The sequence below is a fragment of the Semicossyphus pulcher genome, unplaced genomic scaffold (genome assembly GCF_022749685.1).
Source record: "Semicossyphus pulcher isolate SPU_LCO1_2020_fin unplaced genomic scaffold, fSemPul1.0.p SCAF_10, whole genome shotgun sequence".
Lineage (NCBI taxonomy): Eukaryota > Metazoa > Chordata > Actinopteri > Labriformes > Labridae > Semicossyphus > Semicossyphus pulcher.
In genome coordinates this window covers 17,481,090-17,542,037 of record NW_027211604.1, presented here as the reverse complement: position 1 = coordinate 17,542,037, position 60,948 = coordinate 17,481,090, and the positions used below count along the sequence as shown (strand labels likewise).

The 60,948-nt window shown below is 40.8% G+C and overlaps 2 protein-coding genes across 2 annotated transcripts; one reads left to right on the top strand and one right to left on the bottom strand.

Annotated features, from left to right (window-relative positions):
- Window positions 1-3,084: 3,084 nt before the first annotated feature.
- On the bottom strand, window positions 3,085-29,459 carry rad50 (RAD50 homolog, double strand break repair protein). The gene is made up of 28 exons (XM_069669378.1): window positions 29,418-29,459; window positions 28,594-28,727; window positions 28,298-28,381; window positions 27,990-28,141; window positions 27,676-27,861; window positions 27,351-27,555; window positions 26,880-27,008; window positions 25,981-26,146; window positions 25,588-25,646; window positions 24,832-24,966; window positions 24,427-24,633; window positions 23,151-23,333; window positions 22,876-23,033; window positions 22,601-22,776; window positions 22,194-22,431; window positions 18,680-18,869; window positions 18,230-18,356; window positions 16,454-16,647; window positions 16,236-16,346; window positions 15,872-15,964; window positions 15,652-15,765; window positions 14,794-14,921; window positions 14,478-14,579; window positions 14,070-14,192; window positions 5,591-5,676; window positions 5,352-5,494; window positions 5,130-5,263; window positions 3,085-3,830 (listed from the first exon to the last, which is right to left on the bottom strand). The coding sequence occupies exons 2-28, from the start codon at window positions 28,720-28,722 to the stop codon at window positions 3,644-3,646; spliced, it is 3,939 nt and encodes a 1,312-aa protein (XP_069525479.1). The 5' UTR covers window positions 28,723-28,727; window positions 29,418-29,459; the 3' UTR covers window positions 3,085-3,643.
- A 20,407-nt stretch (window positions 29,460-49,866) lies between these two features.
- drd1b (dopamine receptor D1b) lies at window positions 49,867-51,371 on the top strand. The gene has a single exon (XM_069673832.1). The coding sequence runs from the start codon at window positions 49,867-49,869 to the stop codon at window positions 51,256-51,258; it is 1,392 nt and encodes a 463-aa protein (XP_069529933.1). The 3' UTR covers window positions 51,259-51,371.
- The last annotated feature ends 9,577 nt before the right edge of the window (window positions 51,372-60,948 follow it).

Genomic DNA, 60,948 nt, shown 5'->3' with positions numbered 1-60,948 from the left:
CAACCCATAGATATAGATTTAAGTTAAAGGATACTTTATACAACAACTAGGTATATCATAAGCACACACAGATTTTAATACCCATGATACCAACATAATCGTACATGCTCACACACGAGTGTGTGTGTACCCAAACATAGTCACACACACATTCATGTGAACGGTATAGAAAGAGAAAACACTTCTATGCTAATGGTCACATTATTATATTATAATAGTCATTTTATGTTGTAGCAAAAGGTGCGCTACAAAGGAAAAGGAGCCATGAAGAATCATTAGTCATAGGTGGAAAAGAATCTAAGCATCTTGGATGAGTGGGGAAACTTCTTTAAGTCACCATTACTGATCTGTAAACTAATACACATAAATTAAATACTTTGCTATGTGGTTCCTGACTAGTCCTCTAGGGAAGTGACTGACCTAACAATCACATGGATACGCTTCCAGAGCTTGACAAACATGAGGAGTCATTGCATGTTTTTGTATGCTTTTTTATTCCATCATAGAACAAAAGACATTTTAATGCCACTTTTTAAAAATGATACATAACATAATGCATTTTAAGAAAATGAAAAGTCCTGAAAAGAATTGAATTTTCGCCTGATGACGGTGAAGTTGCATGCAGTTAAAAATAATGATTTCCAGACCATTAAGAGGTAGAGAAGTGATTAAAAGTCTGAAATAAAAAAAGAGGATCTGGCCATGGGCAGTCGGATTTATTGCTCTGTCACCACTTATTTCAAGGCTGTAGGATATGATTACAATAAATATGTCATTCAAATATATAAAACAGCCATAACTTATCATTAACTTATGTTAAATACAAGAAGAGAAAAATAAATAAGCAGGTGTGTTTGATCATCTACCCTGAAAGCTGTTTGCACCCAGAAGCTCTATCAAGTCATCACAGTGGCTGCTTCGCTGTTTAAAAGCAGCTGAGCGGACAGATACATGTACATATATGTTGACAGACTATTCACTACATCACATTGTTGTTAAGAGTATTGAACTGTGCTGGCTGTGTGTTATGCCGAGGGACTGCAGATATTAATTTGCCCAAAGATAACTTGAATAGGAATGCACGATATTGGGTTTTTGCCGATATTTTCCAACCCTTTTTGTCGATTGCGATACCGATATATTGGGCACATACTTTTACATCAAGTCTCCCCTGTGGTGGAATTGATATCATGCCTGCTCTTATTGTAGTGGCCAAAAACTGCCATACCGCAGACATGTTGTACAGAAGGTCTCATCGGATCACTCACATTTCTGAGTGCACCTGAATGCAGCATCCCCCCCAAAACACGGCAGTGAGGGAGACATGCCTGGACTTGCATATTGCACCTGCTATGGAGACACCAGTGATCGCCTACAGACTCTATGTAAGTTAGTTTTGCACTTATGTTTATGTTACACTCTGTTAGTGTCGGCTTTGGCCGCCAGTGTATTTTTGGCGTGTTGCAAAATGTCGAGAAAGTGAGCTAACTGTTAGCTAATGAAGAGTTGTGAAAGTTGTGTAACTGTTAAGCATTTAGACATAATTAAAGCGTAGGCAGAAAAATGACATATCTGCTGATATGTCATTTTCAAGCCGTCTGCAGAAACCGATAACGTGCCGATAATATTGTGCATCCCTAATCTTTTTTTAAATTTTTGTAACTGTACTGTCTATAGTCGCTCCAAAATGAAAAAAGAAACAGATCATTTAAAAATATTTCTGTAACAACTTATCTAACTTCTAAACAACAAACAAGCCAAAAAATAAAATAATCTTAGACATAAATCCTTAAACATCTATCACATTGTCATTGTCAGTGTCAACTTCTAAAAATGTTGGAATCAAATTTTTTAATTTCGACTACTTCCCTTTTGAAAAGAAAAAACAAAACCTTAAGGACTCAAGTGATCGCCTGACAGATGGGATGCAGGTCTCGGAGGTTGTCAGGCGTTGCTCTTTTATTTCCCGTTGAAGTTCTTCTGCTTGCAACACTTGAGAAGGAAAGCCACAAGCACATGTATGGGTTTGGTCTCGCTTGATGGGGTCACCTCCTTCAGGACCTCAGTACAATTTACCTGAAAGACAGAAAACAAGTTGCGTCATCACCTCGAAGATTTTTAACTTCTCATTTGGCAAATGTGATGTAAAAGGAGAATTCTTACATGTGAGGCGTGGATATACAAGTCCAAGTTCTTCAAAATATCCTTCTCTCCGCTCCTTCTATGGTCGTGTTGACGGTCCAACAGGATTTTATGCACTTTGCAGAAGAACTTATCCTGTAAGGGAGACAAATAACAATAGCCTTTAAAAGCCTTTAAAAAACAACAACAGATTATATTTTTTATTATAGATTTTAGACAACTTCTTACCCCACAGCTGTCGCTGCCTTCAGCCAGAAGTGACACATCCTCAACAAAAATTTCCTGCAGGACAAAAAGGGAATTAGATATGTCATTACTTCAGGCATGTTTTTTATCTGGTATTAACAAGAAAACGCAAAAAATACTTTGTAGAATCAAGCAAAAAAAAACATCTGTGCCTATCAGATTGGTTCTTACCTTAGTGAGAGTGTCATTGTATACTTTAGCCTGGTCAATCATGTGATAGAGGTTATTCACAGGGTTGTGATGGGTGGGATTGGCAACAGTCAAACTGGCCAGCAGTGCCACAGCAGGTACCAGAAGAAGCATCATCATCTTCATGATTTTAACTCGTTGGCCGTGGACCTCGGTAAGAAGCTGTTGAATTGATCACTCAGTAGTGAGCTTGCTGCTTGTTCTGAGGTCTGAGCTGAAAAACGGGAGATTTATACTTGCTTTGCCCACGCCTTAGCCACGTTTTTCCCCTCATTACAAAAAAAGAAAGCGTTGCAGTGAGTCTGCAGAGTTAAAAGAGATAAGATTTGTTTGTGGCTGATGAGCAACTTCAGAAAACTGGGCTGCTTTTCTCTGAATCTATAGGGATGGTTGCCATATTTGGTAATAACTCCCTTTTAAATAAGAAATTGCTTAATCAAGTGAAAAGAGAAACCGTCTTCTTATGTCCTTCACAAGTAATTTAATGACAGAACATTATGAGCTCACAAAGTGCAAAGTATGGAAACATAACTGCAAACAGCAATAGTGCATTGATTCTTTAAAGCACAACAGATCCTTTTGTTGTCATTGCTGGGTCATCACATGGCCTCTGAAAAGACTACACAGACAAGTGCAAGTCTCAAACTGTCTTTAATGTGTTTTGGATTTGTTGGGTACATTTGAGAAGTACAAGATAAACCACAAATTACTTCCTTCCTGTGGATTAGGAGAATGTAATATTGTGTATACCATATATTTATTTTAAGCTACTGAACAGTGACAATAAAATAGAACTACATAAATGCAATTAATACAGAGATTAAATTAAATATATCTGTGTTGCAGACTACATATTGCATTATGGTATGATGCAAATATGGTAACTTTAGAACCAGTAAATAGAAGTGTCTTGAATTCAGATTTTTTTTCTGTTTCAAAACCCCCTAAAATATTGTATTATACTGTATTTAACTTAAACCATGGAACCTATTTGCTCAGGAAAATGAATGCAGAAAGATCAAAAGTCACTGTGCATTTCCAAAGGAGTTCAAAGAGTCATTTATCATCAGTGGAGGTAGGATGAGAGGGAGGTGATGCTGCACTTTGTGATCTCAGAGTTCTGGTCCTGGTTTTTACGGATGCGGTAGAAGTGCTCGATGTAGCTGGAGCGACCCAGCAGCTCCACAAAGTCCTCGTCGTGGGTGATGATCAGCAGCTGGAAGTTACGCTGGCGAGAGCGGCTCTTAATAATTCTGAGGAGACAGACGTGAGATTTGTATAGTTCACACTTTGTTTAGATTGTAATGATTCAAAGGAATATAGTGCATATGTTGTGAAGAAGGAAACTCAAATACAGAATACTGTTTGCAGATGTTTTTTACGGCTAATTGTTACATTATGGAAGCCTCAAAAATCTGTGTTTAAAAGCTTTTAACTTTAAGAAGACTTTTTTCTTCAAGTTTCAAAATAAGACATTCAAACCAGGCAACACAGTCAACTGTCATCCTGCAACTCCTTCGGTGTGCACTATAGGTGTTTTTTCGACCAAAAGTACCAGGAACTTTTAGTTCCAGGAATTTTTAGTTCCAGGAACTTCTCTTTAAGGAACTAAACGGTTCCTGTGGCCCATTGTCCTTTGCGTTTCTACAGCGGCCTAAAGTCCCGGGAAGATTCTGCAAATCAGGCCAATGACGAACAGAGAAGCAGTAAAAATAACTGCACTACACCGCCAGTCCAGTAGGTGGCAGTAAGAAGAAGATGAAGGCCATACAACAAAGCTACGCCATAAAATGCGATGAACGGGCTGGTATCATCATTTGTGCAACACTACAGTTAGCGTGTTAGCATGGAGGAGATTCAACTTGTGCTGTTCTTGAGCGTGCTTTATTGCATTGCAAATGGATTCATTGAATTGATGATAACAGTGAGCTTGCAGCTTCAGTCTTTTAAACATGGCGGGTGAAATAAAATGCTGCGAGTACTCGACCAGTCAGAAGCGATCAGCACTGCAGGCCCTGCCCTGAAAGTTCCAGGACCTTTGGAAAGTACTACCACCGGAGGAGAGACTTTTCAGGGGGTGAATCAGTTCCTGGGGAAAAGTTCCTGCTGTCGAAAAGCACCTTATGTCTGACAATCAAATATGTCCAGAACTAAACTTTGCATGTGGTTTGTTGCAATATGCTCACTGTTCAAATTTTGAGAGGGAGGAGCAAATTGTGGCTGCTGATATAACTTCTTATGTATAGAGTATAACCAGTCACAGGCTGTCTTGGACTTCCCGGTTTATATCTTCTCTTCTGACCAGTTTCTAAAGCAGCACATCTTCATCAAAGCAGCCTTTTGCATTTTCTTAGTGCAGAGCTTTAATCAGATCTATTTTTGACGGTGAAAGATTTAGGTCGATCCTCACTTCTTCAGTTCTTCTTCAACGGTCTGATTGAAGAGTACAACATGGTTTAACTGTTACAAGCCGCTTTAAGTTAAGGGTTTGTTAAAGCAGCTTGTTGTCACAAGTGAAAGGGTAAAAACACTGTTTGTGTGTTTGTACTGACTCTACGAGGGCGTGTGCCAGTGACTCAATGTTGTCTCGGTCCAGGTTGGTGGTGGGCTCATCCAGGGCCAAAATCCCACAGTTCAGACAGAAGGTCTCCGCCAGGGCTAGACGGATGATCAGGGATGCCAACACCTAGACACACATTTGACAGTTACAAAATTTAAATAAAGAAAAAGACAACAACATCTACATAAACTCTAGCTAACTAGTTTTCTGGTACCTTCTGACCGGCACTGCAGCGCCCTCTCATATCCAAAGCTGTGTCTCCTTTCACCATCACCACTCGGTAGTTGTAAACCCTCCGCTTCACTCCAGCAAAGGCGTTCTCATCCACATCCGACCTTATCTCCACATACTCAATATCTGGAGCAGGGGAAAAAGGGGAAAATGCTATGAGCGTGAGAAAAAAAACAATGCACAAACAAATACTATAGATAAATTACGCTTTCTATTTTGCACCTTGACCCCTGTAGGTGCTGCGCCATAGGTCCCTGATAATCTTGTTGATCTCATCCATCTTCATGCTGTGGAATTTCATGATTGTTCTGCAGAAAACAAAAAGACAAACAGAAAGGTTAAGACCCAAACACTGGACTCGATGTTGTGTTTACCTTCCCAAAAGTCCAACACCTGCTGGACATTGTTTTGTTGCATGTCATCAGGTGCCAAGCTCAAGACAGACACAGACTCATGATTAGGAGGATGCTAAAATGTACATCAAACTGTATGAAATGATATACTATACAGTAAGATTAAATCATACACACCTAATGCTAAAGGGCCCAAAACCTGCATTCTTTCTTACTGCTACCAGGGGGCAACTGCTGGTTGCAAAAATAAGTCAAATTGTATAGAACCAGATAAAAAAATGACACTACTTATTAGTTGTTGTATTACCCTGGCAACAGTAATAACAGGTAGTGAGTTTATGGTCAAAATTATTTCCTAATACAACATGATATTCTTTTTGTAAATAATGGTCGTATTTAGAGTACCACTGAGGATAAAGCAAGGTTTGTTTAAGGGCATGGTTACCTGGGATTGTCAAGTCACTATCACAGCAACCAGTCAGCCAGCACAGAGACTAATACCTCTTTCCCACCAAAAATAGCGCATTGACGTGGGATCAAACTCGGCGCCAACAAATTTGGAACCATGTTCGACACGGCGGAATTTCTAGCTCAGATGACAATGCGCGTCATAGCATTGCACCGGAAAGGGGTAGGAGATTAGCGTGTCGACCCGGGTTTTGTGTTCCCATCATTGCCGGCGATAATTACCCGCGCCTACTGCGGAGTCATTTGACCCGGGTCGGAATGCCGATTGTAGCCTTTCACACTAAGGGTTTTTTGAGCAGTGGGAAAGGGGCTTAAAGAAATGCGTGTCCACCTTCTCGCCCAAATATGGCTCCAAAAATCAAATGGCAACAGCCAAAATGCCAACTTCGAGGCTTCAAAGCGGTAGTCACCAAACTAATTCACAGGTGACATAATAGAGGCTACATCCACAGTCACCATACAATTCCTAAAGAGGATATGAAGCATTTCCTGCGTTGGTACTTGCCTATGTGAAGCACATCTATATTAATACATGTAAAGTACAAAATAAAACTGGTGTCACAAATTTCCTGGTGAAAAATTAAATATCCAAATATAACTTTAAATGTAACCAGTATTTATAAAAAAAAGGGAAGAACAGAGGTTTGTACTGTTGCTGGATTTGAGAGCCAGTTGAAACTCTTTGGTGGTTCAGTGATCCTAAGCAGACTGCACCACAGTGTTAACACAAACATGCACACATACACACTTTAAGGTTATTTGAACTAAAACTGACACAAGTGGATAACCATCGCAACGTGCAGTTGCAAACATGTGCGCAGGCTGACAGACATCCAAAAATAAGATCAGTCTGATAATCTGATCTGCTTTTGAAAAAATAGTGACACCATTTTGCTTTTTTTTCTATTCTACCAAATCCTAATATAAACCTAATATTGGTACGGATATATGTTGATATGAAAGACAAAAAGGCAGCCAAGTGGATGTTGCTTTCCGGCATACCAAGAAATATTTGGTCTGTAATCTTGCAAAGTGACGAGAAACTCGCATGTGGTTTGAAAATAAAGGAGTGATAACAGTATGACCAACAGTGCTTCTTCAGAAGCCCATATATGGTGAATAAAGAGATAAACCATAATGAAAGAACGACAAGACAGGAAACATACAGCTGCCCTATCCATCCATCTGACTACCTATATCTTATATACATAACTGGAAGTGGCTGATGGCTTCCTATTGCAATAGTAGAAGACTCAAAATATGACATGACTTTATCATGATCAGAAGAATTGTTTATATCTGCTCTGTGGATAAATTGTATTTGTATCTTAATCAGTAATTAAAATTAGCTTTAGTGGTGTGACAAATCAAGTTAGTTATGTAGTACTGAATCATTGAATCACATGTTTTCTTGCTGAGCTGTACTGCAGAGATAACCTTCCAACGTGGTGATTTCATACTTCAATCTGCATACAGACAGGAGGTGGAACAGCTGGTCCTCTGGTGCAGTCAGAACCACCCGGAGCTCAACCCGCTCAAGACTTTGGAGGGAGGCAGCAGAGGATGTACTTCCTGCGTCAGGTCAGAAAGTTCAACCTGCCTCGGGAGCAGCTGATCATGTATTACTCCGCTATCATCCAGTCTGTTCTCTGCACATCCATCACTGTTTGTTTTGGATCTGCCACCAAACAGGACAGGAGCAGACTGCAATGGACAATCAGGTCTGCGGAGAGGATTATCGGCATCCAGGACTTATACCGGTCCAGGGTCAGGAAGCGGGCAGGTAACATCACTGCAGACCTCTCACACCCCAGTCACAACTGTTCTCCCCTTCGGCGGGCGATATAGGACACTGTACGCCAAGACATCAAGACGCAAATTTCTTTCCCCAGGCTGTCACTCTGAGGAACAGCTAACTTAATCAAAGTGTCAATTGACATTCTCTTGAATAAATGTCTGTTAAGTCACTATCCATCGCCGAATGAGGTAACACAACGGTGATTGAGCCTATGGCCCACTGATGAAAGACTTTGCATTTGCAGTATTACAGACTGATTGTCTGTGGTGACACTCACAGAAAAATTCACAAGCGGCGCGCTTTCCATCACCCAGCAGTGGTTGGTCTGCCAGAGAGGGTAGGCGGAGCTAAGTGGCTGCTTTTCCGGTCTCTGCAAGTGTTGCGAGTAAACAGTAATCTACTATGGCTGAACAAACAAAGAAAAGATCGACGACTACAGATACAACTTCAAAAATAAGTGAAAATCCAAAGAAAAAGAAACAAATTTGACGCTCAGATGAAGGCAAACAGTCTAACAAGGAAAGTGATCGCCAGCAAGGAAAATCACGAGTTACAACCGGAGCAAACCATGGACGTCTGGTTAAATTGGGAAGTGTCCCCCTGCAGTTATCGTTTATCACCATTAGGTTGCGCTCAAGAGAACAAAACTGAAATCTTCTAGATTGTCAGTTTAAGTGTTGTTTGAATGTCCATTGAGAGTTAAGAAAAAATGGAGTCAAGTTCCTTGTAAGTGCCCACATACTTGGCCAATAAAACTGATTCTGATAAATCACTACAGTGGCTGTGGCTCAGAGATAGAGCGGGTTGCCCTCCAATCAGGTGGAATCATGAAAGTCAGTGGTTCAATCCCTGGCTCTGACAGTCAACATATCAAAGTATCCTTGGGCGAGATACTGCACCCAAAATTGCTCACAGTTTCATGGCCTGCAGTGAGTGATTGTTTATCAGTTGCCTTGTAATGATCGGGTGAAGGTTGGCGTGTACTGTAAAGCTTAAGTGGTGGAAGACTCGGAAGTCGGTATATAAGTGCCGTCCATTTACCATTTACCTTTGGATGACACTTACTACACCTTGCTTATTATCTTGATGACATTTGAATGATCCATTGTCCAATGTCCAATGGGATACCTGAGTTTTATTGCCAGTTTACTGCAACTAAACCTGACACTACTATTTTCTGTGACAATACTAAAGTAGAACAGAAATGTAGAAACACCAGAGACCGTATTTGGTTCACACAAAAAGAATAACTAATATCTCTCTGACCCAGTACCCTGGTAGCCTCCTTCGAGATCTCATTTTAAGACAAAGATATGTTAGTTGACCCTCGCGTCATTATCTTCAGGGCCTGAATGTATTGTGCACACATAACAATTTGTTGCCAAGCAAGTGACTGAGGCAGTTTCACATTCGCTCACAAATCAAAACATCTCACCATGAAACCATTTTCTGTGCATTCAAACTGAAACTGTGACCTGGGTGTATGGTCTGCAGGAAGGCTGTGGAGGCCTGCTCCACAATCTTGATAACTATGCAGACATGGACGCATTAACTAACCCACACATATGGGTTAGCGATGCCTCTGCTCTCATAAGATTGTATCTGAAGATACTTGTATCTAGCTGAGATCACGTTTTCTTACTGAGGCTTACATGTGCTATTTTGTCTGTTGTTTGTATTTAATTCTAAAAATAAAAATTGCTAGCTATGATGATGATGCGTATTGATTTGGATTTTCTCTCTGAGTGAATGCACAGAACGGATTTGAAAAAGAAAGCCAAGCTAAGAGATAATGAGCAGTCATAATAATGGCCTTATAAAATAGTGAACCATCTGTTCTGTATTTGCAATCAAACTCTAACCTCCAGAACAGTTGTTCAGCATTTTACGATGTACTGACAGTCATTGTGTCCATCCTGCTGATAATTTTCCAACTACTGGCACTTTTTTAATCACATAAACCATCATCTCAAATGTAAAACCGATGCCACATTACAATGATGCTCATGATAATAATGTGGGCATATTTCTAGGAAACTAACCTGATGTTTTTGATAAAATTTCTGCCCGGAAGACTTGCTTTGAAAAAAGCTTAAAACTTGAACAAAAGTTCATTCAATGTATATCATGTATCCTTTTGCTGATTCTCTATTAAAAACAACTTATTCTATATATATTGTTATTTTGGTTAATTTCATTGGGGCTGCAATAAAAGAGCATTTTCTCAATTGACCAATCTGGTGATTATTTCTACATGAATCAACTCATTTAGTGTTGAAAAATAAATAAATGGTTTCTACCAACTGCCTAAAACACAGTTTACATAATTTTTTTGCTTGAAAAATGACACAATGAAAAATGACTCATATTAGTTTCACACTGATTTTCTCTCAATCAACCAATTGATCTCATCATTTATGGATAATTTTGGATCTTAAATATATTACAATAAATACTGGATACTGGAGTTTACACTACAGCTACACTCTACGTGTCCGTCATTTAATTACCTCAACACGTTGTAGTGCTTTGTGACAGAAGATAAGGAAAAAGTTCAAATACATGACTGACGTGTTTTACTGTGTAAACTCTTTACACCTACACAGAGGAAACTCAACCACACCAACATGTCATCCTCTCACCACCACGATCGTCATCCCTTCTTTGCTTTGTTGTAAATGAATATGCAAGACGTGAGTGAGAAGACTTCCTTAGAAGGGGTCTCGGAGAGATGCAGTCTGATGTAACAAAACAGGGCACTTCAGTTGCTCTCCCTCATTACTGTTAGAATCAGATCTTCTTGTTTCTTACATTTGTAAGATAGGTTGTATATTTTGTATGTATTCTAACAAATAAAGTTCATATATCATTTGATGTATTTTTACCTCCCTAATCATCTTCACACTCTTATTCTGGAGACAGACAGAGAGTCGCGTCACTGGAGGTCCAATATGCTCCATAAGCCGCCATTGCGATGTCGCAACTCTCTCTCTACGGTTCTAAAAGTACTGTCACTCAGTCAGTCAGTCACATACAGGCCCATGTTTAGGGCTGACCCCGGCAGTCAGCTAAAAATTTAATACTATTAAATTTCTATTTTAATTGCAATTGCTCACTCAGTTATCAAAACACTGATAAAAAACAGTTTGTCCACAATTCAGACATTTTAACTTGTTTAACATGAGCCAGATCTACTATTACCGTAAAATCCAGAATATAAGAGGCAGTCTGTTTTTTGAGGGTATCCCAGAGGGCTAACAAAAACGTGTATGTAAGTTATTTCAACAATATTTCACTTTTATTTTGAACACTTTTGAAACACACACACAAATTATAGCCTACCATCTGGTTTCGCCATGTGGAGTTTGTAATCCTGGTAGCTACCGGTGCTATAGTTAAGCTCAGCCTACTGAAGCGTTGATCGTCGTGAGGATGGCGGCTGCACTGGCAATTATGGCGGTGCATGTCCGGGATGAAGTTTTAGCTAGGTTATTAGCCATCGTCTGGATAAAAGACCGTTACACAATAAAATACCTCTCTGCATTTTATTCTGGTATATTGGTTGGACCGGTATGAAGGACGTGGCCCACTATTTAGATGGAAAAAGTGTGTCTCATATACATAACTATTTTACAGTAATTGCTTGTTTGTGACTTCGAATCTGATCCAGTTCAGAATTTATTTATACCTTCTTTTGCTTATGCATCTCCCTCTCCCCCAGTTTCATTTAGAACAGGCCATACTGCTGACAGCTGAGGAGGTACATTTTTTTTAAGACTGCATTTGTAGCATTTAATAGCAGTAATAAAATGTAATGTAAAATATTTTAGCTCTGATCTTTAAATGATTAATTTAGTGGTATACATCGTTACGGCCGCCGCCATTCACCTCCCCGTGTGTGTGTGTGTGTGTGTAACTAATTATGTTGGAGTGTGTTTGATTGTGTACATTTGTGTAGCTGGGAGAGTCGTGTATCCGCTAGGCTGGAAATGTCATTCACCTACACGGCTGGCTGGAGGACAACTGATTGGCGTCAGCCCAGAACGACGCCCAATCAGAGGAGAGTACTGCCGACTTCCCCTTTAAGGATAATTAAGGATATGGCCAGCTCGTCATTCGGGGTGCAGCTTTGATCTTGCTATTGTCAGAAATTGTGTACGTTTTAAGCAGAACTAGTTATTTGTTATTCTGAGGCACTCGATTCTGATACCTGGACTGGGCCAGGGATAAGATTAGTTTACTTCTCATATTACACACACACTCACGTTTCACACTTTGTGACACTTGGTGCAGGGGTGCCGTTTCATTTGTTGTTTGGTTTTATTAGTCTAGTTTAGTAAGTTAGGTTTCAAGGTAAGTTAAAATAAATATAATCATGACAATCGAAGCTGGTGTTCTATTTTTTTCACACACAGCTACATCCTCGGCTCAGTTATGGCAGTTCTAACAAACTGCAGGTCAAGTCTCACTGTCAATTTAAATCTAACGACATCACATTGACATATGTTAGCATTAAGCTAATGCTATTGTTACCAACTCTGCGCTCCAGAAGCTTGAGATAACATTAGCTTCACAAGCTCCAAATACTGCAGCCAGCTGGTTTGTAATCATGAAACTTCTTGCTATGAGTTGACAATGCTAATCACTGCACCACCATTCCATCCTCAATAGTGATTAGTAATAACATTAGTAATAGGAACCTTCCATCTGATAATCTTTAAAAAAGCCCACTAGCTACGGGGAGGTAGAGGTGCAAGACTTGACATCACTGTTGATTGATGACTTTCTAGCTAACAGCATAAAAAGACCTTGATTGATTCAATGACCTAATTTCAAATGGCCTGATAAGAAAGACAACGGATGGATGTCTCATAACAAGAGAACTGCCACAGATGGTTTGACAAAGGCAGAAAGTGCTTAAGTTAAAAGTAGGTCAAACAAACTGCAACTTGCCTCGAACAAAATCAAACTCCGAGGGAATTTCAGGAATTGATCTTATAAGTGATTTTGATAAAAGGGAAAACAATATTTCAAAACGTTTTTATGCTGTATGTTCCCAGTTTGTGTTTACAGGAGGAAGAAAAGCAACAAAAAGTAGAAAAAATGGGCTCAGATATACCATGTGTCATTTCATGCTGAAATCATTCATTTACATCAGTTTCACTTTGTGTCCCTGTATGCACGCATGTAAACTTTCTTGGGTGTATCTACTGTTAAAGTAAACGTCTTTAACAGTAGCTGAAACTAGAATGAGCCTCTGATATTTGTGAGGAAATCGCACTATAAAGAGGGCGTATAATTGTGATATTGTTAAACATACACGCACCGGCCACTTCATTAGGTACACCTGAAAAATCTAATGTAATCCAATGCTCCAGCTCAGCCATAAGATTTGCTTTGATGTTGCCTGTAATCAACAGGCTTTTTTCTAAGCTGTCATAGAGGTGTTAATTCAATAATACTTCAGCATCAAGGTCATAATTGGTGGTGGAGCTGTACTGAGCTGCTTTATATTCGAGGTGTTTCTATTCCTCTGGCCTCCTCATGTATGTAAATAGGGAGGATGAACAATTAGAGATACATCTCAATATAATTTAGTTCAGTACAACACCACCTTTAAAGAGTTTTTCGCTGGTTATGAAACAGACTGAAATTAATTCTGTTTACTCTTTATGACCTACAAAAGCAAACCAGGCCATCAGTGACAAGATTGATTATTTCTATATAGTTATTTTTTCAGCACTTCAAGGACAAAATCAGCAAAGAGATGAGAGTTATGACTTTGTCCACAGGGGGCGCCAAAATCAACACAAACCAAAAGTTCCTCACAGGAGATTTAAGTACGGCCTCAGTAATAAACATCATTGAATTAACACACTTTCGACTCTCAACAAAACAAAAGTCAACAAAAACTAAACTTCATAAAAGCCGTATTAATGGCAGTGCTGTTGTATTGAACTGCATTAGATTTTTCAGGTGTACCTAATGAAGTGGACGGTGAGTGTATATGAACTGGAAATGTGATGTCATGCTGACATTCTCAAGTATCAAGTTTGTGTGTACATGTTGGGGCAACACTTACTGATCGAGGGCCTTGTAGTAAAGATCCAGGTCTTTAATGACCAGCTCGGTGGTCCTCATGGTGATCATCTTGTTTTTGTAGCGCTCATCAGCTTTGTCATACTGATCTTCTCGCAGCTCTTTTCTGAAAGAAATCCATTAAAATGAGTATTATATTGTATTTTTATAATAAAGTAGGGCTCATTAGTAGCAATAAATACTGGATACAAACCAGTGAGAACATGAGGTGATAAAATGATTTGGATTTTTGTAGTATGTTTGAATTAATGAATATTGTTTTAATATATTGTTGTGAATATTGTGTTACATAAAGTATCATACTGTTTTGTCATGTCTGCAGGCAAACATATTCTATATGGGCTCTCACATAAAGTATGTGAAATCATATATCCTTAACAAGATATATTACCTGTAGTGCAGTATCTCCTCCTCGAAGCCTTTTTGACGACCCACTGCAACACTGCGGTTCTTCTTTAAGTCTTCCAGCTTGCGTTCCGCTTCACGTCGTTCTCTAGAGAACCACAGAAAGCGGTGAGGTGAAAACATTGTGGCTAAATTCTAACATAATTACCTGACCACAAGTAACCTTTACACATTCAAGTGTGACACCACCAAGTTAAAAAGGATATTCTGGCTGTCTCGACCTGTTAGCTTCTGAGCAACCTGGTTCCCTTTCTCAAATGTATTGATCATACATATGATGGGTATTATTGTAGCACTCTTACTGGCGTAGCTGCAAGACCTGCATGTTGCCCATGTCTTTCATAAGAGCTTCACGTTTAGCCACAACCTCCTTCAACTCCTCAACACGCTTCCTCAATGTCAAGTTGTCCTGCAGCCAGCGCTCCTGGACCTAAGAAAGGGAGAAAAGGGAAAAATGCTACCATAACATTCGGTGTAAAGGACGCACTTTTAATACTTTTTTCATCTAAAAAATGGGCAGCATCCTATATACCGGTGCGACCAATATACCAGTATAAAATGCAGAGAGAGGTATGTTATTGTGTTACAGTATTTTACCCAGACGATGGCGCTATCTGGTTGTTAAGTGGTGACGTCACATCTCCGCATTAAACTGTTTCCAGGTCCAAACTGCTACAACGTCTCCTATTTACAATATGCCTCAGTGCTGTTTTCAACTTGACTGTTGCTTAAGTCGTGTGTGAGGTGTTGCTTCACGGACATGCACCGTCATGATCACCATTGCAGCCACCACCCTCACAACAATCAACGTTACCGCAGACCCCCAGCTACCGCCAGCTTCAGCACCGGGAGCTCGCAGGATTGCAAACTCGACATGGCGAAAACAGATGGTAGGCTATAATTTGTGTGTGTTTTGAATTAGTTTTAAATGAAAATAAATTGAAATTGCGATTTATATTCCGGATTTTACAGTAATTGGTGCTCTACAGTTAAATATCATAAAGCACAGTGTTTCATTGCTTAAAGGTTCCAAAACTGGACTCAATTTCAACAGTAAAATTAAGTGACTAAAGCCTCGTACAGACCAACTAGTAAGATGGTGGATTTAATTTACAACTTTCTTTAAAAAGTTGTAGAAAAAAGACAAAATTAGGTCGTACCTTCTGCGTGTCTATGTCCTGACGGATGTTTCCCATCTCCTTGTTGATCTTCTCTTTGTGCTTCTCAGCTTCATGGAGCTGAGTGTTGGTTTCTTGAAGTTCTGACTCTTTTTCCTGCAACATGTCAATAAAGTTTTAAGAAAGAATACGATTACCTTTTCAGATAATCATGGAGGAATAAGACAAATAGATGTATCAAGCATAGCTGACATCACGTTACCTCTTTGTATTTGTCTTTGCCATCATCGACATATTTGTTGATGTCTCTTTCCAAGGTGGTGATCACCTTCACTCGCTCTTTAATGGCATTGATCTGTCAGTGATAAAGTGTAAAGTATGATTAAGATCAATCATATGTAGAAGGCAAAGTTAAAACTCAGGAAAGAGAGAGAAAAAAAAACAAGAAAGCACAAAAAAGTGAACTTTCACATGTACGTGTTCAAACAAAAATAGTGTGAGAGAAAACAAGGAGAAGAGGATTAAATCAACCATGTCCAGTCTGCAAGAACAAAACAACACTTCCCCCCTATTAAGTACATAGAAACAGTAATGTGAAAGAAAGACAAAAGTGAGAGTGTGTCTACCTTCTCCTGCCCCTCTTCCTGCCTTTGCCTCTTGCGCTCCACCAGCTCCTGCTTCTCCTGTTGCAGCTTCTCCAAGGCAGCAGACAGAGGGGACAGCTGTTCCTTCGCTTCCTGTTTGGAAACACAAGTAGGAAAAACATGGCAAATTTATTGAGCACGGACTCCTCATCGGCATATTTCAAGAAAAAGTGTAAATAAACAAAAACTATGAAACGTACCCTGATGTCCCTGGTTAAAGACTGTATTTCAGTGGTGAACTCGACGCACTGCTCCTCCAGCTGCTGCTGTTTCTGCATATCACTGCTCAGCTGCAGTTTCTCTGCTCTCGTCTCATTCACAGCACTTTTAAGAATCTGAATCTGATCCTGCTGGTCCTGGATCAGCTTACGTTTTAGCTCCATCTTGCTGGAGGCTGCAAGGACACGGTAAGTCACACACAGGCAAACAAAACTTAAACCATCCATCTGACTCCTGATGCGAAGTCAAACAGCTGAGGACCAACAAGTGATCCTGAGTGTGGATGTTTTCCAAAGCAAAACCGAGGAGTATCAGAATACAGTCATAGTTGAAAGATGATGAATAATGTATTTTGAAGTTTTTCATTGTAACATTGGTAGGGACGATAACTTTGTTTATCTATTTCTTTTATTTCTATTGTGTGTGTTAGTGTGTTTGTGTGTGGGGGGGATTTAATCACTGCTTGAGACTGAAACGTTACTTTAGCGTATGAACTGTAATCTCTACACCTTTTTATCTACACCTCAGTGACTAGTATTTGTAGCAGTAAAAAGGTTTTATCTTTGTTTTTATCCACATATCCGACGCGTCTCGGGACAGATAGCAACTTTTGAAACGACACCATTTCATGATGGCCCATTGTACCTAAGACGTTAGGACAGCAGTATTCATTTCTATATTATCTAAAAGAAATGCACTCAACCTGGGAGGGAGGGAGAGAGACAGAGTGCATGCATATGGACGGCTGGGACGCGGCACAAAAACTAGTCATCTGAGAACGAGACATGTAGTCACGCTGTATGAGTTTCAGTTTAGTGTTATTGAACAAAACTGTAGACTGGAGTCCTTGTTTACAGTGACAGACTGAGTGACGGCTTTATCATATGAATGATTCTTCCGCGGTTTGAAAGTGCAACAGTTTGGTGTGTATCATATATTAATTATAGGACAAAATTATTGGTGGAAAATTCAGTAACTTCTGCATATTGGTAGGGTCATGTCCCTTCTGTCCTTACCCAATTCTACACCCTAAAGTCATGGTATCGAGATTAGCTTGTAGAAAAGTAAAAAAACCTCTGAATTTGGTTTGTGGACTGCCTGCTGTAAAACAGAAATGAGAATGTGGATCATGTTGATAGTTTCTTGAGTGTTCTTAATACTTATTCTTAATACTTTAAAGGCTTACTATGCGACTTTATGTGCAGCATTGTACTGCTGCAGGCTAACGTTAGCATACTTTAGTTTACTATGCATGTTGCTACAGCCTCCCCGCTAGCATGGTTTATCACACAGAATGACCGTGATATGATAACGCGACAGAAAGCTAAGCAAGCGTAACAAACAGTGAGTTAGCTTTGGTCCCTAATGTTACTCTAGTATGCGTACATGAACTCGCATGAAACGGGAACACAGAGCCGTCCCGTCAATTTAAACAAAGAGCTGAGCACAATAGACAGAGGGGGTTCACTCTCTTTTTAGGAAGTTATTTTTTGAGGATATATTTACATGGGACATACTTGATTTCGGATATATTAATGTGTAAAATGTTGCATATTAAGCCTTTAATACAGCAATTCGAAAGGGTTTAAATCGGCCTGTTTACTGCACTGTTAGGCTGTGTGATACCTTTGGCCTCGTGTGTCAGCGATTAAGTGCAAAGATGAGTAAAATAAAACTGATTCATAACTGCAACAAAAAACGCAGAATGTATATGTAAATGGAATTTCCCTCTCAGTGGGTGTATGATGTTATCTTACTGGTGTCGAGCTTGTGCTGAGTTTCTTGTTTCTCCTGACTGACTTGCTGGATGGTTCTGCTCAGGTCTACTCCCTGAAGTTTGGCTGCATACTGAGCTATTTTCCTCTCCACCTCTCTGAGGTCCATCTGAAAAGAACAAAATACAGAACATATAAGGGGAGAAGGAAGGTGTAAATACATTCCTTGGAATTTGTCGTGTTACAGTGCTGTTTCTTAATCACCAAGATTGCTCAAAAGATGCCAACTTTATCACATTTCTTGTACATTGCTGCTTTTATATTATAAAAATAGAGAAAAGACAAAAAAGAAAGAATGTTATCCATTCTATCTGGAGGAAGTGGGATCGCAAAAGAGAAAGGAAAGACTCAACCAGGAGCAGGTTGTTGTTTCGAGTGTGTGATGAGACAACGGTGGACAAAAAAACAGTGAAATAGACAGAGGGTTAGTACCAGGTATCTGTCCATGAGAGATATGTCCTGCAGGCAGGCCTTGGCTGTTTCCTCCTCTGACATCAGGGTGCCAAGCAGAGTCTCCTGCTCCTCCACATCTCCCTTCAGCCTCTCAATTTCTCTGTTCACTGTCTGCAGGCGGTTTCTCAACTCAGGCAGCTCCTTTTCCTCAAACTGTATGATGGACTGCCTGGACAACAGTAAAACAATAGAAATACACTTAACATGTACAAAGGATAAAGGTGTATGTTGTCATTTATTTAGAAAACGTCACACAACATTATGTCTTCTTTGACTCTCTGTAGTTAAGATATTGTCTGTGACTGCACGTGCATGGGTAAAAGGGGAGTTAAGACTGACATTTCAATACACCCAGACTTATCTCTATTTACAGATTCTACATAGAAGTGTAGATCCCATCGGCATCATCTGACAACGATTTAGCTTCTCATTAATCTCTATAAACAGACATCTGCAGCACGTTCAGCTAACAATCTGTTCTAGATCTAAAATTCAACATGAGATAAATTCCCTTCACGCTGTGTCACAAAAGCTGTTCAGCGTTCAGATTTCCAGACGTCCTCAAATGCATCAGAAATCCACTCAAAACATTAGCATTTTAAAAGTAGTTTTCTTCTCCTCTTGACAACAGACCTGACAAAGCTTCATTTTTCCTTTGTACTAATCTGCATCATGATGTTGAAATTTCGGCAAAGGTAAGACCCGTTGATTAAAGTAAATCGCAAGATAAGCGTTTTAACAGTTTAAAAGGCAAAACATTTAATTAAAGAGTTTAGAAAGTCATGAAATTAATAAATAGTGATCAAGCTATAACTATTTTAAGGTTTTCAAACTCTCTCCAACTAACGGAGTTGACTGACTTCCCTTTATTTTCTTAAGGTATTTTATGTTGTATGTCAAAACAATCAAAAGAAGAACAACTGATACAAAGATACAACTTTGTGCTAATGACACAAAAGAGAAAGCTCAAAGTGGTCATCTAAAGGAGATTATATTATTTACTTGAGCTTACTGTGCCCCTGAACCAGAAGGTGGGTGTTTACTTAAGTACACAATACTCCAAAGATATGTTTTGGTTGCAGGCATTTTTGGTACAAAAACAGTAATACATTTTGTATTCAATCTTTGTACTTGAAATGTTCAACTGCTCTTAATATCTTCCTCTTGCTGACAGGTAAAATATAACAATACATTTAATGTCAATACAGGAAGCTGCTGCTGCTGGTTCAGTGCACTGTCAACTGTGGGGCTCTGCTCATGAAAAGACAGTGGAAACAAGCAGACAAAAATCTCTAACATATGACAATCTAGCTCCATCTAGTGGGAAACATGTTGTAAAACCAACACTCTGCTCTACCTCAAAAAAGGATGTTAATCTTTATGCTCTAAATCTAACACACAATATTCAAAAACCTATAAACAAGCAGCTTTGTACATAGCTTTTGTTTTTGATTGTAAAAATGTATAAAATCTAATCGGGGGAATATGAGTTACTGAATGATTTGTACTTAACACAGAATCGTACACACTCACATGAGTAAATGGTGTAAAGCCTGAACACTGAGCAGAGCACACAGAGTGGAGCTGATGAAACTAGTTATGGAGAACTATGAAAATAGATTCTGAATTGTCCGACCGGTAATACCAGATTTAATTAGACTCCAAACACAGCATTAGTTTTTTTTTAATTTGTTTGTACTTCATGTTTCTTTCATAGCATGTGTTTATTTTCATGAATAATATTCAGTATAACAATAATGGTACACGGCTGCAGTGGTTTGGAAAGAACTCATCCTCCTGTCTCAACATGCCTCGCTGCTCGAATGAACGCAGCAGATTAAAGCTGAATATCTATTTTTAGTGTGACAAGTACGTCCACAGTCAGCTGTGTGCTATGATTGTGAGAGGGGATGGAAACATTTGGGATCCTTTTTGACAGTTTTGGGTTTGCTGTTTTTTGCTGTTTTCCTCTGGATCATGGATAATTCATGTGCTCTAGTGCAAACCTCTCAAAGTGGGAGCCATATAAACTAATACAGATGATGCTCACACTTTTTAAAATGTGTTTATAGACACAACATATGGTAGGACATCCTGAACACACCTCATGTCTTAGTCTTCTTAAGAGTGTGCTTAGATCCTTCTGCTGTATATTATGCCTCTGCTACCCTGTAACAGAGCCAGCCTCATGACTGACTATCATGTTTTAGCCTGATGAGTCTGTTTTGAATAATTTTATTTGTTTATCAAGCAAAAATATCACACATTCAAAGGTTCCAGCTTCTCACTTGTGAGGATTTGCTGCTGTTTTAGTTTTATAATGATGTAAATTGAATAAACTTCAGTTCTTAAAGTATGAAATAGTTTAATAATTTACAGACAAACCTATAAATACATTAAAAGGGCCATTTTGCTGATTTTCAACCTCAGTCCTATCATGCTATTATGGGGAGCTGACGCCATTATGGTAGAAAAAAATGCATTTTCACTCTGTGCCTTTGGAGGACGCTATCCACTTCTCCAATGGGCCCTGGGAAACCTCCAGGGAGGCCAGGGAGCTTGCTAACCTACACTTCCTCAATCTAGGACGCCCGCCTCCGATGTCATATCTCATTCTAAATTGTCAGGTTTGAAATGTAGACTGCAGACCTGAAGATTTTTTAGACGATATATATAGCCGGTATAGTCTCTTCGTATTTAGGATTCTGTACCGCTCTGAGCCATTGCCTGCAGCAAAAATGGCAGTATTTCACTCCAGCGTCTCTTGCTGGGCTGTTCCTTTCAGAGGGAGGGGCGCATTGCATGCTGGGTGTTGCAGGAATGTAGAATGGGTGAAACCACAAGCTGTTTATGAAACTTTCTCTACAGCTATGGCGCCAATTTCAAATATTATTGCTTCTATCTATTACAGAGAACAACAGCTTTGACTGACAGTGGCTTTTTCCAGGGGCGAGTTGCTCCTTTAAAGTTGTAATCTCGAAGATCTCAGTTTCGTTCTCTTTGGCAGCACCTATAGCGATAAATGGTAATTGCATTGAAATCCAGCCGCTTAGCTCCTACCCTCTCTGGCAGACCAACCACTGCTGGCTGATGGAAAACGCGTCACTAACTGGGCGTCACTTTTGATTTTTTCGCGAAAGTCGCCACCGACACCCAGTCGGTAATAATACTATATACTGCAAATGCAAAGGCTCTTATCAGTGGGACATAGGCTCCATCACCATTGTGTTAAGGCATTCGGCAATAGATAGTGACTTAACAGACATTTATTTTAATGAAAATCTTCAAGATTATTACTTCAATGTGAAATACACATACTAAATGATCCTTGAGAGCAAAATGGCCAAAGTCAAAGTGTGGTTTCAATTTCAGTGTTTTTTTGCGCATGTTTCGGCCTGTTTCAGTATTGATGGTGCTGCACTCACGTCTGCGCTTACATGTGACATAAGTAGTTGTGTGAATAATATAAAAAACTAAAACAGTTTCACAGTACCTGACAGGCCTGAGAGCCACCATATCATCCCTCTTCCTCTCCTTCCTCTTCAGGTCCTGCTCTGTGTTTTTCAGCTTGTCTGGCACCAGCCGCAGTTTGGACTGCATGTCACTGATGACTTCCTGCAGATCCGGCTCTGAGGGGAAAGTCCGCTGGCACACAGGGCAGCAGGGCTCTCGCTCCTCTGTTAACTGGCTGATGAACTGAGTGTACACTGCTGTGGCTCCAGCTAGCATGGCTGTCAGAACACAGATGGAGGAGGAGGAGGAGAAAATACATTTATCACATTTTCATTTGTACTACACCAAGTTAAAACCCTACTACCAATACTAAAACTAGGTCACACAGAAGTACGTCTACACTACTAATTCATTTCTATGTTAAACTTCCTATTTTGAAGCTTTCACCTCTTTGTTTGGAAACCTTCTCCAGGTCTTCTTGCAGTTTGCTTAGGTCCTGCTCCAGATCCTGACTGCCACACACATTGAAGAACTTCTCTTGGTCGTTTGCTAACTGCTGCTCCTTCTTCCGTACCTCAGCAGCAATGTGGCTTTTATTCTGCTCACTTGATGCCAGGTCCTTACTGAGATAAAGAAAATCATAAAATAGTACAAGTCCATGAAACAGAAACAGATTCCTCTTTTATTTTGTTGGAGCTTTTTTGTTGTTAAATCTTACTAACTTTAGTTTTGCAAGTCTGTCCCGGGTGCTGTTGATTTCCTTAGACTTGGAATAGATCCAGTCCTCCAGCTCTCTCTTGTTGGGAAAGTGGCCCAGTAGTGACACCAGATCCTCACTGTGACGAGACTTGATCTTTCGTACCTGCTCCTCCTTCTCTGTCTGGAGGAATGAGGGGAAGAGAGGAGAGGAGAGCCAAAAGTGGGGGGGGGGAAAGGGCGTAAGATGAAGGTAAGGAAAAGCAAGACAAGAGATGATTACAGAAGGGTTACACATTACCTTATCCTTGTTCAGCATGTCCACCTGCGTGCGTGCAGTGGTGTGTGTGTTGAGCATCTCCATCTCTTTGTCGAGCTGTCTCTGGGCGCGGTCAAGTTCAGCCTTTTCTCTCTGGAGCTCCACGACCTCGGCCTTCAGCTCATCCACGTTGGAGCTTTGCACTGCACTCTGCAGCTCACGCTCCTGAAGGGGAAACACACACAAACATACTAAGTAGTACGATCAAAGCAGAGGGAAAATAAGGATAAAAGGGAACTGCTGTGTTTTAACTTGTAAACTTATTCCTACATTTCCCTCGGGATCAATAAAGTAAGTGAGTAAGTAAGTACTTTAGTAAGTAAGTACGTCAGTAAGTATGTAAGTCAGTAATTTAGTACGTAAGTAAGTACATAAGTAAGTACGTTAGTGGGTTTGTACGTAAGTAAGCAAAAACATAAGTACGTAAGTAAGTAAGTACATACGTACGTAAGTAGGTAAGTAAATACATAACTAAGTACAAAAGTAAGTACGTGATGAGTAAGTACGTAAGAAGGTACGTACGTAAGTAAGTATGTAAGTAGGTACGTACGTAAGCAACGTACATAGTTGCAAGGTTGCTAGTTACAAATAAGTACATGAGTGAGTACGTAAGTAAGTAGGTACGTACGTAAGTAAGTAAGAACGTAAGTAAGTACGTAAGTGAGTATGTGAGTAAGTAAGTACATGAGTAAGTAAGTACGTATGTATGTAAGTAAGTAAGTAAATATGTAATTAAGTACATAAGTAAGCATGTGAGTAAGTAAGCACGTAAGTAAGTAATTAAGTATGAAAGTACATACTGGAATAATTAACCAACTAAGTAAGTGATTAAGTAAGTATGCAAGTTAGAACGCAAGTTAGTACGCAAGTTAGTACGCAAGTACGTACGTCAGTAATAAAGTACATAAGCAAGTAAGTAATTAAGTAAGTATTTATCTTTCTGACCATCTATCTATATCTGAGTTCCATTTAATAATAAATTCAGTTGTTTATATGTTTTCATATAAAGGAAAAATAAAAAAGACGAAAAAATAACAAAAAAATGATACCAAAACTTTCATGTAGCTGATCCTTAATGCAGCATTTTACAAACGTATGTATTTCAAAAGCAGTAGAGTGTAGAAAGAAGCGAGTAACTTAAAGATAACAATAACAAAACAACAGGCACACATGCTGCTATACACACTAACCACTTGTTGAAATTCACACAACCTACAAAATCCTTATTACAGCAACAGTGTGTGGTGTGTATGCTCACCGCCTTGGCCAGTTCATTCTCCAGTTCCTGTAGTCGACTTGATGAACCCTCCAGCCGCTGCAGCTCTGCCCTGATGTTCCTCAGCTCTTGCTGCTTCTTTCCCTGCAGGTCTCTCTTCAACTCCACAGTTCTCTCCAGGCCGGTCTTCTTGTCCCTCATTTCATCGATGGACTGCTGCTTCTGCTGCTCCTTTTCCTGCAGGTCCGCCTGAGTGGAAAGAATAATGAGAGGAGGAATCAGGCCCCATGGCACACTTACTTGCTTACTTATCTGATTTTCAAAAACGAATTGAATCAGTCCTGACATTAATAAAGGGAACATTGTGTCTGTGGAATAAAATAGGAACAGGATGATGGTGAGAGGTGCTCAGCCTTTTTAATTGTTATCAAACAGAGGATTTCTTACCAGAACCTGACTGACTGTGTCTTTCTCCTGCTCCAGTCTCTGTGTGACGTGGCGGTTAAAGCTCTCGAGCTGAAGAGAGGTGAAAGGAGGTCGGTCGTAACCCTCCATCTCCAGATAGGATGACAAAGACCGAACCTAAAAAAAAAAAAGAGATATTATTTATAGATCTACTTTAACCAACATGTTTCAAAAGACATTTGTGAGTCATTTTCAATTTACTTCACACAGGTTTCGTGGCCTTTATAAATGTTAAAATATTTAGTCTTTAGTTACTGGCCTACGTTTTGAGAATTTAAAAGGAAATATTCATAAAACAGCGTTAGCTTTGTGCAGTGGAATTTGGCCACCCCTTAACGGACCATTCGCTAAGTCCCGCCCCCTATGTCGAACATCTTTCCTCTTAAGTTTTTGGCTTCAGAAAAGCGAAAAATATGACACCCCCCTCTAAACTATGAGGATACCTGCTGTCTTCCTAGCAGATTGCATATGCACACCGTTTCGGCATTTGTCTTTGTTCTGAAAGCTTTACAGGCCTCTCACGCCTAGTGACGGTTGCCAACGTAGGATTGGACAGTGGCTATTCAAGGGAGGGGCTTAGCGGAGGGTCAATTACATTTGTTCAACTTAGAATAAGTGAATTTGACTTTCAAAGGAGCAACAAGTAGATATTGTCAAAAATAAAATGTGCATCCCTGGCAAGAAAGGTGTGTTTAGTTTTGTATTACAAGTAAATAGAGGTATATTTTTCTGCCAGACCTGGGAGTCCCGGTTCTTGATGTTTTGAGTTTGACGATCAGCCTCGAGCTGTAGGCGACCTGGGGGAAAAAAAAGAGCAGCTAATTTAGTCTTTCAGAAATGCCTCTCATTTATCCAAATGTATGTCCATCATTACTTTTATTCATCATTGACTTTGTCCTAAATTTCTTCCTTCCTTTATTTTGAAAGAACAGCCTGGTATCCAGGATTGATTCTAATGTATGTCAAAAAAAAATGTTGCAACAATGTGGAACAAGGATAGAATACATTAAATTACAGAAATAGGTGTTAGATATGCAGTCAAATCTGGGGGAAATGCTATATTAGACAAAGTTTTGATAATGATAAACTACCTTCATACGTAGTCTGGTGTGTGTGTGCGTGTGTGTGTACCTTGTTCTACCAGGAGATCAGCTTTCACTCTATTGAGTCTCTGACACTCGCGGCCAGCTCTCTCCAGCTCCTTCTGGCAGTCCGTCAGCCTCCGCTCCTTCTCCCTCACCGTCCTCTGGTGGTTCTGGTAGACGTCCTGAAGCTGCTCATCTGAACCCTGGAACACCTGGAGCATACACAGTTCACAGGTTTAGAGTGGCTCTGAAGCTCAGAGGGTACATTGCAGCAAACTGTCAGGGTCAGAATTTGACACTACTGGGGTCTCTCTTCCATGATAAAAATAAATGCACCAACGGATCTTTGAAATTAATCTGGATAAAAGGAAGGACTATAACTACTATGCAACAGAAAACAAGGAGTAACTGTGGTTATAATTCATACTTCTTCACTCAAAGCACCTTAAGTTTCAACCATGATTTGTTATCAAACTCCTAGAAGAATATGTGAAGAATCAGCTGCTGACACTTCCTCTGTCTCAAACAAAAACAAATGCTCTTCAAACACAAAAAAGAAACACCAAACTGATAGAAGGAAGAGTTTTCTGGCTCCTGCCGGGGAGGGGATCAGAAACATCTAAAAAGCATTCATATCAATACAGGCCTGTGATGAACAATCTCATTCACCATCTGCAGCCATTCTCTTAGTTCCCATTTAGTGTAATGACACTTCACACAGAGTGGAGGCTGGAGTATTATTAAGCAGGTGTTTAGCTCAACAAATTCCCAAACAGAGAGGCAGAAAGGTGTTTCCCCTTTTCAACCTCATCATCTTTCTATCTCATTCTTTTGTTCAGCCTTGATTATCCTGCTCAACACCAAAAGCTTAAATTTACATTTTCCATCATAAAATTGAATAAAACACAACATTTTACGACATGTCTATGTTCAATTTTCTGTTACCTGTTCCATTGTTTCCTCCAGCTCCTTGTTGTCTTCCTCCATCTGTTTCTTCCTGCTGTCTAAAGCCTTGATGTCGTTGTCCAGCTTCATCACTTTCCCCAGTTTCATGTCAATGTCGTTCAGTCTTATCTGAAAATTATCATAAAAGTGAATCAGTAACATACAGTGTGCCCTACTCTTACATGCTTACAGCTCAGACTGCCTTTATGTTTAGCTTAAACCACATGATTTCAGCTGCCGGCCTTTCCAGTTGACTTAATACCTGCAAGTCTTCTTTTCAGACATGCAGTACATACTACCACTGTAGATGCACTTTGATACCAATATGTAGTGCTGGATCTTATACGTCAAGCTTATACTTTATACTAAAAACCTGAAGAAAAGGTTACCAGATATAATTTGCATTTGGGAACAGAACTTCATAAACCATCATGCATTTGCGTCGTATTTAAACTAAAAATATCAACACACCTCCAGTGGATCGATCTGGTTCTCTATCTGCTGGACGCTGTCTTTAGAGGTCATCAGCTGAGCCTCCTTTGTGGCCACAATCTCTCTAATCTGCTGGGCTTTCTCCTTGTTCTGCTTTAGGTAGCGCAGCTCCACCTGACACTCTTTGACTGTGTGACTCTGTTTGAGACGCAGCTGACGCATTGTCTCCAGCGCTTTGATATACCTGGGAGAGAGATTTAGAGTTTCCCATTTTAATGGCGATGTCTGAATGATTTATGAAGGTTTGTTTGTTCTTTTTAAGTAAATGTTATTAGACAACTATAAAAGATTGAGTTTAATTTACTTGGTTGCAGCAAAGATGGAGTCAAACTTGTCTTTGAGTGCTTTGCCTTCACAAAGCGGCCAGTTAGACTCTTCTTGGTGACAAAAGATGACATGATTCAAGACAGGCTTCGACACACCAAGCGATGAAATCATCTCCCGATCCAGCTCACCACACTTTGATGACAAGCTCACCTTCTCACCGTCCCTGGATGAATGATAATAGAGGTCAAGTATGAAGAAAGGGGGTCAGCATACATTAATATCAGTTCAGCAAACTATATTTTTTTCAGGATGAAACTATCTTGAGTAAAGGAATTTGAGACTGTAACTTACTTTACTCTGGTAATGACCTGCTCCAGACTTTTAAAGGAGTAGTTCTTTGCCTTCTGAGTGCAGGACATGGAGCGATGAATCGTCACTTTCTCTCCGTTAACGTCGGAGAATAGGAGTCGAATCTGTGCCCGCACATCTGTCTCATGGGCATCCTGGAATTCAAAAGTCATAAATTGACAAAATAGTTTTCATCCTTAAAACACATAAGAGATCAAAATGCAGCTGCACCTGTGCATGTGTGCAGAAATAGTAACATCCCCTATATAACCAGTAATAAAGTGTTGCGAATAAAGACAAAGCAAGCTCACCTTTGGATCATGAACAAAAGCACCTCCTTTTGATCCAGGGGGAAGTTCTCCAGATGTTGCATACTTAAGGCACTCAATAATAGTCTGAAAGCAAAAGATTCATATCATACATGAATCCAAAAGTGAAAGTTGCAGTCATCATTTTTAATTATCTTCTCCAACAAAATATGAAGTAGAGAATAAATAATAGACAACTTAGCCTATTCCCTTAAATGTCATCTCAAGGTACGTTCTTGTTCATTGATTACAGGTCATGCCTCACAGTCAGCCGTTGCTCTCAAAACATATTCTCATACCGTTTTCCCGGCTCCATTGGGTCCAACCAACACAGTCAGAGGAGTGAAGAAAGAGATCACTTGTTTGTCTTTATCCTCAATCCCAAAGCTCCTTACCCCGAGGATGCTCATCTTGTCTATTTTTGACATTTTTGCTGGAGAAGAGAAGAAGAGAAGGAGAACACAAGTCAGCAAGTGTAATAAAAAGCAAAAGTTGTGTTAAAGAATTTCACTGTGAGATCAGGTAAAGGACAAATTGCAACAGATGAATAATACTGACTTGTAATTCGATACCAAAAAAATAGCTGCAGCTTTAGTCTAAATTATGTCTGTATCATGTCATCTTTACTCCCTGTATTGTACATTAAGTACACGCTAATAACCAATTCTGGACATGCAGCTGTTATCGACATGTGATAAGTTTGCAACTGTTTTGCTGCCAGTGTATTGCTGGTCTTAACATTTATCACGTTATTGAAGTTATTTAGCATAAGAACTCCAAATTAGCTAGTTCATATTTTATAGACGGTATACTGATGATTAACAAGCTAATACCTTTTAATGTCCCGGTGTTATTGGATTGATAAACCGTCTATTGGTTTGCAGAGTGCCTTATGTAGGATGTCTGGGAGGCCACCAATTAATATCCCACACAAGTTAGCTAGCTACCAACTTACCAACTCAGCGGGCTAGCTTACAACGTAAGTTTGGCTACATGCCAAGTTGCATGTTTCACAGTAACAGACTCACTGACAAGCAGCATGCTCTGCTGTGGTGTCAAACAAGAACATTTTTGGTAAATAGATGTAGTCTTAAGCGGAAATAAAAACATTTATCTAACTCACCTCTGTATGGTGGTTTGTTATGGACGAGACGTGAAGGTACGGTTTTCGCGCTGTGGGGAATGTGACGTTAAATGCGTCGACTTCCGGGAGTTGAAACATGGGCATAGAATAAGAAAGTATAGACCGGTAATTCACACTTGACTCATATAATACTGCATTTTTGTCACTGACTAAATGCGCTGTCCGCTGATGAAATAAATATTAATTCACAAAATCAAAATAATATAAAATGGAAGTAATTTGAAATGCGTTAAAGAACAATATACCAATAAATAATTGCTGAAGCTCTTTCTGTTTTTTCCAGTTCTATGACCAAAGCTCAAGCTTCCTCTGCAGTGACTGGTAAATGAGATTCTGAACTGTCACTCTTGTTATCTGGTTTGTTTAGGTTTTTGATTTCCCTGTAGCTTGGGCTGTCTATCTCTAACGGAATTGCCTGCATTTGAAACCCATTTATGTTTTACTTCTTTTTTTTTTTTTTTTAAATACTTTAGAAATACTTGTTTGCCATATTCTGAATGACATTTTATCTATCTTCCCAGCTGCAATTGAATTATTAATTTTTCTGTTCTAGTTTTCTTTTCAACAAATCCAATAAAATGACTCAACAAACAATGCATTTGTCCATTTTGTACATGCGTTCATATACTCGAACACTATTAACAAAATCAAACTGCAAAATAGTTTCCTTAATAAGCTTTGTAAAGTACGTCTAGCAGACAATACTAGATTGGAGTATGTAGTGCATTATGTTGTGGACTATTTTCAGCATTATTTAGTGAGTATTAAGGGCATCAGGACGCTGTTTGTGGGACTGACTCAAAATGAACCATAAAACCCATGTTCATGATTATGAAATATAAAGTCCCACAGTGATAAATAAAGTAGCTATAACAAGCTTTGGCTACAGACATCAATTGTTGATTTCAGTCTTTTCATGGGATTTGTTGACAATATGAAATATATGGAATGTCAGCAGCCTTATACTTGCAGGATTAATAAGCACTTGTTTTTGATGCTTGTTCCTTTACTGCAATAAAAATGTTTTTGGGTCACAACCATGTAGTTGTAGTTCTGTATACTGCAACAATTTTTAAGTGCATAAATTATATTTAGTTTTTCTGTTTTTAATGTGACATGGGCTGCAGGCTGGTGCAGCGATTGGCCCTGTCGCCTCACAGCTAGAAGGTTCCTAGTTCGAACCGAAGTGGGCCTTTCTGCGTGGTTTGCATGTTCTCCCCATGCATGCGTGGGTTTCCTCTGGGTACTCTGGCTCCCTCCCACAGTCCAAAGAAATGCTCGTTAGGTTAATTGGTGACCCCAAAATTGCAGGTAGGTGTATTTGGTAGGTGTAATTGTAGGTGTGAGTGTGATAGATTGTCTGTCTCTATTTGTCAGCCCTGTGATTGATCAGTCCAGGGTGTATCCTGCCTTTCGCCCAATGACAGCTGGGATTGGCCCCAGCCAACCCGCGACCCTGAACAGAATAGATAATTGATGGATAATTGTGACACACACATTTAGCATTTGTGTCCACAGTCCAGAAGTGATCCTGAACAATCCTCTCAGCTAAACATCCGTTAAAACTAAAACCACAAGAGGACAGTGTTTCCCTGTGGAAAAGACACTGTCATTTGTATCCTCTCCTTTCATTTCCAGTCCTATTGCGTGGCAATATGTTAGAGTTATCTGTGTCGATCCTTGTGAGCCATATAGCCATTGCAGCATCCCCATTATTAGAGATGCTTATCCTGCATATCTTAGCAGAAAAGAGAATCAATTCAACAACAAAAAAAATGTTCTTCTTCTACATTAGAATATATATGCAATAGATTGCTAACCCCATTTAAATATATATATATATATACATACTAGGATTGTTTGGTAAAATAGACTGAAATGTTTCTATAACATTTCAAATTCACAAAGAAAAGGAAGTCTAGGCTTTCAAAATATAATTCTTGAGCTCTTGCTCTTAAGCAAAACTGTGCAAAAACAGATGGTATGAGTAAGAAGATAAATCTAGTAAGGCAGCAGAATAACTGTGTGTGTGAGAGAAATAGGGAGAAAATAAATCTAATTGGAAAAAAGGCACATGAGTTATTTTAAGCCTGTGTTTGGGGTTGAGGAACAGTTTGTGGATGTCCACAGGGACCTGCAGGACTGGTGTTCACCACCTGCAGCCAACCCCCTAAAAACCTGAGAACATCATCTCTCTAACTTCCTCTCAGTTCTCTCCCGCTTGAAAAACACACACGCGCGCACACACACACACACAAACACACTCTCACGCAAACCGCCTTCTGCTTTCAGCCCACTGATTCAGTCTGTCTGTGTTATCAGCCGGCTGACTCATAGTGCCTCAGTCTGTCCAGCTCATGGCCTTCTTTCTATTTTCATCCTGTCCTGACATGAAAATGCCGTGACCTTGTGTCTTGTGTTGGACCACTGGATATGTATGTGTATGTGTTTGAGTGTAAAAGCCTAATCTTACATGCCAACAGTCATCCTCCCTGTGTAGCGGCTAATGGAATTGTGTTACTTTATTTTGAAAATCAGACAAATTTGGAACCAGCTTGTTCTCCTGCTTGTACTCAAAATATGGTGGAAAAGCAAGTAAGGGAAGAGAAAATCAAATGAGTTGAGTAATGTCGTAGCATAAAATAACAGCAGAGAAAGTGGTTGTATATTTCCTTCTCAATAAATAAATAGGATGTTCTGCACTGACAGTCATGAGTCGCAGACACAGAAGCAGTAGTGACAGGCTTTACCTTTCGCTGAACCGTCTTCTTTTTGACATTTAATAAACTCCTTTCACAAAAAATGCAGCGCAAATATTTCATTAAGTCCCGAGGGACTGCTTGGGATGGCAAACCGGCCTTGCGCTGCCCGCTTGCTTGAAAACATCTTGGAGAGAGTTGATTTGAAAGGAGAAGAAGAAGAGCTCATTGATTGAATGGGCCGTCTGACTGCTTTCTCAGCGATTCATATTTTAGTTTTACTTTTGAACAATCTTCTCTTATTCAGCAAACTGCTGGCTTGGTTTGTACCCCGCTGAGTGCTCTGAGGGGGGTCCGGTTTGGGCTGGTGGCTCTGAGATTGGTCTGAGTCAGGAAATGAAACAGAATGATTTATGAAACAACATTTTCCAAAGATCAGCGACTTGGAAAACTCTGTCCATCTTCAGACCTGATTTCTCTACTGCTTCTTGTTACATCAATACGTTACAATGTGGGACAATAAAGCTGAGATTATTTCAACCAAAAGAACTAAAAAAAAGCATTTCATTCGTCTCTATCTGGTGCATGTGTAACACCCCAACAAGCTATCCACAGTTCACTCTAGTGCTTTCATGAGGAGTTATTTTGTGATGCGGGTTTGTGGTTTTACTCCGTCAAAGTGACATTTTCGTCTGTTTGACTTCACATTTATGATGCACTCAGGACTGGAAAGTCTTAAAGTATATTTCTCTTTGATATTAAAGCCCTGATGCTTGTGCCTATCAAGCACAACAAGTCCAACATGAGCTTAAAGCTTAAATCTGTTACAGCTGCCTAGATGCCATCTATGCATGCTAGCATGGGAATCTGATCTTTGGAAAACAGGTTGTTCACTTCCTAATTGTGAGGTAAGAGAGCTTATTTTCACAAGAAACCCAAAAAGCAACTTGTGATCTCAAATAACGTCATTAAAAAGAAAAGGGCTGTTTCGCAGACTCCTTAGTTTAATGTTAGAAACCTTAAAGCTTCTGTTGCATCTTTTCCTCCTTAGTAGCAGTTTTCTGACTTCAGTTTACTCCCATCAGCTCATGAACAGAAATATTCCCTTGGCCTGCACCAGACTGTTTTTTAAAGCCACTTTCAGTGTGCACTTCAATAAAGACCCTGCACTTTGTCTTCACGCATGGTTTCATATTTATTTACTGAGTTTGGGTCAAAAAGGCAGCCAAGGACATGACTGATAACATCAATGAAAAATAAATGCAGGATACACCAAGAGACTGCTCCAAGAGCTGACAAGGCCTTCATCAAAACAAAGACAAAAGATGTCGCTGGCTAATGTAATTCTTAAACTTGAATGTTTTATCTGAAACACCTCTCCACCTTTATCTGATTAGCATTTTAGGCTGTGTGTTAGTTTCAGTGAAAAAACACATGATGCGTCTTTAATACATGCAACCATAGCCTCACGTTACTTGTTGTTCAATGCAGCTTTTGATGTCTTATGATGTGAAACAGCATAATACCCCGTCTTTAAATGTGTACAAACGAGTGTAACACAAGTCCTGAGCAGTCGGACGACACTTTAGACCAACTGTATTTCTTTCTTTAGAGTATTTAAATGAGGTATAACATGCCCATTTTATTCCCTTTTGTTGTTTCTGAATGCATTTGTTTAATTTGTGTACTTCAAAAATGTCCTTCGCATCCAAATAAAGTCAAACCCATAATTCAGAAATGAACTGCTTTTGTCAGCGCATTTGTTTTGCTCTGAGTAGCAATTATACACTTCTTACAGAGAAAATACCTATCAGAGAGAAACGCTCGCATGTTTGCCTCTTTGCCCTTGGGTGTGTTTCCACTCTCTGGGGCCTTCTAATCAAGAAGACGAGTGGATGCTATTGATTTTGAACCAGGCAATTGTGAGAGGGTGGAGAAAAAGAGAGTGTGGTGGGTGTAAGAAAGTGAGGTGGAGGGAAGATTGTGATTGGCATTAATGAGGTCATCGTGTTGTCCGCTCTGCATCCAGTGTGCCACACATCATCAAGAACAATGTAATCTACAATTCACATGGGCAGCTGCAACTGATAAAATTAACAATGGGTATGCTTCAATATGCGGAGCCAATTATCAGCATTTGCTTGACAATACAATTAACCGTAACATGGGCCAATTATTTATCTAATGAGCTGCAGCTGTGCTTCTTCTCTGTAAAGGGCCTGTCTATAAAAGCCACTCTGTTGTCTGTGCCAAAGCTATTACTGTCACTTTTCTGTACTTTATTGTAGTTCTGTCATAGTTTTGGAAAAGTTATTGTAAGCTCAAACAGTGACTCCTAGTGGTTCTTAGAGGTTTAAGTTCTCTACAAGTTGTAATGCCACCTGCTGACTCCTTTAAATAAACCAGGAAGTAACCTCTGACTTCCTGTCCAAGCTTCAACCAGGAAGTGGGTGCACATGCTATGGGAATGGGCTCCTTTTAGACTTTGGTTTTCATCATGACCATCTGCACACATCTTATGCCTTCGAATAAATTATCGGTATGTAGTAAGAAATATGAGTATATGTGCTATTTAAAGTACATTGTTTCATTTAAGGTGTCTTATTTTTATGCCTTGTTTTTATGGTGTTTATAGGGCTGTGTTTACTGATGTTTTTCAAGCTAGCTTGTGTACCAGGCCAATTATAGTTGAGAGTGAAAGTTTATATTTAACACACTAGCATATCTAGGCTACATGGCTTTTTAAAGTATAGATACATTAATATGTAGGCAACCCATTTAATATACCATCTTTAATTTGCCCATTTTTAACAACTAACCACCTTTTTTTTAATATGTTGTTTTTGTCTTTGTAGTTTCACCCTTTTCTTCTTGGGAATTTAGCGGTTGGCAACCACACAACGATCTTAAGAGTCCTGATGAGGAAAACTCACATTGGATTTCTGAGGAGCAAACCAAAATGCCTCTTGACACCACGACCAATCGTGTGGTCCAGTGGTGAGTACTTATGCAATAGTAAATTCAAAATGTTTCACATTAGCGGCAGCCATCTTTGTTGTTTACAACAATACTTCAGCATCTACAGAGACTTCATGTTAAACTCATTCCATATCATAAAAACACTTGTGATTGGTCCGACCAGTGTCAGGTCGACTGGAAATTTGTCTGAGGGGGAGCAGACACATCTGCCAAGGCAAACACGACATGAGCTTGTAGATTTGGTTCAGAGGCAACCTCTGAAGCTCCTAGACGTGCTGTATTTCAGGGCAGGTAGCTGTTTCCCTTTGCTTATGGGCTTTATGCTATGCTAATTTAAGCTAAGCTAGTTGTCTAGCTTCTTATCAGTCGTCTCGTATTATACTCGGGAATGAAAGCAAATCATTTCTCACAATGTCGCTTTTTGCCTTTTATGACACAAGTGACACTGACCTGTGTTGATGTTTGAAACAAGATTACGACGCTAGTTTTCAACTTTGAAGTGTATAAAAGACAACATGATAGTTTAATAAGGACAGTGCTCCTGAGCATGGCTTCCCTTCAGCAGGAATACCTCTGAATTATGACATCCAGCAGAAATATGCAAAGGAGTTTAATACCACTTGCATAGCTACAGGCAGTATGAGATGTAGATGCAGAGAGATGCTGACAGTTTTGTGCATCATTACTAGAGCTGACAAAATTATGTTATGATGGCTATCTTAAAAAATAAAACACAAGAAGATAGTGAAACATCTTTATAAAGCAGGAAGTGCATATTACAATTTGTGTGACTCAACTGAAAGACTATCAAAGTAACCTGATTTGAACTAACACCCCATCACCTGTCAGTCAAGACCTTAGTCTGAAGTCTCTCTAAATTTAGACATTAAACTGTACGTTAAACAAGCCTCTGAATACATTGTGTAACTGACGGCACTGAACTGCACCTGCCGAGTGGAAGACCATTAATTCAAGATGCTTCATCACTTCTGATGATGACGGAGAAGCTGAAGATGCATCTTAAATAAGTGACACTTCACAGCTCAGTGGATCATTTTATTTCCACTTGAGTGCTGATGATCAGTCTGACAGCTACCTTAACCACACTCTATTCTAAGACATACTTTATGTTTGAGAGGGAACGACAACAGTCACAGTGCAAAAACCCAGACATGATATTGAATGAAGCCTCAGTACAATATCCCCAAACATAAAGAGTATATAGTATGAATGTATCCTGTCTTTTTTCACAGCACAGGTGTATTAAAAACATTTAATAATGTGTGCGCTCTACGTACATGCCAAACTAAGTCATGAAAATGTGACAGAAGCTGTGTCTTAATTCAGGGGTTGCATCCTTCGAAGGACGTGTTCTACGAAGGATGAGTCATTAGTAGCCTGTGTAGACTGCTAAGAATAAACTTATGAGCTGTCAACGGAGGATTTCCTGTTTGCCCCGCTAGCTGTTCCCGCCCTTACCCTTGCGTTACCAAACACCAGTCATGTCGCCTAGCAACAGTCATGTAACCTATTATTTTAAAGATAACTTGTTTCATTGTTTCATACATTTAAAAGTATAGTCCTCGACCTCTAAGGAGTCCAGCATCTTGTTTGACTTGGCGCCCAGAGAATCTCGTGATGCACTGGGTCACCTAGGATGCACCTGATGGATCGTGGCCCTGGAAAAGGAGGAGGCATTTATCAGCCGCATCTGTAGGAGCCTTCGAAATGAGACAGGCTTTGATGCAACGCTGTGACGCAATTGGCCTGCAAATACGTCCTTCGAAGGATGCAGCCCCTAAATGTGGACACAGCTAGAGCCGTGAACTTCAGACCTGTGTTGCACAACCATCATAATGTCTGTCTAAAACACCTGTACCGAAGCTGGAAGAGGCCAAATGGAATGCAGCCGTCATTAATATTATTAGTTACACCTGAGTCAACATGTCCTATTGCAGGGGCTTTGCAGGCACCAGCTCCTGACTGGATTACAGCTCTGTGAAATTAATATGGCAAACTGCCCATAAGATAAAGGTCAGTATAATTGTGGTAGTAAACACATCACTTGTTGAATAAGGAAACTGGCGCACACACGACTCTCTCAGCCTTCATGATGGCACCAAATACTCATACAGAGAGAGAGAGATAGATGTCAGCTCAAGCCGATGAGAGGGGGGGAAACATGTGCTGGACCTGGTAATGGGAGATAAATTAGCTTCCCTTTGCTGCAGTGTGGTGGTGACAGGAGTTATACAGCAGAACATAGAACAGAGCCACTGCAACAAAAGGAAGACGGATTAGATGTGAAGCATGAAGCATCTGCTCCGAAATATTTATGGACCTTGCATAAAAATATTTTTTACTTTTAATTTTGTAAAACATTTAACAGACCATTTCGTTTTAATATTTTTGAAAGATGGCAGCTGCTGGCCTCCATTTAGGCCTCCGTTTATTGCGATGCACTGTGAGAACTTAGACTTAGAAAGGGTTCAAATGTGCTTTAGTCACGTGATCTGTCACTGTAACCATCATATACACAAAAGCACAATAGTTTATGGTTTGAAAGTCATATATATATATCTTTTTAAAGCCTTGATCAAAACGTGTAAGACCCATGAATATGCCATGTACCCAACATGTATTTCGCCTCACTAAATATTTAATATATTGTTCTGCTGCTATTAATCACACATGAAGCAAATGATCACAGACAATCAATCAAAAAAAGTAGCTTAGATAACACAGGTTCATTTCACACCCACTGTGTTTCTCTGTTTGGTTTCCAGTGCCTTGGTTTCTGGAAATATCGCTTGAAATTAAAGACAGGACAAGGTGTTAGCACGGCTTACTGAACACAACCATGGATGTACCGAGCACATGCTCCGGGACCAATTGTTAGAGTCTCTTGTCGTATCGCTTGTCCCTTCCATGTTATCTCAGCTGCGAGCTCGACACCTCACTCTGATGGAACTTGTATGATGGAGAATGAGCTGGTGCGTGAAATCCCGAGAGATAAAGTCGCCAAGTGAGTTCATCCAAGACGGCCTGCTGGAAAGGGAGCAATTATTTTGAACAGGAGAGGTGAGTGTGCCGTCTGACTCTTACTGATGGTGATCTGAGGCGCTCATCTGTCTTTGGGATTCCATTAGTTGTACGAAAATATGTTTGTTTCTTTTAACCTAATTCTCAATCGATAGCAGAAACACTAATTATGCTCTTATTTGTTTTTATGCTGGTGTGTTCATGCATGGCTGCAGATCCATAAAAGTGAGAGAGGCTGACTCTATTTATGATGAATATTAGGACACACATTAGATATAATCCTTAGCTTGATTCACCATGTTTTTTAAAAATTATGTTTATATAATTTCTGTGTAAAAACAAAAATTTTCCTTTCATTTTTTCCATTTTCTTCTAAGTCTATTAAACCTAGTACGTATATAAAATATTGTGCTGGTGAAACCTCTCCTTTGCCACAAACTGAGCATGCATATTTAACAAAGGTGAACAAATTGTGGTATCTTTAAAGAATATATTAAATGTTTAATATGATTAGACATGAACAAAACATCAACACCAATCACAGATCGTATGAATATCCTTCGTATGTAACCGTGTTTTGGGTCCTTTCAATTCTCATAAACTCTATTACGAATCAAGTTGGTATCAGCATATACTCCTGTCTGAAGGCTAACCACAGAAACTACTATTTTTGTTGAAACTGAGTTATGAGTTCACTTAAAATGAACTTCATAATATATGTTTTTTTCCCGTGACACAGATTCAGATTTGCTTTGTTTTCGAGAAAAAAACTGTATACATATTGTAGTACTCACAAAATCTGTGTCAAAATCATGGCAGAAAAGTGAAGCTGCTGCAGTCTGCTTTGGGAGTCGATTTCACTCCCTCACCATGTAACCTAATTAACGTGTTTAAATGAGATAGCTTTAGGGCAAAGAGGATGGTGGAACTGTCTTGGAAAAGAAAATACGGAAGATTACGTAATATTGACCTCAAGCATTGAAAAGCTAGCAATCAAGTCATGAAGTACGCTGTATGCTGAATGGCAGGCAATGTTAAGGAAGCTTACCTGCTCCCTATAATCTGTAACATTATTATGTAATAATAATATTATTATACCCACAAATCAGAGGGCCTGATTTGACCTTTGACCCCAAAAACGTAGTTACTGCACTTTGTTTTTGCACTGCTATTAGAACCATTTAAGGAAACGCAAAGTGAGAAATTAGTGACTACATTTTTGGCGTCAAAGGTCAAATCAGCTGGCATGGTTTTGGAGTATAAAAATGACCACATGTAAGGGCCTGTGTCCACTAATGGCGCTTTTTGTGCTGGCAGTGCCCACGACCTCAATTTCAGAGCCCTTCTCACCACCACTCACTGTTGCTAGGTTCCGAAAGTTGTCTGGCGGCACTTCCGCTTCACTTGGTCGGGATCGTAAAGTCTGATTTAAATTGCTCTATAAGCTTAATATTTCCTTTTATTCAAGAAAATTGTACAAAGAAAACATAAAAACAAAGGAGAGGAATCTGGAGTTAGCAGCAGCTCTACACCTGGAAATTGTACCCACAAAAAAAAGCTTCTCCTCTGCCTGTGTTGTTAACAAAGTCGATATTTGAAGTCCCGCCCCTTCTTAATTTTGATTAGTCGATTAAGGGAGAAGTGACATTGTCGAGCGCGTTGGTGTTCCAAAAGCTGCACTATTTTCAAGTGAGAGCGCAGCGGCAAAAAACAGCTGACGACGAGGGTGTTTTTGCGCTGAGGATGGTGAGTGCTGAAAATGCTGAACTGCACTGGTTTTATTGCCAAGTAGGTTTACACATACAAGGAATTTGTTTTGGTGATTTTGGGGCAGAACAATTCGCAGAGAATTAGAATAAAAATAAGTAAAAGACTTAAATAGAATAAGAAAAAAATAGGCAATAAGAATAAAAATATGAAAAGCATATTGTTGACGAGGCTGGCAGCAGATGGGAAGAAACTGTTCCTGTGTTGGGAGGTTTTGGTCCTGATGGAGAGCAGCAACAATCTTAGTTTTGTTTAGAAAATAAGTGCTGCCAGCGCAAAAAGCACTAATAGTGGACACAGGCACTAAGAGTTCAATAAGTGCATCGCTTAAATGCAAAAATAACATTTGGTCGGCCAGTTTAAACACTTTGGAGCCATGGTTTTTTTTCTCAGTTTCACCCTTTCACCCGTTCAGTTAGAAATGTAGGGCGGTACGGAGTATAGCAGTATAAACTAAGCTCTCTAACACAGAGCAGTGTGAGAAGAGTCTCACTATATCCATGTGGTTTAAGATAATGTGCATGTTCATTTGCTTCCTTACGGACTGAATGCTCGCCTGTGGCATTAAATCATTTTTGTGTGCATGTATTAATCATTTCATGGTGGAGGAACTAATTTCTCTCCCATGACATGCACAGAGCATGTCATTTCCATTTTAAACCTTCTCATTCAAGTGATTACAATGATTATTGGACTTTGTGAAACCAGGCTGTCAGCCTATCAACAACTAACATAATTAATAATTGTATGATGTCACTCTTTATACACATGCATTTCAAAGTATTGACTTTTTCCTTTTTCAAACATATCTATTTGCGATTCGAATCAATCTTCCTGAGCATACAGGTGCTGACAGTTTCTCTGAAGCTTTATTAAACACGGTATTCCTGGACACACTGTGATGGCCGGAATCAGAGTGACACCAACATTGATGAAAGTCTGGCTTCCCCAGCAGTGGGTGGAAACGGCTGTATTGATGTCAGTCTGAGTGATGTTTTGATCTTCGGAGCGCAGCCGGGTTCGCTGCCTTCCCTCGAGTCAACAACAATACAATGAATGAGACTGTGATGGATGAATGCATAAGAATGACACACTCACTTCAATGTTATCAGCTCGATGAATGCAGCCTCACTAAAGTTTATCTTGTCCTCTAAAATCTGAAATTAGTACAGGTGTTTGCTCATGCATCTTTTATACATCCTATCCAACTTGTTGTGATATAATTCTGTAGTGTATATTCTTCTTGGGTACATGTGGGTCAAAATATGTGTTTGACGTGCCTGATGACGGCATAGGCATGTGTGGTCATGCAGCCGCTTTCTAAAGCTGATTTGCTCACCCAGCCACCAGCACACACTCTCAAATGGAGCAATTATTGTCTCTGATACATTTCCAGCTCCTAACAGCACAAGTCGCTTCCATTTTGTTATTGTAATAAACTATTATCCGGGGTAAGCATTTTTGGAAAAGTTCCTCTCACTCTGTGCCATTTCCAATTTAACGTTTTTCCCACAAAACCCCCCTTTTCGCCTTTTCATTGCTCATTTCTGATTAAACCCCGCGGCTGGCTCTCCTCACCCCCCTCCCCCTAATGCTGGGGGGCAAAGATTTCTCACACTCTCAGTTTGTGCAGCCAGAGGCCACACTGCGGGATCGATTCTTATTAGAAAGAAACATATTACGCCTGTCAAAAACGGTTCAACAGAATAAGGTGTTAAGATGCGATTTGTTCATCATCGTTTTTCTGTGTAATTCCTTGTTTCACGCGGCTGCTCGCTTGTCTCTTTCATTACTGCAGCGGTAATTAATAATAAACACACACATACACACACAAGCTGCAGCAGAACATCTTTAGCCTCAGCTTTTTGTGTTTTCATACAGCGTGATGTAAGCTGCACTAGTGTGGAGTTAAAGCTGAAAAGCCCTTTGATGAAAAGAAGTGTAGTCAAGTGCTGAGAAACAAGCCTTCTGCATGGGGTCATGTATGGGTGTGAGCACATGAACACAAATAGAAAAAAGGGGCCAAACAGAAATGTATCAATTGCCTTCAGAAATTAAAATTCATTATAAAAGTGCAACACAAAGTAAGACACAGACATTGCCAATTTTTTGGCACTGAAGCAATTTGGATAAGTAAAAACAAATTTGTAGACAATCACTTTAGAGTAAAATTAACACAATATAACAGAAGTCAAATTTGCATAATATTTTCGGCTCGTTACAGAACAATCGAATGTTTGTGGAGTCATTAAGGGAAGCTCTCCTGTCTTTAATCTGCTGGCAGACAAGACAATTAATGTAAAAGCCTATGGAATATATTTCTTAAAACCATGACTTGAACACAATCAAGTGTGACATTTAAAAGCAAAGAAATGTTCTGTCTCTGTAGCGCCTGAGAACAACTATTCACAATTACATCTTAATCACATTTTGCTGTAATGCTTTCACAAAAAAAACCCTTTGAAACAATAACAAAAAAAAAAGGTTTTGCAAGGCATAAGTACTAAAGGGCCACGTGCCATTTCTTTTAAGAAACAAGAAACATCCTGTCAAAGAATGATGTCACTAAACCTCGCTGCAGTGAGTAATCACACTGTCAATCTGCAAATAGATGTGTGAAACCTGCCAGTGAAAAGAGAGAGCTGAAAACACATATTCAGGCAGCACTGCTCTGTTTGATTACAAATGTTAATATTGCACTTTAATGACACCTTCTTATATTAGAGCCAAAATTGGGCTGTTTGTAATTATAACACTGTCACAAGGTGATGTATTGTACAGTGACAGGCAGGAAGTAGTTTGTTGGGGTGTTTACGGTGGCAATGGATGGATGGGTGAATGGATGGATGATAGATAGCGAGATGGGCAGAGAGATGGATATGGATGGATGGATGGATGGATGGATGAATGGATGGATGATAGATAGAGAGATGGATATGGATGGATGGATGGATGGATGGATGATAGATAGCGAGATGGGTAGAGAGATGGATGTGGATGGATGGATGGATGAATGGATGAATGGATGGATGATAGATAGAGAGATGGATGGATGGATGGATGATAGATAGCGAGATGGGCAGAGAGATGGATATGGATGGATGGATGGATGGATGAATGGATGGATGATAGATAGAGAGATGGATATGGATGGATGGATGGATGGATGATAGATAGCGAGATGGGCAGAGAGATGGATATGGATGGATGGATGGATGGATGATAGATAGCGAGATGGGTAGAGAGATGGATGTGGATGGATGGATGGATGAATGGATGAATGGATGGATGATAGATAGAGAGATGGATGGATGGATGGATGGATGGATGGATGGATGGATGGATGGATGATAGATAGCGAGATGGGCAGAGAGATGGATATGGATGGATGGATGGATGGATGAATGGATGAATGGATGGATGATAGATAGAGAGATGGATATGGATGGATGGATGGATGGATGATAGATAGCGAGATGGGCAGAGAGATGGATATGGATGGATGGATGGATGGATGATAGATAGCGAGATGGGTAGAGAGATGGATGTGGATGGATGAATGGATGGATGATAGATAGAGAGATGGATGGATGGATGGATGATAGATAGCGAGATGGGCAGAGAGATGGATATGGATGGATGGATGGATGGATGATAGATAGCGAGATGGGTAGAGAGATGGATGTGGATGGATGGATGGATGGATGATAGATAGCGAGATGGGTAGAGAGATGGATGTGGATGGATGGATGGATGGATGATAGATAGCGAGATGGGTAGAGAGATGGATGTGGATGGATGGATGGATGGATGATAGATAGCGAGATGGGCAGAGAGATGGATATGGATGGATGGATGGATGGATGATGGATAGCGAGATGGGTAGAGAGATGGATGTGGATGGATGGATGGATGAATGGATGAATGGATGGATGATAGATAGAGAGATGGATGGATGGATGGATGATAGATAGCGAGATGGGTAGAGAGATGGATGTGGATGGATGGATGGATGAATGGATGAATGGATGGATGATAGATAGAGAGATGGATGGATGGATGGATGGATGATAGATAGCGAGATGGGCAGAGAGATGGATATGGATGGGTGGATGGATGGACAGAGAAATGGATGGATGGATGGATAGATGATGGATAGATGGACTGATGGATAGATAAATATTGTGTGTGTTTGTTTGTGTCAGTACTGAACATATTTAGAGATTAACCTTTGGCTAACGGTTGCCTCATACTTTATGAAATGAAAGTGCAGACAGACAGATGGCCTCAATATCATCAATCGCACTGAATCTCTGATCTGGTTCAAAGGAATGAGTCAAAGAAGGGAGGTTCAACCATAAGCGCGTGTTAGTGTATGTGTGTATGTGTGTACGTGCAAAACAGGAAAGTACCTACAAAGGTAACGCATAACTGATGGTTCCACCTTTGGATGGCCTTTTATCCTGGTCATTGGCTGTCGTCTCTTTACTTTCCACCTCTGCCCCCAGTATCTTATGTAGTGTAAATAAATAGGGAATTCAACCAAAGCACTAATTAAGGCCCCAACGGCTCAGTGGTAACAGTTAGAGGTCCCTATGGAAGCAGCAATAAGCCTCTACCACATGAGAAGATGTCACACACTGCAAAGGGCAGCGAACACATGTGATGACGAGCGCACATGCACTCAGATCATAGCTTTTGATTGCCGTGACGAGGGCAATTATGTTGTTGTTGTTGAATGTCATGTTTGCATGCGTGCGTGTCAGCTGGTGGTGGGATTAGCACAAAAACATTTCCTTCATGCTGGGTGTCTGGCGGTGTGAGAGGCTCCACAACAACAACCTGGGACCTGATGGATGTCACTCTGACAAAGAGGATTTGAAAGAGAGAGAGAGAAAGAGAGAGAGAAAGAGAAAGTGTGTGTTGGGGGTGCGTCTTTGTCATGGATTAGTCTCTGATATTCATCCCTGGCCCTTTCTCGCTCTCACCTCTCAGACATAAACAGAGAAAAGATATGCTGCTCCATGTCCTGTAACATGTCAGCAATATATCTGAAAAGCACGACTCTGTAATGTTCCACTTTTTAAATGCTATTTTGATTCCCTCAGTTTAAAGCGAATAATCCATTGCATCTGACAGCTTCTTAAATCGTTGTCATCTTGCTGCGATCACCTCCATAGAAGTCTCATCATTTTCCACTCATGTTTTATTATCGCTGTTGACTGTAAATGAGATTTCCTGCATGTACTATGCCAGAAAAACGACTCCTCCTGACAGCAAAAATCACATCAGAAGAGGTGTTAACGTTGCTGGTGTTTTTTCCACAACCACTTTGTTGACTAATGGTGTCTGCCAAAAAGCTGCTGGCTGTGTTTTTGCTTGTTTTGCTCCCTTGACTTTGGATATAAATGCCAGCCATCCTGGTGCTGCCTTTTTTGCTCTAGAGCCCCAGAATTACCATACACTGTTCTTAGAAGAGGCTGTGAGTACTCAGTGTTGTTTTACTAAGAACTAAGTGTCTGAGGCACGCCTCCTACCCTGGGGCCATGTTACAGAGTTGTTGGCAAAGAGTAACCTACTGAGCTGCTGGGTGGGCGTGTCCTTGAACTGTGCCAGGGGTAGGAAGTTCTCCACTCTGTGACATCACAAAGTAAAGCGTCTGGAGAAGTCTGTCTGAAAGCAAGTGTTCACAACAGCCTGCAGACTGACACTTTTTTAGCAGGGGATTATTCCAACATACTTTTACTTACAGATTTCAAACGTCACCCATGTTTAGTCTGGACATCCAACATTGTAACATTATATATATATATATGTCTTGAAATGTGAAAAGGCATAATACCCCCTCTTTAAATGAAGTCACCTATCACTTGGTAGATACGCTCAGGAGTTTCTGTTCAGTTTAAAGTATTTTATTTTCCTTCATCTGTGCCTCACACGTCCCTTCTGGCAGCAGTTATCCTTTATCGTAGCATTGATATAAATGTAAAAGCACGTAGATCAGCACTGCCTGAGCCTTATTCAATATTCAAGTGTACTATGATACTTGATGTGTGCCCAAAATCCCTCTTTGAGCCGTAACCCTGCAGATTTTAGCCCCAAAACAGTCTTTAAATCTTTGGCATTTCCATTTGGGCTTCAGTGGCTGAACCCCCGCTTGTAGTAATATTTCATAATCCGACTCAGTTGAGGCTGAATCCTTTTAAAATTAAAGGTTGGCGCATTCTCCTCCCTCAGAGATCAGCATACCGCACAGGCACGGTGAGGAAGCTTTCTGGAGGGTTTTTAGGTTATCTACTGCAATTCATCGCCTGTAGGATACTGAGGGTCTGGAGAATGGCAAACCGCCACTTGATTTACTTCCTGTCAGCAGGTGACAACTTCTCTGATCATCATGGAAAGTAACACAAAGTTTTGTGTCGCCAGTTCATTACATTTCATGCATTAATTTCAATTAAACCAGCAGACTTGTCTGACGAGATTAAGTGTTAACTTCATCAAAACTCCTAATGTCAGGCACCATCAGAGCTCATGGTGCCCCCTCTAGCACATTGTGCTCCCGGGATGCAGGCCTGCTTGTGGTACCTGAAGTCTCTATGGGAGGTAGAGCCTTCAATTATCCGGCGCCTCTCCTTTGGAATAATCTACTAGTGAGGGTCCAGGAGGCAGACGCCCTCTCTACTTTTAAACTTAAAACTTTCCTTTTTGATAAAGCTTATGGCCCAACACAAGCCTGAGCCGGCCACTAGTTATGCTGCTATAGGCTTAGACTGCCGGGGGACCTGACACACAGAGCTCCTGTCTCCTCCTCTCAGCTGGTCGCGGCAGATGGCTCCTCACCAATGAGTCTGGTTTTGCTCGAGGTTTCTGCCTGTGAAAAGTATATAAAAGTGTGTTCTTTGCCACTGTCGTCAAGTTGCTTGTTCATTGGTTGATTCATGTTGGGTGTCTTTAAATATTCTCACAAAGAGGAGGTCTAGACCTTGTACCTGACCTGTAAAGTGGCATGAGATAACTAATGAGATAACATCGGAGACACTTTTCAAGGCCTGAAGACATTTAGTGTTTTTACAGTTGGCTTTTTTCTTTAGGCTTCCATATGAATAGTATTGTAGAGCAGTATCTGTAAGCCCTGTAGGGAGAGATGAAAGCACAGATGAAAGATCTAACGAATGTACGCATGTGGCAAAAAGTCATCCCAAAAAGGCATTTCTCTCTCTTCTATTCTGCTCTATTCTACTCTATTTTGTTTGCTTTTTGGAGCAGACATAAATTACCCTGCATGGCTGGTTGTGTGTGCGTGTGTGTGAGTGAGCGAGCGAGCGAGTCTGTTTGTGTGTGTTTGTGTGTGACGTGGTCTTGGTTTGAACTTTGTCGGCTGCACGCACACCCTGGCTCAGTGCTACAGGGAAATGTGGGCGTTGTGTCTGCCAGGCCTCTTACACTTGGCTTGTCTACATGCATTACTCACACACACACACACACACACACACACACACACACACACAAACACACACACACAAATATGCACACGAATACATGTGTATGCATTCACGACACACATATTTACAACAAAGCCACACACACATGCGGAGTCATAGATGCAAAAAGTCAGGCACACATGCTTAAAGAGCCACACACACACATGCATGCACGCGCACACACACACACACACACACACACACACAAAGGGGGAAAGAGTCCATTGAGTGCTAAATCTCGCTAAATAGTTAATATGCAAACTAGCCAGGCCTGCCAGGCAGCTAGCGGCATGATAACATTAGCTTCTGTAATTCACATCTACACGCCTTCACCTCCCTCACACACGCACACACACACACAAACATATCCCAACCCTCAGTGTCTCTCTTACTTCATGGGTCTGCTTCCTGCTGCAGCGTGGCTCATGGGAGTCTAATCTAATTCAGAGTTGTTCAGTCATGTTTATTGAGGTGACGTTAATGCAACAGCTCTGCAGCTCACTCTATCGGCCCCCCCACTCTCACATCACCTCCCACTATCTAAACATCCAGTAGATGGCCTCATTGTGCCTCTGCCTGCATGCCTGCTGGCTACAAGTTCATCTCAGGACATCCAGGCTCATTCTTTTTTTGGCTTCTTGTCACTTTTTGTGACTTTCTGGGAGTGATGTTTTGTTTTGTTTTCGGCAGTGTACGTCCAGAGATGTTTAGAACAAATAATGTTCTTCTTCAGCAATAAAACTCCAATCAGCTCCAAACTTTCTTACATTTAGGTTGTACTTTTTTTTTGTCATCACAAACCATGAAGTTAAACTCTTTTGCTGTGATATAGTGTGATTTTACGGTGGCTCTCTCCCTCGCAGCCTCCCCGGATGGATGGAGCAGTTGTGGCATAGACCATGGCGCACAGCAGCTGAGCGGAGAGAGAGGAGCGCGCATGAAAAACGGTCTTGGAGAGACCGGAGTCATTCCCATTACGCTACGCGGTCCAGTCGGACCGCAGACACACCACGGGAGAACTGATTGTTGCAACATTAAAGGATGACCCTAAAAAGGAAAAGCGAAAAGGACTGATATAAACACCTGAGGACCGTCGCAACAGGGGGAGGGAGCGTGACTGACTCCCCATGGAGGAGAGCGCAGAGAGGGTGAGCTCCTTCTCCTTCGCTTGGTACCAAGATACAAGTTGGATGCTTGCAGAGGAAATGTGGATTTTTGGGGACTGAATATTTAAATTAGTTCTTTCAAATAGCGGAGTAGATTTTTTTTATTCACTTATTTATTAACCGGCTGAAGACGCTGCTTCGGGTCCGGATCTGTCCACGCGCACAGAGCGCAGCTCACGTTGTCTAAAAAATTGAAAATTTGAAAATTAACTGCAACTCTGTCTGGAAAACTTCAACCCATGGACTGCACTGCCAGGAACAATTTAGGTGGGCGACCAATATAAATCATGAATGTTTTTGAAAGCTGAGCGATCGTTTTGCTGTGTCCACAAAAATCGGCACGCAAACTAAACCAAAAGGGAAAAAAAGACAAAAAAATGACCGCGCATCTGGATTACAGCAACATGTCACCATAAACAGACCTGCGGTGTTGATGTGCTCTCCTACATGTGATGAATTGAGTCTCTGATATCAAAATGGACTCCTGTGACTTCTGAATGCTGTTTGCAGCCGGATTTTTTGCCTCAGCACTCAGGTGGACACGTTGGCTGCAGACGGTGAAATGGACTGACAGGGAGCTGCATTCAAAGAAATAAAAATAAATAAATAAATGAAACGCAACACCTACAGCTGGGGAGCATCAGCGTCGATACATGCACCAATATAATCACGCAGACACGCCTCGAGGATCATTAAACAAATCAGATAAACGCAGCGCAAAAAAACATCGATAGAAGTTATTGATGAGGAGGTATATAAGGCTAATGATTGGCCGAGCCTCTGTTTACTCAACAGCTCGCAACAATATGCTGTGAAACTTTCACTGAGAGCTCGACAACAGAGGCATACGGTGAGAGGAGAAAAGGAAACTTTACTTCTGATTTTTACTGCTGCTTTTTTCTATTTCATACAGTGCCATTTGGAAATCAAACTGCAAACAACAGCTGGAATATTCCTCATCCTCTTCAAACTAGAATGTCTGCTGTCTGTGCTGCTGCTGCAGGAATTTCTGAACCAGGAATTTTTGGGAGGCGTATTTCCACAGAGACCTTTTTGAAATATATATAGCAGCTCTTGTGCAAGGATGGTGGTTGTGACCAGGAGCCTATGGATGACCCAGTCTGTGGGAGAGCTGGTGCCGAGACAGTTGACCTCCCCACCAGCTACGGCATCCGTCTAAAACTCCTCCCCAGAGAGGCACAGCTGCTGCAGGCTGGGGATGTGATGGGGTGACTGCTGACACCCCCCTCACCCACCCCCTCTCTCACTTTATTAGCAGTGTGTAATAGAAACAATGGATCAGAATTTCTCAACAGTTCGTGATGGCAAGCAGCTGCTGGCGCAGAGAGACTCGTCCAAACGCGTGTTGACAGGATGCTTCCTCTCCCTCCTCATCTTCACCACATTGCTAGGCAACACGCTTGTGTGTGTTGCTGTCACCAAGTTCCGACACCTGAGGTCCAAGGTCACCAACTTCTTCGTCATCTCGCTGGCCATCTCTGACCTCCTGGTGGCTGTCTTGGTAATGCCATGGAAGGCAGCGATGGAGATCATGGGGTTTTGGCCGTTTGGTGCGTTCTGCAACGTGTGGGTGGCATTTGACATCATGTGCTCCACCGCCTCCATCTTGAACCTCTGTGTGATTAGTGTCGACCGTTACTGGGCCATCTCCAGCCCGTTCCGCTATGAGCGCAAGATGACCCCAAAAGTGGCATGTCTGATGATCAGCGTGGCGTGGACCCTGTCCATCCTAATCTCCTTCATTCCTGTTCAGCTTGACTGGCACAAAGCTCAGACCACCAGCTACGTAGACTTAAATGGAACGCTCCCTGAAGATCTGCCCCCTGACAACTGCGACTTCAGCCTTAACAGGACCTACGCCATCTCCTCCTCCCTAATCAGTTTCTACATCCCTGTGGCTATTATGCTCGTCATCTACACCCGAATCTACCGCATCGCCCAGAAGCAGATCAGGAGAATATCTGCCCTGGAGCGCGCAGCAGAGAGTGCCAAAAACCGTCACAGCAGCATGGGGAATAGTTCCAACATAGAGAGCGAGAGCTCGTTCAAAATGTCGTTCAAACGAGAAACCAAAGTCTTAAAGACGCTCTCAGTCATCATGGGAGTGTTTGTGTGCTGCTGGTTGCCCTTCTTCATCCTCAACTGCATGGTTCCTTTCTGCGAGGTGAACTTGCCGGACGGTTCCACGGAGTTCCCCTGCATCAGCTCCACCATATTCGATGTGTTCGTGTGGTTCGGCTGGGCAAACTCCTCGCTCAACCCCATCATTTATGCCTTCAACGCCGACTTCCGCAAGGCCTTCTCCATCCTCCTGGGCTGCCACCGGCTCTGCCCGGGGAGCAACGCCATAGAGATCGTCAGTATAAACAACAATATGGGCGCCCCTACCTCGAACCCCAACTGTCAGTATCAGCCCAAGACTCACATCCCCAAGGAGGGCAACCATTCAGCCAGCTATGTGATCCCCCACAGCATCCTCGGTCAGGAGGAGGAGTTACACAAGAAGGATGGATGTGGAGGGGAGATCGAGGTGGGGATGGTAAACAACGCGCTGGAGAAACTCTCGCCAGCCATCTCTGGGAATTTAGACAGCGATACGGAGGTCACACTGGAAAAGATCAATCCCATAACACAGAATGGACAGCATAAAGCCGTGTTATGTTGAGGAAAGCTAAAGTTGGATCAGAGGCATGTATGTACGCACAAAGGGAAGAACAGCTTACGCAGGAGGACAGCAAAGAAAGACATCTAAGAACATGCCTGACAGGGACACAGTGAGTGGGATACACAGGACCTTAAAAAACCTAAATGGAAAAACCTACAGAATGTTTCAAAGTAAAGGCACTTTATCCTGGATATAACTATCTGCAAAATACATTCAGCATTTATTGATGAAATTGACCCATTTGATGATAAATGTTGATCATGTGAATATAAAAGCAGAACACTAGTTGTGTGCACATGTATACATTTTTCATATGTACAAAGATGTATACATCTGCACGTGCATACTGTACAGTACTGACACAATCCTGGACAGACTTTAACACAGTTCCTGAAGGAAGATGTAGTTACTATTAGCAAAATGTCTTGTAAGTAGGTGCTTTGTATGTGTTTCGTGGAAGAGGGAGCAAAGTGGGTAAGGTGGGTTTGGTACAGTATAAGTAGCTCGTTGCAGATTTTTCTCTGACAGTTAATCGCTAAATCAAAACCGGTATAGCAGTGGTAATTTATTTCAGTTTCTTCAGACACCAAAGTAACAATATTGTGGTTCAACTTGCAGGCAGGGGGCAGGTAAAGGATGTTAATACTGTAAGCTAAGTTGTCATATATTTGTAAATGTTTCATTTTTACTTCATTGACCCCGTTTTATCTGACACAGTCTCCAGATGCCGATAAAACTGTTCAGAGGTCAAACCGATGTGTGTGAAAGAGAGACAGATAAGGATAGAGAGGTCTACTTTCTGCTCTGATCCATCTTCATGCCCACCTGGGACCGATCAGACGCCCTCACCTGCAGGTTCCACCATCTCCTCTCTTCGCTCCCTGTTTTCATTAGTCTACCCTCTCTAACCCTCTTGTGGGCCCTGCGATCTCCTCTCCTTCCTATTTTCCTACTCTCCTGTCCTCAGTCAGCAAAGTCCCTTCCTCCCTCGCTGCTCATATTTCTCTTGTGTTGCCAACCTCTTCCTCCCGGCCTTTCCCTCAGTCAGCAGGGCCCCTTACACCTTCGCTATACCTTCCTTTTATATGATTTTTTTCCAGTCTGCCGCCTCTTCATCATCTCCTTTGGCCGCCCTCCATTTTAAGTCCTCTCACTCTGACCACTTAAAGCGGCACTAATGTTTCTATTTCTGGCAAATGCTGTCCATTTATAATTAAAGTCGGGATGTAAATCTGGAAACTAAAACTCCAAACATTGGACAGAGTAGGCACAACAGTAGAGTTCACTCAGCCGTAATGCAAGTGACACTTAGTGACCTTTTGCAAACTTGCAGATATCTGATTTTGTAAATTGCTCATGCTGGGAGCCATGCTGCGCTGCAGTGGGAATGTGAAGCATGCAGTGTGACAGTCGCTCTGTTTGCAGGGGTGGAGCCCCAAACAAACCACCATGACGAGGGTTACATTCAAGATATCTGACATATTTTATTTCCCAGTAATACGCTTAAGTGATGCAATTTGAAGAATAAAGACACAACAAATCATCTGATTAGAGAATCAAACAGTTGTAAATTTGACGTTGCTACTGATTTTGTAACAAAGATTAGCTATAAAATTAGAATTTAGAATATTTTCTAACTGTGCTTTAATGTATTGTTTCAAACTGTTGTGTTTGTGCGTAGCCCCAATCGTTATGTTTTATGGCTTGTTTACAAAAAGATAAAACTGCGATAGCTTCACATCCAGATTGAGTGTGAGGTTTTCGTTAGCATAGCATAAGCCACTGTGGCGTTAATTTTAAATTACTGTATGCGATAATTGTTAATGCTAATGGTAATTTTAACTTATGGAACAGGAGGCAGCTAGAGCAAAGTAAGCTAACTGACTCTGCTAGCTAGCTATAGCCTACAACTAAAAGAAACTAAAGTTTGCTAACATTAGCGCATGTTAGCCCCCATAAGCTAATGGTCAAACTTCAGTCACATTTCAGTATGGAAATTAATGAGGGCATTAAATTGAGTAGTGGTCTTTTTAATTGCTTTTAAATACAATTTTTTATTTGTAAAAGGATAATTATGTTATTTCTTCTTTTAAAAGTGACTTGGTCTTCTTTAAGTTCTAGTTTTATGTATCTGTACCCTTGCTAAATCAAACATACAGAGACAGAACATCTCTACGTAAATCTCTACATACTGTGAAAGAGATATGTAGTTTTCTGTGCTGTTGTATAGAATTCAGTGTATACATATAAAGTGTATGGATGACGTGCATCATTATCACAGCCACACATAATTAGCTCTCTAAGCCTGTATAGTTAGATCCATGCTGTGTTCAGTGTTGCTGGGGAAGAAAGCTCTGCAGCATGCTTCCTGACATTGTACACGATGCCTCCACTGTGTGTGTCCATGAAGGCGTGAAACTGTTGCGCATCAAGCAAAGGAAGAGCTAATCCAATAGAAAGCAATTGGTCTTGAATGAATCATTTGATTTTCCTGCTCTGGAAAATCCAATCCTATCTAGATGGCAACAAAGGGGTGGAAAGCTTTTAGCTCAATACGTGGCTCGGCTTGTGACACAATGACAACTCATTGTCCTTTTGCCTGCCTGTCCTCTGCTCCCGCTGGGTGTTGCACCAATATCTGAAAAGGACATTTATGGATGGAAATTTGGGTTTGCTGTCTTTAATAATGAATTAATTGACTTTTCCAAATTTCAAAGCACAGTTTCCTCCTTTAACTCTAAGTGCAATGTCTTTTAGATATTCTGAACCCTATCAGCTCACTGACTCTCCCTTTTTCTCTTTTCATTCGTTCCTCCTAATTTACATCCTAATTATTTCCAAACACAAGCAGGTTCAAACATGCGATAAAACATGACGTGCACGTAATCTGTCAGGAGTGGACATGGAAGGGAACTGCCTCAGGCAAGATACACCCCCCCCCCATCCCTCCCCCTGCTTCTCTACCCTCCTTTTTCTGCATCTCTTTCTCTTTTTACTCCATCTCTTTCTCTTTTCTCTTGGCTGCCTCTGTCGACCCGATGAGCGCTCCTGATGTTAGCACAGATTGAATTCATTATTAAACAGACAGGGCCTACTGTTTCCCTTCTGCAGATTGAGTCAAACCGCTCTTGAATCAAAGCCCCACCTGGAAGGTTTATTATTATTATTATTATTATTATATTAATATTCTTGCTGTTGCCAAAATGAACTTTTTGGCTGAATGTGGCTGTACTGTAGTTTATGCTGTGATTTTACCAGTGTTTTATAAACTGAAATTAAGGGAGGGAAGGGGTACTCCTCATGATATAGAGATTAATCTGCCATTTCTTGTGACATGATTGGCATTTACAGGTTTACCAGATGTTTTTCTTTCATATGCTATATGTACACATTAATAGAAACATACCTCCAGCCGAGAGTTGAATCTCTGCAGTAATGTGGCTCCGTGTGAAACCCCCCCTGAGCCCTCACCTTGTCAACTCGGTGAGTCATCTTTCTCCAGATGCCACTGCTTTGATTTCAGAGGAGGGAGGGGGGATGTCAGGCAACAGTCCCACAAGCAAAATGTTTTGTTTGATCTGGAGTGTTTCCTCCGGGCTGCCCTACATGTTGCTTCGTGGGCGGGGGGGGGAGCTGTAGTGACAGGACACGGACTCTCAATCAGTGTAGTTACATGACGTATGACAACTTAAGCAAATGTGACCGTGCAGCAGCATCGCCGAGGGATGTTTGAGCTCATCTGAACTGTCCGGGATAATGACGGAGCCCCTACCTCTACGTCGAGCTTCATGTAAAAAAAAATCAAATTGCAGTATTAAGGGGTTTAGGGAGCGCAGGGATAGAGTATTGTACAATGATGTTCAAAATGTAGTCGTGATGAACACAAGTGCTTTTTATCTTCAAAAGATCCTTAATGTGTGTAGCAAATTTACATGCTGTATGTTCTTTCCCCAGCGTGGGATTATAATTTACAGTAAGATGCAACAGTCGCTGGCTATTTATATATTTATTTATTTACATGTTTCTGGTGTTCATTCATGGAAGTGATGTCAAAGATTATAACCCCTCGGATTAATTATGGTATTTAGTTTACAGTTTGTACAAAAATGTGCCCTTCTTGTAAAATAAACATGTATGTATTTTTTTTTACCCGTGCACACTGAGTTCATTCGAGAGGTATGTGTGTGTGTGTGGATGCGAGTGGGGCCATACCTTTGACACCGAGTAGACTGGAAGATCATGTCGCTGCACAGGATCGATGCGGATTGATTTTGAACTGTGACGCATATATTTTTTTTTTCCAGCTCCCTGAGCGCCGTGTCCTCGGCCGGCCGTGTTCCTGCCTTCGCCCCGCATTTACATAACCTGACAGCCACTTGACAGTTGACACGTCCTCTTCCCCTGCTCTGCCACCCGCCTCATTTGTTAACCTTAATGTGAGCACTAACCCGGACTGACTCCAGCACACACACACACACACACACACACACACAGCAAAAAAATTCAAAGCTTAAATCTACATTTTTGCATTTTGATTGTTCATTAGTATGGTACATGATTAAAGGGAAAATGCATTTAGGAGTGATCACCAAACAAAAGTATATTACTTGGGAAATATCTGGCCTCTAAACAACTCTCTTCACCCACAGCTATCATCTCCCGCCTCTATAGAGACTAGAACGATGATCAATAATCTCTTTTCAGCTGTCTTGATCGGAGCTCCTTTTCATCAGCTTTTAACCTGACGGCAGAAAATAAGTGACTCAAAAAGACATGATGAAACCCATGACCTCAACTGTCTGATCCTTGAGTTCTGCTTCAAAGCATCACTTTAAAAAGAAATATCCCTGGTGAATTCAGCGAGGTAAGAACCGGCTGTGGGAAGATTAGTCTAGTGCTTAATCTCATTTCACACATCCGCACATTTGCTCTGTATGCATTAAGGAAGGGTCGTTTTATCAAAATGTACCTTAAGATAAGTCTTAGCTGTGAAAGAGAACACAGACTGCAGCATCCCCTTGGCTGGCTGCTCTCTAAGCTGTCAGTGCTTGACTTTTCGTCGCACACAAACTTTTTTGAGTCATCTCAAAATTAAATTGGATCCAGACGGGAGAGATGTACAACTCGGTATCTGTGTTAGTTTACTGAAGAATTTCAGCTTCAGCTGTTGGCATGCTCTGCGCAGATGTTGTTTTGTTAAAACCCACTGCTCAAGTTCATCCAGTGCTCTTGATTTGAAATCCCACCTAAACAAGGGCACAGTCTGAACGGCAACTATGCGCTGAAGCATTGACATTTGGAAGCACAGTTAAAAAATAATGAGACTGATGATTCTGGGAGCAAAATGGCGTCCACAAAGAGATCACTTTTTTCCAGTTTAGTTGGGTCGTTAAAATACAGTTGTTGAGGCAGATGTTGAGAAAAGACAGAAGAAATTATTCGAATGCGTGGATTTCGTTATAAAAATTGAATACATATTTTAATTTAACTATTTTCAGAGCCTCTCCTTCCTCCTAACCCACCCCACCCCCACCCCCCCGTGTGGGGGAGCAGCCACATTGCTCTGTCACTCCAAAGTTGTAGAACACATGGCTGCTCTAGGATCGGTTATTCGGCCTTATATGTACGAGGCAGAATCGCCTGGATGTTCAGATGAAATCTTGCCGACTTGATGACAAGCTAGTGCAAGAAGGCAGCTTGAGGTGAATGACGGGGAATGACGATTGGTCGATTTCAGCGAAAGCACGGTTCTATGTAGAAACCTACAGCTGTTCTGAACGGCCCATTTCAGAGGCGACATTTTTTAAAATGTAACTCTGGAAAAACACGGAATTATGCAATTTTCACTGTGAACAATAAACTCACACAAAACATGAGAATATCCATTTAATAGTTATGGCCCCTTTAAAGTGCCACTTGATATGTGAAGAATATTTCAACTTTCAGCCCAGTGAGAGGCAGAAGCAGAGTGAGCGATCAATGCACTGCAAAAATGATAGGAAACACATATTGATAAAATCTGGATTGGAAAAACAAACAAAAGAAATGGCCGTCCTTTAATCCCCTGCATTTCTGACACACTGGCACATCCCGAATCAGCCATGTGTATCGATATTCAACCTATCCTGATCCAGCCAGAGAGAGAGAGAGAGATAGTGGCAGGAGGGGGGGGGTCACAGTGGAAATACAGTCAAGGTTAATGATAGACTGCAGGCAGCAAAATGCAACATAGTTTTGTGTGTGTGTTTGTGCGTGCATGCATGCCGTTATGTGCTTATGTAACTGTGTCAGCATTCATCCTGCTCCTCTGCTCATTCCCAACTTAACAGAAGCGGCAGGCAGCATCCTCTCCGAAATCCACAGCCCTCCACATTTGCTGATTAATTTCAGGGAGACGGACCGAATGGAGTCAAACTGAGACTATATATATTTTTAACTGTCAGGCTTTTTCTCTGACAGATATTCAGCTCAACAAGAACCAATAAATGATGATCCTGATCCTGATCCTCAAAATAATAATTATGGTCGAGGTAGTTTTTGTTCTCATTATTGGGAGCTGAAAAGACAGGATCTTGTTGCCATGAGCATGCAGACTGTTAGCCGCTAAAATCACTCATTTTTATTTGTCTTTTTGCCCTTCAACTCTGTCTTTTCCTTATAATTCTGATCCTACTTCGATGTTATTTCAGCCCGTTTCATTGCTTTCTGCTTGACTGCTGTGCAAACATCTGGCTGTTATATGGCCATGGCTGATCTATGAGCCATATGGGTTTAAAAAAGTTTGATTGGGGCTTGAAAAAATGCGGTAATTCTTTATGTTTTGGCCACTAAACACACATATATAAATAATTCATTCCTGATACTTTCTGGGCTGACCTTATTTAGCAGATGCAGAAAATAACATGCTGTGTTCCACCACTTACTGATCGGATACTAACAGTGAGAGGTGGGGAGCTCAAGTCACATGACTTGACTGGAGTTAGACTCGAGTCGTAAATTTGAGGATTTGAGACTTGCCTGACTAACACTTGGCATGAATGACTTGAGACTTGACTTAGACTGGAGACAGATGACTCGTAAGGACTTGACTTTTTATTGCCTCTTATGACCTTTTTATCAATTAAATATTCACATTTTTTATGTTACATTTTGAAACATGATTGGGTGATTTTTAGTGCAGTGCGCGCAAACCTGGCAACCTACAGGACGCGGCAGAACATGGAGGGCGCTACGCCAAAAATCCTTACATTTGGATTTAAGGAGTATGTAATGGATAAATGACACGATGATCCCCACATGAAACTTCATCCGTCACTTCAAACCTCTCAAAGAAAGATACGTAATTGTGTCTGTTTAGCTAATTTATCAGCAGGTCAAGCGTGAACTAAAGCTAACACTAAATTGTGTTAGATTGGCCTCGAGTCAATTGCGTGTTTTATTGAGAAGACGTTTTTGAATTCGGGGCCATATAACCAGGAAAACTAACGTCATGTGGGCATGTTGCTATGGCTACAGAGCAGCATGCTCATGACTAAATGGTTCCAGGTGAAATGTCGCTGTGAGTCCTCTTGTGACGTCATTGACCCCTCTCTCTGTCGTTTTAAGCGGCTCTTTAATACACAATTAACGTTAATTTTTATTTTGTCCCCGCTCTGTTACAATCACTTTGCTGCCAGTGTTAATTAACGTTACTCAAGAGGTATTGTTAACTTCACGTTATAATGCATTATGGTCACTGCATGGGTCAGTGCATTTTGTGCACAGAAATGGTAACAAGGAAAATAATGACAAATGAGAAGCACCTTAGATGTTCTGTTTATTTAGGAGGAGTTATGTTGAAGATAAACTCAACTTTTCATGACCACTGTCTTTCAAATGATTTAAATGTGGAAACTGGGGTAGATAATCAGATAATTTCATGTCTTGACTTGTGACTTACTCGAGCTGAGTAATGACTTGACTTGCTTGAGGCTTTCATGTGGCTTGCACATGTGAGACTTACTCCCACCTCTGCTAAAAGTTGGTATATGTGCCTAAATAATGTAAATGACAGACACTTACTCAAATACTTTTGCATTAACTAATTTGTTCTGAGAGTTCTCTGACAGTTAAATACTTTTCTTCTGAGATCCCACGAGACCCCTGAGACACCTCTCTGAACTGCTGAATTGTAATTGAACTAAATAGTTCTTCATGATTCTTGTACCCTTCTTGTCAACCAGCCGTCTCCCAAGAGACATGAAATATCATTTCATTAATCTTAATGCATCTTTTTATTTAATCTAATAAGGAACATGACCCGGAGGTGCATCTTTACCCCTGTCTCTGCCAGCAAATTCTCAGAGGCCTGTTTGTCAGCGCGTTCCAACATCACTCAAGTGCTGCTGAACACGGAGGCGCTGGAGCTTTTGATCATTTTTATAGCATCTGTTTGACTCCTCTGCTCCCACGAGGAACAAAAAAAGAAGAATTATCGTCCTGCTTTGCGCCATAACAAAGGCGTAAAAGTTGAAATGCTGATATATAAAGTCTTATGGGTCTGAGAGTGACCTTATACCGAGGAAACGCCACCACAAATCAATGGGTTAATACAATAATATTGAGTCATGTGTGACCGTTGTGTCTGTGCTGAAGTGAACAAAGGACTCTCACTCTCACAGGACCCATCAGTCAACACTTGTCTACTGTGATGAGCTGGTTTGAAGACATTAGTTTAGATGCATGTTGAAGTACGACCTCCATTTGTCCCCTGCATATTGATTCTGCAGAAGTTGAAATTATACCTCGCAAGTGATGGACTTACAAACCTCTTTGAACGTTTTTCTTTATTGTTTTGCTCTCGGGGCAGTTGCAGCTCAGAGGTAGTGTGGGTCACCCTCCAATCAGTAGGCCCATGGTTTGACCCCCAGGGCGCGGTTGTAAGAATTATTTGGAAAGATTTGGAAATCCACTTTTTTCTACCCAGGATCAGGTAATCCATCTTACTTTTATCCCGGTTGTTCAAAGAAAACTGGATCAACCTTGTCCAGACACAGACTTTCAAGGACAAAATAAGATAAAACTTTATTAATCCCGAAGGAAATTACAATAACAAACTACTTAAGTAAAAAACAACTGCTTGGGACATCCTAGGGTGTGTCCGAAACCGCATACTATCATACTAAACATACTAACCGTGACGTAAAATTGAGTATGTCATGCATTCCCATCTCATAGTATGCAATTTTGTGTATGCGAGAAATGCCCGGATGTATACTAGATCGGCCCGGATGTTTGAGTATGAGACGGGAGCTCACTGGTTGTACTCAACCGCCCCAAAATGCATTGCGGTTATTCAGCTTCTACTATGGCGGAGATGGACCGGAGATGGACCGGAGATCAGACCGGACATACGTAAACGATTAAGTCACGTGATACAGAGAAGATGGCTCTGAGTATGATGCGAACGGCATCCTAATAGTCAGGTTAGTAGGCAGTATGCAGTACATACTGTTTGAGTATGTAGTAGGCAGTACGTTAGTATGCAGTTTCGGACACAGCCCTAGTTTGGGATTGCCAGTGCTCTAAATGGGACTTCATACTACATCCTATTTAAAAATAATTCTCTATCTTTTACACTTAGACACTCACATAACTCTGTATTGTGATGGTCTTTTTCAGGCCCAAACGTTAAAATGTGTCAGCACCTTC

Bases quoted from the DNA above. Each gene is read 5' to 3' on its own strand.
- rad50 (XM_069669378.1), bottom strand. From the start codon at position 28,722: ATGTCAAAAATAGACAAGATGAGCATCCTCGGGGTAAGGAGCTTTGGG. The intron at 27,009-27,350 runs GTGTGTTGATAT...GATAATTTTCAG, and splicing joins ACCAGATCGATCCACTGGAG to ATAAGACTGAACGACATTGA. The intron at 15,965-16,235 runs GTAGACACACTC...TATCACTGACAG, and splicing joins AGGAAGAGGGGCAGGAGAAG to ATCAATGCCATTAAAGAGCG.
- drd1b (XM_069673832.1), top strand. From the start codon at position 49,867: ATGGATCAGAATTTCTCAACAGTTCGTGATGGCAAGCAGCTGCTGGCG.